General features: G+C 43.4%; 2 protein-coding genes across 2 annotated transcripts; both read right to left on the bottom strand.

Moving 5' to 3' along the window:
- Positions 1-4,016: 4,016 nt before the first annotated feature.
- Positions 4,017-41,266, bottom strand: TRIM36 (tripartite motif containing 36). The gene is made up of 10 exons (XM_002921319.4): positions 40,957-41,266; positions 38,909-39,143; positions 30,109-30,434; positions 26,622-26,768; positions 18,575-18,670; positions 15,397-15,650; positions 15,034-15,158; positions 10,881-11,171; positions 8,088-8,385; positions 4,017-6,145 (listed from the first exon to the last, which is right to left on the bottom strand). The coding sequence occupies exons 1-10, from the start codon at positions 40,981-40,983 to the stop codon at positions 5,791-5,793; spliced, it is 2,154 nt and encodes a 717-aa protein (XP_002921365.1). The 5' UTR covers positions 40,984-41,266; the 3' UTR covers positions 4,017-5,790.
- Positions 41,267-42,255: 989 nt separating this feature from the next.
- Positions 42,256-51,531, bottom strand: LOC109489970 (E3 ubiquitin-protein ligase Trim36-like). The gene is given in 2 exon segments (XM_019801869.2): positions 42,256-42,353; positions 51,041-51,531. Coding segments are annotated over 2 exon segments (159 nt in total). The 5' UTR covers positions 51,102-51,531.
- Between the last annotated feature and the right edge of the window lie 20,558 nt (positions 51,532-72,089).

The following is a 72,089-nucleotide window of genomic DNA, read 5'->3' on the forward strand; positions in this document are numbered from 1 at the left end:
ATGAATGAATGAATGAATTAATGAATAAATAAATAAAATCTTTAAAAAAATAAAAAATAAAATAAGGTCCCCAATAGGCAATCAGCATAGTTTTGAGGAGGGAACAGAAGGTTGGCTGAAGACAGAGCATAAGCCTATACCCAGCAACCTGCCCAGCCCCCCACTCCCGGGTGGGACCTGTGTGACATTCTTCCAGGAAGCCCCCAACCATCTCAATGCTAATGCTTTGCTAGAGGGGTCAACACCAGTATCCTGTGAGTCTTTAACATATGAAAGTACTTTCTCAACCTCCTGTTTTCCTTACCTCCCCCAACCCCATAGTGTATAATCAGCCACCCCTCACAACCCGGGGCAGCAGCTCTTTCTGCCCCTGGGTCCGTCCCGTGCTTAAATAAACCACCATTTTGCACCAAAGACGTCTCAAGAATTCTTTCTTGGTCGTTGGCTCTTGACCCCACCCCACCACACCTACATTACAAAACCTATATTACAAAACCACATCAGTTTCTGGAACACAGCAGTCATTACACGACAAACTTCTGAAATAATGGCTCCTTAGCGAGGCAAGTCTTTTAACTGCGGGTGTATTATGCAACTAACACATTCTAGTATCATGGAGGACCACAGGTCAGGGTCAAGCAAAGTCTGCTCTCATTAGGAAGGACACATGCTGAGACTGGCTGATTTCCTGAAACCGCAAAGGAGCCTGACAGCCTGGGCATTCTTTTAATACCATAGGACACAGTATCTGCGGAGTTTCAATTAAATGTTTGCCTAAATGCTCAAGCATTCAAAACCACGTTCAAAGAAAACGTGGGTCTTACCTGTAAATCTCAGGGCGCCTGCCTTGGAGAACAGCTCCCCTTCCAGTCGGGCCAGCTCCGTTTTCGCTGCAAACTAAGTCTGCTCTTGCCTCCCACCCCAGGTTGCTTAGGGGGTCTGAGCCCAGCTGTCTCCTCCCTTGAGCCGGGATCAGCCTGCTTGGCCTCACCTGGAGCTGCAGTTTAACCAGATCCCCAGGTGAGCCGCGCGCATTTAACACGTGCTGTGGCTTTTTAAGTAGCCAGCCCACCTGCTGCTCCTCGAGCCGCCAGAGAACTCTACCCTGAACTCAGTTTCCCTGAGAAGCTGGTGCTTGACTCGGATTAACACGGACAACCTAAGACCTTTTCCTCTGCGTTTTATGAGCACCGGCTCCTTGTTACGTGATAACAAAGCAAGACGCCTGGGCCGTGTGATCTTGGGCTCTCAGAATCCAGATCGAATGTTTATCTGTCTGAATTACTCCTGATTCATGTACCTCTCCAGTTTGGCTCTGGGCATTAGATGCGATTAATAGCAGGTGAACATACCACTTAGGATGCCACTGGTACAATCGTGTATTCAAAGATATTCCGATCATTCCTAAAAGGTATCTATGGAGTTAAAGGCCATTTTCGGAAATGCTACTGAAAAGCAGACTGTGCGAGGGGCGCCTGGGTGGTTCAGTCAGTTGAGCGTCTGCCTTTGGCTCAGGTCATGATCCCAGAGTGCTGGGATCGAGTCTCGCAGGGGGCTCCCTGCTCAGCGGGGAGTCTGCTTCTCCCTCTCTCTCAAATAAATAAAATCTTTTTTAAAAGACGTAAAGAGGAGTTAGTGTTCTCAGAGAGGTGACGTCTGGGAAAAGATCAAGGTGAAGGATTATGTGGAGACCGGGCACAGCAGGCATTTGCAAAAGGCTCCCGCTTATTCTGCAGTTGAGAAAAAGTAAAGGTGCAAGGGCTTGAGATAGACAATGTTAGTGCTCGCCCGGGTCTGGGCACTCAGGAGAAAACCAGAGAAGTTCCTCACTGCCGTGCCTGCTGGTTTTAGCACGACGCAATTAGTTCTAGCTAAGGAAACATGACTGCAAATGATGTGCTGGGGCAGGAGTAGCTGTTGGGGACTTTTCAGCCTCTTTTTCTAGAAACTACGTAAACTAGCAATGTCAGAAACCCCGCGCTAAGATGGCGTTGCAAAGCGTTGGGGGTCTGACCCCTGCATCGCCTGTGGGGGAAAGCCAGTGCTGGTCTACAGTAGACTTTGTGAGAGCAAAGAATACATTTGGGGAAGCCCAGAGGTCTCAGGGTTTCTTGGGCGGATTTAGTTATGCAGCTAACACGCGGCTGAAGGAAGGAGACTAGAGGGGGAGCTGTTACAGGGATCTGGTGAGAATGTTGGTGGTACAGGAAAGGGGGACAAAGTGGACTCTGCATAGAGTCTCAAAGTCGAGCCAAGGGACTGTTGGAAGGTTAGTGTAGGGGAGAGTTAACCCCCTTCCCCTAACCCCAGCAGACACTTTCCAGCTCCCTCCCCAGCTCTCCTGCCTCCTGGCCCACCACCACCACCCATCCCTTCCAGAGAAGACAGGAGGGGGAGCTTCTGAATAAAACTGGAGAAGTGACTCAGGGACAGTAAGGACACAGAGATGTCCCGGGTAATGGTTTTCTAAGTCTTCATTTTTGTGTGTTTAATTATTTCAGGACATTATAAATACCCTGATTTAAGCAGTTGGCACAATGGCCAATAGGCTTTTCCGTCTCAAATACACCAAGCTCCTTCCCAATTACACCAGCTGTTCCCCATTTATGCCACCCCCGGAACCCCCACTACATGCCTGCTTCCCCATCTCCACCCCAGGAACATAATCGCCACTGTCTGCATCTCGAGAGAGAGCCCTTGCTGGGTGGCTGCCAGTGGGGTTTGGTCACTAGGCAGCCCCAACAGATCCACCGAAGGATGGTTCTGACTCCCTCGGTGTCCTGGAGAGACCTCAGGGTTAGCTGCCTCTCACGGTGAGCCCAACTCCCACCAAGCAACCCTTCCTTAATGTCTCACTCTCCCCAACATCTTGGAACACGATTTCCACTTGCCGTCCTTGCTCTAGACCCAGTGATGGCTTCAGGCAGTGGCTCGACTTTCCAGGGCCTCACCACAGCTTGTTTCTTCAAGGTGGCTCACATCTCTAAGTAACCCTTTCATGAAGGAGCCTTCTTGCACTACTTGTCCTCTCTACCCAGCATGCACTTCCCTTGGCTCTGTACAGCGGGCTCCTCCGCGGTGAGGTGCCAAACTTCTAGTGCCTCCACAGAGGGGCGTCCCTGACAGCTGGGGCTAACAGAGCCCCTTCCCCCAACACTCTCTAGCACTTTCCATTTCCTCAAAAGAGCCGGAACCTGGCTGGGCGGCCTTGGTCACCTTATACCCAGTGCACCGCTCAGTGTCTCAGGAACGGCGGGAGTTAAAAGCTTCTTGTAAATAAATGAACTGGGTTCCAAATCAAACTTAACTAAATTTCTTCCAGTTCATCTGTTAAAGCAAGAGAGTCCCAAGAAAAACTTCAAATCACAAGATGTTAATTGCCATAAACAAGCTGGTGAAAATCCTCTAAAACGAATACACGCCTATCTGGGGGAACATAGTTTCTCGAGCACATTCTTGCCTTAAACACTTGGTTCTCCACTCTCTGCAGCAATGCCACGATTGATGGTAGTCCCATGTGGGACACACTCCCAGGGTCTAATCAGATGGTGACCCAGAGTGTATTCAACGCCTGGCAGATAGCTCTGACTCCTACTACTTTCCAGAAGCAACTGCCAATATGAGAATACGTTATTACACAGTATCACGGGGGTAGCCTGGAATTGACTTTTTTTAAAAATGAAGACCCATCAAGCATGAATAATTTAATTCGTTGCGACACAGAACTACCACAGCAGATGGCCCAAGAGTATGACTGTGAACGAAAGGAACAGTCTTCCGATCAAAATCTGATTGTGGAGCAGAAAAAATATGAGACAATCTGATCAGTCAGCTGAAGTAAACTAGTTTCACGTTCAGCTTTTCTAACGATCCCTTCCACAAGCATTAGAGCGGGTAAGTACATGCCCAGAGCAACTTTACGTAAAACCTTAGCTCTGAGTTAACATATTCAGCTGAAGTCTTTTATCAACGATTTGTTTCCATTCTCCGCATAAAGATACTGAGAATTCCCAGGATGCAGTTCAATAATTACACGTATTTCGATTTTTATTAAAAACAACAGACATCCAGGACAACAATTTCTGTACAACTTATACAATGTTTTACGCGCCTTCCCTATTCCTATTAAAGCTTTATGTTTCAAATGTGTACCGGACACGTGCTTACAGAGGCTTGAGACTCAAACTTACCACACACGAGACTTGAGCAACCTTACTGCACAACATTAACCCTGCGTACGTGTTTAGTTCAGCCCATTAACCCTGCGTACGTGTTTAGTTCAGCCCATGCCGTAAAGTGCTATTCATCAGTGGGAAAGTAACGAAGCGTACTCCACGTGAACTTTGCCATGATATTTCCTACCTGGGTTGGGGGTAAAAAAAAAGCTCATTTGATGCTACCAGCCTGAAGAACATTTAAAAATATATATTAAAAACAAACAAGGAAACCAGATAAGGCCCGAGATTTTGGTTGGTCTATCGAAATAGGTCAAAAGCATTTCAAAATCATGAGTGCGACAATATTTAAGTCTAGCTTCTGTACATTTTAACTTCTAAAAAATAAGCAGTTTAGATAAAAAACATCTAAGTAGAAGACAACTTTCAAAAATGAATGTAAAATTTCAGTTAAAATATTAATTCTGCAAATCAGAACAACTTTTAGAAAGGTATACACAGTCACTATGATTTCTGTTATTATTCCTACCCAACTAGATTTGTCTTTTACTTACTTTTACAAACGCTTATTACCAAACAATAGGCCACAGAAAATAACATCCAACTGACCGGTTACTCCACATTTTAGAATAATTTAATGACATTAAAAATAAATCATCAACTTTCCCAATATGTAAACATAAACCAGGACAATCTGATATATAATATCGGTGCCAAAAAAAGAAAATCATAAAATCATAGGACACGATAAAAGGGCCAAAGAACAAATATGCGAAGTGAAGTATCAGTGAATCTTCACTAATATTTGTGAAAAATAATTTGATATAAGCTCAGATATTTTCATAGAGTAAGAAAAACTGAAGACAAATTTTACATGAAGTGACAAGTTTCATGTGTTAGCCGAGAACTTTGTGTTTCCTGCAAAACAAACAAACAAACATACATGTTTAACAACACATGCAGGTGTGCACATTACAGCTAAGGGAACTCTTTAAAATATCCTTAAAAATACAATTTGCAGTCTTAAAAGAGAAAAAAAAGCAGTAGTCATTTTCCAGGGAATATACTCTGAATATCCATTATACGCCTCAAAATACATAATTTTCCATTTAAATATACTACCATTTCTCTGGCCTTTTTACCTATCTATACTTTTGTTTTCCTATGAAAAACATATGCAAGACGCAAGGCTAAGTGCTAATTTCCACCCATAAGGCATCTAAAAAATATCTTAAGACATAAACATGATACAAAATGAAAAACCAAACACAAAAGAAACATAATAATAAATACTTTTGTAGACCTCCCCCCCCTCCAGAAAAAGAAATGTTAATTAAGTATCAGCGGCAGGGCTGACATAAATAAATTAGATTTCCTGTTCGTAAAAAAAGAAAGACAATCCGGTTACAGAGTGTCTTTACTCCCGTGGCTTGTGAAAAAGGCAGAACGACAGCACGGAAGAGGCAAACTGTTCAGGCTTTCTGATTGAAGAAGAAACACACACAGAAACAAGCGTGGCCACGGAGTACTTCGATGCTATGTAATTAGAGACGAGGGCTAACACCAAGGCATAACTCTGCTCCCCTTTTCCACCCTAAGCCCCATCAGACTTCATCTACATGTGCTCTTGGTATTCCAGGTATTTTGCCGTGATGGGTTCCTCAAGCTGAATGCCTCCACTGCCCATCAGGGCGAAGGCCGGGTACATGGTGTGCGAGCAGTCCACCTGGCGCTCGTAAAGGCATTTCATGTGATCCATGTCGTAGAAAGCCACTCGGCCTTTATCATAGTCAAGGAAAATCCCTATACTTGTGGGCATGGGTAGAACTCTGTTCTCGGGTTCGTTGGCAGAAGTGGCTGACTTGGGTATGAAAAACTTCTTCATGCCTATGGTGACCAACGTGAACGGCTGTGAAGAATCGAAGCAGGCATCTTCACTTCCACTGTCATGGCCGCTGTCTTGCTCGTATCTGGAACACAACACACAGAGTCTTAGCTGTGTCGCCAGCCAAAGGCCTTCAGCTAGCCTCAAAGCATTTTCACGAGAAACAGACAATCACTGTAAAATTAAACTGTACGTCATACACTTTCTATTAAAACACAAATCAATTAAAAACATGACGACTACACATTGCCATTTAGAATACCAGAGTCTCAGCCCCAGATTCTTTGTCATGAAATATCATAAAACATCTATATATACATGAGAAAAATAATAAAAACCTATAAAATAATTCAGGACTTTGGCCTGTCAAAACTGAAGTGGGGGAGGGGAGCCTAGCTGGCTCACACTCTTGGTCTTGGGCTCATGAGTTCAAGCCACACATTGGGTGTGGAGATTAAAATAAAATAAACAATAATAAAGTGGGGGAAGAAAAGGGAACTGTCACAGATTAAATATTCACAACACATAATCGTATGTAAAAAAAAAAAATTCAAAACCAAGATGTGCACCTTAATGTAAGGAACTACCAAACGAAAGTAAAATGCATGGGCACTGCAAAACAATGCAAGAGAAAAACTTATGTTTCATGGTCCTACGAACCCTCTTTCTGGATTGGGATTTCTACATGGATCTATGAGGTAGGCAAGCTTGAAGGGTTTTTTCCTGTAAGTATAAAACAGTAGCAGCTTATAAACATTTTTGATACAAAGGTCCTTTCATTTTCTTCCTATACATAGTTCGCTTTTTATATATTTGTGATTACACTACATCGAAGCTTTTAATTGGGTTTTCTCACTCCTAATATTTTTTTTTAAATATTTTATTTTTCAAAGATTTTATTTATTTATTTGACAGAGATAGAGACAGCCAGCAAGAGAGGGAACACAAGCAAGGGGAGTGGGAGAGGAAGAAGCAGGCTCATAGCGGAGGAGCCTGATGTGGGGCTCGATCCCATAATGCCGGGATCGCGCCCTGAGCCGAAGGCAGACGCTTAACCGCTGTGCCACCAAGGCGCCCCTCACTTCTAATATTTCTGATGTTACAAGCTTTTTAAACATTATTAATACCAATATTCTATCAGTATTCTAGGTCTACCGTACTGTTTATTGACCACGTCCTGATTACAGTTTTCGTCATTTTGTTAGTTTCTCATCCTTGTGCAAAAAGCTTTTCCTATCAACTCGGATTCTTAATTTGGGATTCTGTTCACACAAGGGGTCAAAAATGATTTGTGTGGGGGCGCCTGGGTGGCACAGCGGTTAAGCGTCTGCCTTCGGCTCAGGGCGTGATCCCAGCATTATGGGATCGAGTCCCACATCAGGCTCCTCCGCTATGAGCCTGCTTCCTTCCTCTCCCACTCCCCTTGCTTGTGTTCCCTCTCTTGCTGGCTGTCTCTATCTCTGTCAAATAAATAAATAAAATCTTTGAAAAAAAAAATGATTTGTGTGGGCTAGTAGACCTTATATCATCAAAAACAACAAAACCATACAATCTCAGTTCAATAATCAATCTCCTAAGAAACAGGAATTCTTGGACGTGGAAACCTGTGTACCATGACCCAATTTTGTATAGTCCTTACAGGGGAGTTGAAAGAAATTATGTCCCATAACAAAAGAACAACTTCATATCAATTCTGAAGTATGGCAATTAGAAGTATTTCACCATACGTCTGAGTAATAGTTATCACAGAAGTAAGGTAATGGACATGAAAAACTTTTGAAATTTAAAACTGCAACACAGTCAAGAGGTATCCAAAATAGGCTATGTCTCATTACTCACCGTGGGAACACAAGACAACCGACCCCTTTCCTTAGCCAGCCACCTACACACGGCAAAGCACCGAAGTCTTAAGGGATGCACTCAAACTGCAGTAAGTAAACCCAAGTGGATTTCTGGTCTTGCCTTGCTAAACAAGGATGCTTACTTGTAAAAGGATTCTCAAGTTCTAGATCAGTAGAAGAACCCACCTTGGACTGACGGCATCCCGGGGAGAACGGAGCCATTCCTGTAATTTATCACTGGAAGCAACTCCCACTTTGACCAGGTATGAATACGGCTCCACCCGGAAGGCCCAGAAGTGCTTCCCCTTGGTAATTCCAACATCTCCAATGATGTAGTCCAGGCTTGTGTAATAACCCACTTGAACACGCTCCGCAGAGAGCAGGAGATTAAACCCAGCTCTACTCTCTACGCGGTCTCTCTTCAAGTTCAGCAAGAGGTGTTCATTATTATAGCCACATTTTTCATCAAAGAGGAAACTGAAAACTGTAAAGAGAGCTTAAAATTAGTCTGATGACTATGTGTTAGCGTTTCTGTAATTGACGGGTAAATGGGATCGGGTTTTGAACCAGAAATGACTGAAATGAGCCGTGAAGAGGAATGGTTCACACTACCCTGGACAAACTGGGACAAATCATCGCCCCGACTAGGAAATCACTTCCAGGAGATTCTCTACACCTGAACATCTTCAGAAAAGTCAAAAGGCAGAAGGAAGTATTTTAAGTGTATGAGAAAACATACGAATGGGGTTCCTTGCAATGGATAGAGCAGATCTCTTCTAAATGTTTTACACCATTGGATCTGTCTCTTTTCTCCTTAAAATAAGGGGCTGTACATTTTCATAATTATCTGTACATTTCCTAATAAACATGAATTTCACATTTTACAAATTTGGAAAATATGGGTAATTTTAGTAGGGGCTTTTCCTTATCAATCAACATGGCAGACAGGAGACACAGCCCATGATGTTTAAAAAAAAAAAGGCCAAGGCTTTGGGTTTAGAGAGATGAGAGTTTTAATCCCTGCTCAAGCATTTAAATGGAGTTTAACTGAACCTTTAATTTCCTCAACTACAGGAGGGACATAATGCCACTCTCCTAAGTCTTTATCAACTCAAATTCATGAAGCAGGACATTGGCTGTTAGCCCCAAAGTGGAAACAATTCAGATGTCCATCAACACATGAATGGATAAAGAAAATGTGGTCTATCCATTCAGTGGAGCAGTATTCAGCCTAAAGAAAGCAAGGAAATTCTGGTACATGCTACATGGCTGAAGCCCCAAAGACGCCAGGCACTGAAGGATGAGATCAATCCACCTCTATGAGATACAGGCCATTCATAGAGGCAGAAAGTAGAAAAGAGGTTCCCAGGCTCTGCGGGGAACAGGAATGGGGAGCTTGTGTTTAACAGGCACAGAGTTTCACCTGGAAAAAGTGAAGATGTTCTAGAGATGTGAGGGGTGGTGGCTGCACAACAGTGTGGATGTACTTAATGTCACTGACCTGTACCCTTAAAAATGGTTAAAACGGTCATTTTTAACTATATCATATACCACAATGTAAAAAAAAAAAAAAATTCTACGAGCAAGGTAAAGCCATTCTCTTTTCTTCCTGATAATGCCTATTGTCATCCTGTCATGATCATTCCTGTTTCCGGTCGATCTCAAGTCACCCGGTTTGCAAAATATATTTGAATGGTCACCCCATTCACACGGCTTCCGTCAGAAAAAAGCAAGTCAACTTTGGGGGCACCTGGCTGGCTCAGTCGACAGAGTACGCAACTCTCTCGATCTCAGGGTTGTGAGTCTGAGCCCCGCACTGGGTGTCGAGATCACTTAAAAAAATTAAAAAAAAAAAAAAAAAAAAAAGACAGACAACTTGGAACATGTCCTTTCTCCCCATCCAACATGTCACCAAAAACAGCAGCTACTTCCAGGTTTCTTTTTAATTCCACTTTCAATCAGAGAGTCAAGAAAAGAAAAGGGGAAACTACAGAAACAGTAAAATACTCACTTCATACTTGCAAATCCATCCTCACACTCTCTGTTGGATTTTATTCAAATTCAAGAAGAACAATGTTAGCCAACCCTGATTTGTATTTGTATTCTAATTTTTTTTTTTAACTGGCCACAACGGGCATGAAAAACAAGTAGCGGAGAGTACATTTGGGACAAAAGGGGAAGGAAAGACAAGAGTGTACGAAATACAGGCAGTGGGGTCTAAAAACCAACTGGAGGAACCTCAAAGGCAGTGCCCAACAGGCCAGGATGTTTTCCCGCTAAGCACAAGCAGCACAACTTTGGTTCCAAGGGTCCCTTGTCCGTGGAGACGCTGCAGGGAGCATCTAACCTGGTGATTCTCCTTCTGGAAAAATCTACAGGTGCTCTGTAGGGAGCACCAGTGGTTTCTGACTGGGAAGGTGGGGAAGGGGCTGGGCAAGGGGAGCTTTTAGTGGGGGGTGGGGGCGCTACCATGTGGTTCTAATATATGCCCTCCAACCCCGAGTGCAGGAAATCACTGAGTTAGAAAATCTGGACATGTCAGAAGAAGGTTAATCACAATGATATTTCATATTATAACAATAAATTTTTTTAAAATCTACCTAAATCTATGTTATAGAGATTTCTATAAACTTACCAAAAGTACAGAACTATACTATTCAAAACTTGTAAGGTAGCATCTATGCTATTTTCATCTCAAATTAATTGCCCTGCTCACTCAAATGTCTTCATGTTTTCCTATATCTGATGTCAGGCCAAACTCTAACCCTATTCCCAGCCTCCTGGTGAAATTCACACATTCAGTCTATTTCTAAATCCTACCTGGGGATGGAATCTGTTTTCTAGTTTTTTGTTTTTTTTTTTTTTAACTAATGAGAGCTGGTTTCAGTGTGGATCTAGACAGAGACGCTGGCTAGGTTATTTTTTACCAAGGTCTCTTCTCCCGCTCTATGGCTTTCTGATTCCCAGGAGTCCCAGTACCTGGAGCTGGTGGGGTATGAAGAGTCAGCTCTCTGCTGCAAGGACTGCAGATGGAGCCCTTGTAGGCTCTTACTCGGAAAGCGTAGTTACAATTGCTTTCCAGGTCGGAAATGACTTTGCTTGTGCCGCACACTTCAATCTCGTTCCAAGACAGCATTTCTTCATCTCTGTTAATCTTCCGATATTCAAGGACATAGCTATCCGCTTTATCCTTTTCGGGATGGTACCAGTTGATCAGAGCATTGTTATAAACTCTGCTCTGTTCCTCGTTGATCTCTGGCACGTCTATGCCTGAAAGCATCAAGAAACAAAAAAACGTTAAGATATCGATCTTTCAGAACCTATAGGTTCCACCATGAAAATGATGTACCGACAATACTTCAATTCCTGTTCGGTCCAAGAATTTTCTTTCTTTCTTTCTTTTTTAAGATTTTATTTATTTATTTGGCAGAGAGAAAGACAGCCAGCGAGAAAGGGAACACAAGCAGGGGGAGTGGGAGAGGAAAAAGCAGGCTCCCAGCGGAGGAGCCTGATGTGGGGCTCGATCCCAGAACTCCGGGATCATGCCCTGAGCCAAAGGCAGACGCTTAAGACTGAGCCACCTAGGCGCCCCAGGTCCAAGAATTTTCTAAATCTGTAATGCTGTGTATAAGAAGAAGAGTAATTCCAGCAATGTACAACAACACGGACGGGCCTTGTGGACGTGCAAACTGAAATACGCCAGACACAGACAGACAGACACTGAAGGCGCAGTCCCACTTCTGTGAGGAATCTCAAAGAGCTAAATTCACAAAACTGAAGACTGAAATGCTGGCTGCCGGGGGCTGGGGGAGGGAGCAATGGGCAGTTATTAATCAAGAGGCATCAAGTATCAGTCAAGCAAGACGAATAAGCGGTAGAGATCTCAGGACAACATCGTACTCAGAGTCAACGACACTGTATTCCACACTTGAAATCTGTTAACAGAAGAGATCTCAAGGGAGGTGCTCCTACCACAAAATTGAAAATGAAAAAGAATAAGCAATAAAGATAGTTAAAGGCATATCTACGTTTATAACTCAAAGGAAGGAGAATGACAAGACAATAAAAGATTGAATTGCAGCTTTATAAGTTATAGTCATTCTGAAACACCGTAAATTAAAGTTTTTAACCATAGCCTTTCAATTCCCCCTACTAAATAACAACACTAGACTTGAAATTTTTAATCTGTGTCCTCTTAGAATTATTTGAATAAATACTTTTAAATCTAAATTGAGTGAGTCTAACAAAGTTCAACAAAACGTTACATAATTTTCTTTCAGATTTTCTTCCAAAGAGTTGCGAAGCAATTTAAATGCATTTTTTTTTGGCACAAACATGATACGTAATATTTTTTGTAAGAAAATCAGAAACTACATAAAACACACTTTAAGTAACTCAAAAATAATCACTACAATAATTTTGTACAGATCCTGCCAGTATTTTTCTCCCACCGGCATTCCACTCCATGGCTGTGTCAACATTTAACAATTTTTAGAAACAGGTTTCTAGTTTGTCATGAAAAATATGAAACAAAAGTATTGTAGCTAAACCTTTGTGCATATGCAGAATCCCTTCCATAGAAGAAATTACAATAAGCTTAACTGCTTAGGATAAGCTATATAAGTCGCACACAGACACAACACATATTTATATCAAATCAGAGAAGTGTATGAAATAAAAATAAAAGTCTTCCTCTTGGCCTCCCCCAGATACACATAAGCAATGTAGAAGCATGTCCGTTTATGCAACAGAATGTTACACAGCCATAATGAGATCTGGAAAGTCATTCAGAATACATTTTGGGGGGCAAGATAACATGACTAGTATGCACCCCACCCCATAACCCTTTCTTTTTTTTTGGTTTTTTTGTTTGTTTGTGTTTTTTTGAACCATAGCTTACTAAAAAAGTGTCCGCGCAGGAAACAATGAGACCATCCATCAGTCAGAAGCTGGGTAACTATTTTCCGTCATCACTCATCCACTACACTGGTTCTTTGCTAGACACTGGTCCAACCTAAGATTACCAACCTTCAACATCATCTTCCCAAGGACTGTTTTGGGACCCCAAGGGGCAAGAGGACCTTGTTCTCCTAAGTAAACTAGCATGTATATGAAAAACAATTCAAGTATACCTTCTGGAAAAAGGGAGACTACAGTACATGAAGTAAGAATTAGCATGTGAAAGAGGAACAAATACATATCTGGAAAAACAAGATCGTTATAATAAAATAAGCACATATCCAGGGGTGCCTGGGTGGCTCAGTCAGTTAAACATCCGACTCCTGATTTCGGCTCAGGTCATGATCTCAGGGTCCTGGGATTGAGCCCCACGTCGGGCTCCACATGCAGCAGAAAGTCTGCTTGAGGGTTCTTTCTCTCACTCTCTCTCCCCCCCACTTGTGTGTGCTTCCTCTCTCTCTAAAAATAAATAAATAAATCTTCTTTAAAAAAGATAAGCACATATCTGAAAGGAGATTCAGGTATAGATTTGAAAGAAAGGTGGTCATGGTAATAATACTTCAGAGTTTTTAACTTTAAAACTTTTTTCTTCTTCTTCTTTTTTTTAATGGACATATAATCCTGAATCAAAGGGAAGACTTTTTAAAGTCTTATTTGAGAGAGAGGGGGGAGGAGAAGCAGACTTCCTGCTGAGAAGGGAGCCCCATGCGGTGGCTCAATCCCAGGACCCTGGGATCATGACCTGAGCCGAAGGCAGCCGCCTGACCAACTGAGCCACCCAGGTGTCCCCATTTTTTTCTTTTTTTTAAGTAGTCTCCATGCCCAATGCAAGACTTGAACACACAACTCTGAGGTCAAAACCTAAGCCACCCACCTGACTAAGCCATCCACCCAGGCACCCCTGGAATTTTTAACTTGAAACAAGACAAATTTCCTCCGGGGGACTGTACAAATCCACACAGCTACACCTATACACAGCCATCAATGTCTAAGTATTCCGTTCTAAGGACTGTAAGTACTCACCATCACTAGAAGAGAGATCGGGGCAGGGGAGGGGGAGAGGAGATATGAACAAGGCAAGAAGGGAAAAAGGAAAGGAAGACCTCCCCACTGGGGAACAGCAAAACACGATCATAAGCCCATGTTATGGCCCCAAAATTCATAAGCTGTGGTTCTCATCCCTGGTCCTTCAGAATGTGACTTTATTTGGAGAAAGAGTCTTTACAGAGGTACTTAAGTTCAAATGAAGTCATTAAGACGGGAACTAATCCACCATGACTAGCACGACTGGTGTCCTTAGACAGACAGGTGTAGGCGGAAGACCATGTGGAGACTCCGGAAGGCCGCCATCTGCAAGCCAAGGAGAGCGGCCTCAGAAGAAACCAACTCTGCCCACACCTTGATCTCAGACTTTGAGCCACCAGAGCTGTAAGAAAACACGTTGCTGGTGTTCAAGGGCAGGCGGTCTGTGGTATTTTGTTTCAGCAGCCCTCACAAACTCATTAATACAGCCCGGTAAACACATAAAACCTCTCAGAGCCGGTTTTTGCCTGGAGACATCATTTCTAGGTTTCTGCCCCAGAGAAACGCACATGCGTGTGTACAGGTGAGCACTGACGAAGATGTTCAACACAGCAATGGAGGAAAAAATAGAAACAAATTGTCTCTCGGTAGGAAAACGATTTATATAATGAAATCCTATAAACAGCTAAAATACAGCTTTACACCAGAGCTCCATGTAGTAACAAGTATCCTAAACTTCATTTTTTGGAAAAACAATTCACAAAAAGGATACACATGCAACGTGAAGCCATTTATTCAATGTGTTTTTTAAAAGATTTTATTGATGTATTTGAGAGAGAGAGAGCGCGCACATTAAAGGGGGAGGGGCAGATGGAGAGGGAGAAGCAGACTCCCCACTGAGCAGGGACCCCAATGTGGGACTCGATCCTAGGACCCCAGGATCATGACCTGAGCCGAAGGCAGACGCTTAACCAATGGAGCCACCCAGGTGCCCCTATACAATGTTTCAAAACCACACAAACCAACAGAATATACTCTTTGTGCATAAAACCATGGTTTTTCATACCGTCAGACCGAAGAGTGCGTTTTTCCCACGTAATATGAATTCCGACTACGAGAGTAAGAGGCTTTGGCCGTCGCTGAAACTTACCACTGGAGAAAAAGGACAATTCTCCAAGAAGTTCTGTCTGTTTAGATGTATTAACAACATAGTCTTCAAAAGAAGTCTGAGCTGCGGGTCTAAAGCTCTTCAAAGATTCTGTGGCTTTCTGAATTCTGCGGACAGATAGAGTTTATATAAAAACAACTCCATAAAAGACCAATCAGACTAAACACCTGCAATGTGATCAAAAACAAAAAACAAAAAAAACCCCACGTCGCTCATCGTTCCGGTTAAGAGCGCGGCAAGCGTGTCCACGCAGAGCACAGCACTGGGAACCCGAGAGCTCAGGATGAAACACCGGGCGGCATCTGACGACACTGCCACGGCGACTCTAACTTCAAAGCGACGTACCTGAGGTGGAGCTGTTTTGCCGTCTGCACGAAACAGGACTGATCCGTCTCCTTAAGCACTTCTTGGGCATATCCCACCAGCCCACTGTTCTCTAGGAGCCCCTGATACTCCTCCACTTGAGTCTGAAATTTGTCTAATCTTAGTTTCTTAGAAGCATCAATGGCCTTCAAAACCGATGATTTCCTCTCTTCTAGAACTTCAAAGAGCTTTTCAAAATGTGTGACTGCTTCTTCTTTTGCTCTCTCTCCATTACACTATTATAAAACAAGCAAAAAAGTGTTACCGCATCTGCTGAATCCAAATGCCTTTTCTCAAAATAACCAAAATGTAATTTTGTCTGACTCTGACATTTTCAGAACAATAACGTGACATCGGATACACTTTAGCAAGGAATGATCGCCGACTTGCAGTCAGACATAGTTTGTGATGGTAGGATAGGGTCTTCTCCTTGAGCGTTCCTCTTCCAAGTTCAGCAATAAACACATCAACAAGGAAACCACCTTCGACATGGATACAAAGGAACTTGAGGCAGAAATTAAATGATTTAACCAAAGATACCGTACGATACAATTCTGGAGTTTTTAATTCATTTCTAATTTGGGCAACTTTTTTTTTTTTTAACATTTTGTTTATTTATCTGAGAGAGAGAGAGAGAGCACAAGTAGGCACAGCGGCGGACAAAGGGGCAGGCAGAGGGAGAGGGAGAAGCAGGCTCCCCGCTGAGCAAGAAGCCCCAGGTGGGACTCGATCCCAGGACCCTGGGATCATAACCTGAACTGAAGGCAGACGCCCAACTGACTGAGACACCCAGGCACCCCTGATTTGGGCAAATTTTGACCCTTTCTACCCTCTTCCAGTTTTTTTAAGAAAACTTAAATAGCAGCACAAAACTCAGGAAAATGACATCCTTTACTAAGATACAAAAATGTAACTCTTCTCTTCAAATTAATATAACTTAATTAGAATTAAATCCTATGTGACTTTAGGCGAATTATTTAACTTCTGTATGTCTGAGGTTTTCTCTTCTGAAAGCTGGGGATAAGAGAAACCATTTGGGGTTTTTTGAAGATTGAAAAAGATTATTTACATCAAATGCCCACAATACTCCATAAACACAGAGTATTATTATCCTCACTGCACACGCAATTCTTCCTCTATTTTGCCATAAAACGATCCTATCCGGAGAGCTTACGAAACATTTTGAACATCCATAAAATCAGAGACCAACCTGATTTTGAAAATAGGACCAGCAGAGCACACATATGCAATCATCGTTATAGACCCATAAACAGCAGCCAACAGAAAAAAAAAAAAAGTCTTCAAACACATTCTTAAAAGCTGACAACATATGGAAGAAGCGCACTGTGCACTTTCCAATGGCTTCTGGCCAACATTCCTAATGAAAGGAAATTTTTTCCAGATTCCCTTCTCTGTTTCCTAAACCCAACAGGCAACAATTTTTGTAAAGGGTGGGCAGGAGGGAAGGAAGAAAGGGGGACAGAGGGTGGTGACATTTTGGTAGGATTTCAGTGATCTATCACAACACTAAACTCAAAAGATCATTACACACAGGTAAAAGGGGGATTTTTTTTTCCGGCGAAGTGTAATTATATTAAAAAAAAAAAAGATAGTGTCGCAGTCTTCACTGAGTAATAGTCAAGAATGCAGACAAATTCTCCAGTGTAGACGATTCTTGCTGATAAGCTCAGAAATGAAGCTTAGGTCAGAGGGACACAGAGAAGCTACGTAATTTCTCCAGGATCCCAAGGACTCGGGGTCTGCACGAACACTTGACGGGAACCACCAGCTCAGCAACGGGTCCTGGGGCTCCCTTATTTGAGAAGTCAGGGCTGCATGACTGAGGACCAGGAGTGAAACAAACCTAAAATGACCAAAGGTACGATCCGTGGAGCAAAGTCCTCGATGTAGGTGAGCACCTGCCCAGGGCGGGGATGATACCGCACTGAGAGTGCGTCATCAGACAAAAAGAAGAAGAACAAAAATCCTGCTTTGCAACTACATGGAGAAACTTACTTAGGGTGGTGAATGCAATCAGTGAGTATCAGAAAGGGAATATTAAAAACAAAAGCAGTGCTGGCGATCTGGTACTAATTTGCATAATGTCTCAATTTTTTTTAACCCCTTTTGGAAAATAAAACTTCAAGAAATTAACAGTCTCATACTAGCCAGGATATTTTTCTATTTCATCGTAACTTCTAAAAGTGATCAGGAGTAATGGCTCTTCAATTTATTTCAAAGAGAGAAGAGAAACACACGTCCAAATCAATGAAGAATATTTGGGATTTTAAAACCACCCAGTCCTATCCTCTTCTACCTTATTTTTAAAATGCTCTCCACTTTCTCCACTTTTTTCTTGAAGTATCATATACACAAAGGAAAATGTGTATATTATGGGTGCAGAGACAGACGAGTCTCGGCAAACACACCCATGTAACCCGCATCCAGGTTAAGCAAAGGAACATTACCCAGACCCCAGACGCCAGCCTTTCCAGGCACCCAGCCTTCCCCTCCCCAGTCTCCACAACGCCTGTCCTGAGTTCCAGCGAGAGCCCAGTTTCACCTTTGGCAGTACTTTTATAAACGGGATCACGGTTTGTATTCCTTTGCGCTCTGGTATCTTCCTTTCAATCTTATTGCAAGATTTAGCTACATTGTTGCCTCCAGTTGCAAATATTCATGCAACTGATGCTATCGCACTGCTGAGGGATATTTCGGTAGTTTCCACTTCATGGCTGTTAGATTGCTCAACGCTGCAAATTTCTAGTACGTGTGTCTCTTGGTGAACGTGTCTCAGGTATGTGCTTGGGAATAGCACATTTTAAGTTAATATATAGTACATACTGCAAAAGCAATCTGCTAATCTTGAAAAATACCGATAACTGTCAAAAATTCCACAACTTACCTTATGTAACTAACTCTGAGCTCGAAACCGCCCACGTAAAGGGTAGTTATTCTTTTCCCTGTGCTTCGGTAGCATTGACTCGCACTGATCACACACGAGAACTTGTTTTTTATACTGGTTTTCTAGTACCAGGAAAGTGGGGTGAAATCTAACATAACTTTGTACTCCCAGCTCATTTACTACCCGCCGGATTTCAGGAGTGAATGAATTCTCTAGATGGAGAAACAAAAATAGGCAAACCAGCTAATCACTTACCTCTGTTTCTTTCATTAACAAGTTTAGTTCAGAAATTTGACTCTTCACCTGGCTCTCCTTGCCAATAAGGTAATCAATATCCTTTGAAAGCTTTTCCTGTTAGAACATATCAGGAACACAAGTAAGCACAAGCTTAACAAAGCCCTTGCCAATCTATCTTCCTTCCTCTTTTATTTTTTTTACACACAATTCTTTAGCCTATGATGAACGGGCAGTAAAATCAACCCTGACGATTCTCGTTATTAACCCAGGGTAAACAGTTACTGGCCTTAAGCACAGAGGCCCACGGATCTATGAGAGATGAGAGGCAGGCTGAATAAAAGAACAGGGCAGTGATGCTCAGATTAGCCAAAAAACCAGAATACATAATAATACAGTTTTGTTGTCTGTTCATCGTTCCCAGGTCTTCCTCCTCAGGTTTCTAAGTAAATGGAAGAATAGCAATTCAAACAGGATTGTCTTCCATCAGGTTTTATAATTCATTCTCTCTCTCTCTCTCTCTCTCTCACACACACACACACACACACACACAAAGACCCAAAGAGCAACAGAGACTCTTCCAAAATGACCTCCACAGCCTAGTCCAGACTAGATATTCATTAAATACACATACACAATAATGAAAGTACAGATTTCATAAAACTAGAGCTCAAGAAGCTTCCAGAGCTTACTGAAGTAGGTATAAATACTTACTGAAGAACTTATTTAAAAACTAGCTCATCTGAAGTTAGTCTGCTAACCGTAGAGATAACAGCATAGGTTTTGGTGAGATCCCTAGTTTAACCCAGAAAAAATAATCTGTATGACCGAAGTATATTAAAAAGCAAACAAACCCTTGAAGCACCATGGGGTACAGTCATAAGAAACAAACGTACGCAGAGTCTAAATAAGAAGAACGTCATCCAGAAAACGCCACCCACGCTGGAGCCATGACAAGAGAATCTGAGCATTTCTCAATCGCTGCTGCCCTGAAGGAAAGGGGGGGGCGGTAAGAACAGAAGAGGACCAGAGATCTAACTTTTCGGAATTCAAGAAGTAAGTCTCCTGCCTCTATCATTTTCCTCTTTTCTCACTTAGACCACGGAATAAGGAAATAGAACATATGTTGAAATTCATATGGCGTGCCTACGGCAGGACCTGTCTTTAATTCTCTGGAACACCCAGCAATCCGACACAGTGAGTTTCCTTGATGGCTCACTGGAGGGACAGAAGGACCCATGAGGTGGAGAAGTAAGACTTCTGAGGGCTAGGGACAGGATGGGACCAGAAAGAACCCGCAGGGAGTCAAGGAGAGACATGAAACCTTGTGTCTTGACCCAGTGTTTTATAGATGAGGAAACCAAAGCCCACTGAGTGCAAATATCACACGGTCCGTAGCTGAGCTAGAAGCTTCCTCACTGCTCAGTACACTGACCACTATTCCGGAGGCTGACAGGTGCTTCCTCAGCACCAAGCTGCAAGGGAGAGAAGAGTTCCTCCAACACCGTCCCGTCAGGCCCATGCTGGGACCACAAGGGAGGGGTGCAGGTGGTCAGACTTGTCGTTACAGCAGTGAAGGGAAGAACGGAGCCATTTTGATTGAAGTAGGGCTTAGTGGTAACACAGCTTATATCGGGAGTGCAAGACAGGCTGGAGAAGAAACGATGACAGAATTCAGGATCACGGCTGAAAGTCAAAGACGCCGGGGTTCCCTCCCAGTGAGCAGGAATGCTTAGCACAAGGCTCCGGCCAACAACAGCCATAATCTTCAGTCCTCACTGGGCCCCTCGTAACGAGGCAGTTTGGGTTAAGATGACATGTTTTAAGCAATAATCAGTGTGTCCGGGGCGCCTGGGTGGCACAGCGGTTAAGCATCTGCCTTCGGCTCAGGGCGTGATCTCGGCGTTATGGGATCGAGCCACATCAGGCTTCTCCGCTATGAGCCTGCTTCTTCCTCTCCCACTCCCCCTGCTTGTGTTCCCTCTCTCGCTGGCTGTCTCTATCTCTGTCGAATAAATAAATAAAATCTTTAAAAAAAAAAAATAATAATCAGTGTGTCCGTTTATTCATAGGCCTCCAAAAAGTATAAGCACCAGACACTGATCCTAGACACTGAAGAGTAAAATGTAAAAACACATGGCTCCTCCCCCCTTCAGGAAATACATCTAAGGGGGATCAGTTTTAAATCCTTCAGCTACATGAGGGCCCCAGTTCTCTAGGAACTGACCAGAGGCTAACTGCTCAAGGACACCGAATTTACTGTAAAGTCCTCCCCTAGAACAGTGGTTCTCAAAAGCTGGTGTGCGTCCGTGTCCTGAGAGCTAACAGAAGACCACAGAGCCCCTCCAGGAGGGCAGGCCTTGGCCTCTGTAGTTTTATGCCTAGTGTTCCAGGTGATTCTAACCCCCATCAAAGTTTGAGAACCACCGCCTCCCACTTTTAATCAGGTCATTGGGCAAACGTACCCAAAGAAACATGAGTCCACAAAATGAGGCAGAAGGGAGAGAAAAAGGGAGATTAAGTCATTCAGCAATCACACAGAATATCTTTCACGGGAGCAGGCTAGGAAAATAACGTATAACCAATATGGTTCCTGCCCCCTTAGGGAATATTGTTTTAAAGGTGTTACCAGCTCTGCTACGTGTCTGAAACTGTTACGATAAAATGATGGGAAGCAAAAGTCTAGAATGCTACCTTTTAGTCAGGTGCCAGATGACATCAACAAATAGGGCAATATCATATTCACCACAAATTTCACATACCCCAAAATACAGAAGCTGCATTGCTTTCTCATTCAAAGGGGACGGGTTATAGGGATGTGTACATTTTCTACTTCTCTAAGTCCTAGTTTCCAATCATTTGAATTATGATTAAAATCACAAAGCCACCCCTTCCAGAAGAGATAACCGCACAGAAACAAGATCATTAACTCTCTTCTGGAAATGTATGGAAATAAAGAAAAAATAAAAGTAGGAAAAACTCCTCAGGAAATAGTCCTCGGTAAAAGGTCCACTAACTACTAGAAAGTGGACAAGTGAAGAAAGATGAGCTAACAACCAACCCTCCTTAATGAGAAACTGTGCAGTTGTTTGAGAAGTTGAAAAAGTCCTAGAAAGCCCACTAACACCCAAAGTTGGGAGAAGCAGGGTGTTGAGATGAGGCCAGAGAGAGGGAGAGACAATAAACACCGAACTGCAAAGCCTTGTTCAGGGCAAAGCGGGATTCCGAAGCCTCAGCAGTCCAAACAGGCCAGAGGAGAGCGTCAACGTGGTTTCCTGTGTTGGAAGGCGGGAAGGACTCTGTATCCGTCCGTATTCTGGAAGAGCAAGGTCCATATACAAAGGCAAGCTACGAAAGACAGGGAACCACTCCATCTGGAGCATGTGCACATGCAGGCAGGTGTCTTTCTATCCTGGGATTAACAGGAGTGACGTTATGTGGAAGCAAAAACAAAACCAAAAAACCCCAAAAAAACAGGTCTCAGCCCGAGAGAAGACTGCCAGGAACAGGACCATTCCTCACCATTATTCTATTTAGGCCAGTTCACCCGAAAGCACTAGCACTTTCCGCAACTGGAAGGGCACCCTCGATTATATAGCTTGGGAGAAATTCCAAGGAGAGGCCAGACACTAGGACACAGTCCACCGGTATTAGAAGCCAGATCAAACAGAGGCAGATGGGAAGTCCGGCTCTGGCTTCAGCCATTTCAACAAACAGCAGCAACAAGGTGGACAAGGTTAACCCACCATGATGCTCACTTTTCTTCTGTCCTTTGCAACACCTGAGTGTGTAAACATGAAAATGGTATAAGGGCGCCTGGTCAGCTGAGCATCCAACTCTTGGATTCGGCTCAGGTCGTGATCTCAACATCATGGGATCGAGCCCCGCATCAGGTCCGTGCTCAGCAGGGAGTCTGCTTGAATTTCTCTCTCTCCCTCTGCCTCTCCCCCCATGCTTGCGCTCTAAAATAAATAAATAAATCTTTTAAAAAAATGAAAATAATATAAACTTGCATCACGTAGCCCTCCTGCTTAAAATCTAAAGATAAATGAAAAGGAAGCTCTAAGGAAATCTGTTTGCTATTTTGGGCAAATGGGTCAATCTAAATAATTTTATCCTCACTAAAAAGCAAGTAAATTGAAAAACCCATGATGGACTCTACTGGAAGAAAAAAAAAGTCTGAAACATTAATGAAAAAAGTTAACAACAGAATGTAAAGAATATAAAGGAACGCTACCATCGAAGATTTATTCCAGGTAACAGAAAAAAAATTTCTGGACAGGCTGGGTAAGATCAAACCACTAAGAAACAAACAAAAGGGGTATCAAAAGTTAAATTTAGGGGCACCTGGGTGGCTCAGTTGGTTAAGCGTCTGCCTTCAGCTCAGGTCATGATCCCAGGGTCCTGGGATCGAGCCCTACATTGGGCTCCCTGCTCAGCGGGGGAGCCTGCTTCTCCCTCTCCCTCTGTCTAGCGTTCTGCCCACTTGTGCTCTCTCTCTGTCAAATAAATAAATAAAATCTTAAAAAAAAAAAAAAAGTTAAGTTTAATTAGCAAAACGATGGTAATACCACTGGGGCAGGGCACAAATGAGTAACAGAGACTGGATCAACTCTCCCACCTGAAAAAATCTTAAAACTGAACAGAATATATAAAATGGCTCTGAAGACTGTACATGGAGAAACAAAGAGGCCTGAGAGAGGGAAACAAGATGGGCCCATGACTGCACCCACCTTTCCTGTCTAGACCCAGCGTCCTCCAAGGCCCAGGGCAGAGGAGAACTCAGGTGGATCCGGGGTCTCCCAGGAGTTGAAGAGACGAAGCTGAGAGTCCGGGGAGGCCAGAGCTTGTAAAGCAGAATCCCCAAGAACAGAAAGTGACAGAAAGAACTCTGGAGATGTACAAGGGTCCTCCTGGCTTATTCAGCAGAGTACTGACCAATTCCCATGTGTGACGAAACTTTCAGAGGCCAGGGAAAGGATCAAGACAAAAGGATTACAGGGAACAATTCCAGGAGCTCACACCAGGCTGGGAATAGTGCACCAAACTAAACAAACAAACAAACAGCAAATTAAAACATCCTCAAAAAACCCCACAAAACTCAAAATCCAAAAGTCATTGAGAAGAGTCAATGATAAGAGTAGTCTGGTAAAATTGGCCTAAGAACTAAATGCTGCTCTGTCTTAATAAAGCTTAAAAACAAGATTGGAAGAATTAACATAGTTAAAATGTCCATGCTACCCAGAGCAATCTACACTTTCAATGCTATCCCGATCAAAATACCGAGGACATTTTTCAAAGAACTGGAACAAATAGTCCTTAAATTTGTATGGAACCAGAAAAGGCCCCGAATCTCCAAGGAACTGTTGAAAAGGAAAAACAAAGCTGGGGGCATCACAATGCCGGATTTCGAGCTGTACTACAAAGCTGTGATCACAAAGACAGCATGGTACTGGCACAAAAACAGACACATCGACCAATGGAACAGAATAGAGAACCCAGAAATGGACCCTCGGCTCTTTGGGCAACTAATCTTTGATAAAGCAGGAAAAAACATCCGGTGGAAAAAAGACAGTCTCTTCAATAAATGGTGCTGGGAAAATTGGACAGCTACATGCAAAAGAATGAAACTTGACCACTCTCTCACACCATACACAAAAATAAACTCCAAATGGATGAAAGACCTCAATGTGAGACAGGAATCCATCAAAATTCTAGAGGAGAACATAGGCAACAACTTCTATGACATCGGCCAGAGCAACCTTTTTCACGACACATCTCCAAAGGCAAGAGAAATAAAAGATAAAATGAACTTATGGGACTTTATCAGGATAAAGAGCTTCTGCACAGCCAAGGAAACAGTCAAAAAAACTAAGAGACAGCCCACGGAATGGGAGAATATATTTGCAAAGGACACCACAGATAAAGGACTGGTATCCAAGATCTACAAAGAACTTCTCAAACTCAATACACGAGAAACAAATAAACAAATCATAAAATGGGCAGAAGATATGAACAGACACTTTTCCAATGAAGACATACAAATGGCTAACAGACACATGAAAAAATGTTCAAAATCATTAGCCATCAGGGAAATTCAAATCAAAACCACACTGAGATACCACCTTACGCCAGTTAGAATGGCAAAGATAGACAAGGCAAGAAACAACAATTGTTGGAGAGGATGTGGAGAAAGGGGATCCCTCCTACATTGTTGGTGGGAATGCAAGTTGGTACAGCCACTCTGGAAAACAGTGTGGAGGTCCCTTAAAAAGTTAAAAATTGAACTACCCTATGACCCAGCCATTGCACTACTGGGTGTTTACCCCAAAGATACAGACGTAGTAAAGAGAAGGGCCATATGCACCCCAATGTTCATAGCTGCATTGTCCACAATAGCCAAATCATGGAAGGAGCCGAGATGCCCTTCAACAGATGACTGGATTAAGAAGCTGTGGTCCATATATACAATGGAATATTACTCAGCTATCAGAAAGAACGAATTCTCAACATTTGCTGCAACATGGACGGCACTGGAGGAGATAATGCTAAGTGAAATAAGTCAAGCAGAGAAAGACAATTATCATATGATTTCTCTCATCTATGGAACATAAGAACTAGGAGGATCGGTAGGGGAAGAAAGGGATAAAGAAAAGGGGGGTAATCAGAAGGGGGAATGAAACATGAGAGACTATGGACTATGAGAAACAAACTGAAGACTTCAGAGGGGAGGGGGTGGGGGAATGGGATAGACTGGTGATGGGTAGTAAGGAGGGCACGTATTGCATGGTGCACTGGGTGTTATACGCAACTAATGAAGCATCAAACTTTACATCGGAATCTGGGGATGTACTGTATGGTGATTAACATAATATAATAAAATTTAAAAAAAGTAAAAAAATAAAAAAAAAAAAGCTTAAAAACAAGACCCAAAAGGGATACACTGTTTTTAGGTAACTTAATCACACAATTAGAAGAAAACTCAAGAATATCTGTAAAGCATAGAAGTATCCACTGCCCAACAAGGTAGAATTTACAAACCTGACCTGGTAATGATGACAGCATTAGTAGACCAGGAAAAATGAAAGGATTATATCCATAATCCACGTATTCAAAGTAAAAGAAAGACTGAGTATGACAGACATATCAAATGCAAAAGACAAAGCTGTGCGGGTAAATAAGAATTAGATCTTGGCCCCAAAAGGCATGTACATATTGTTAACGGTAGAAAGGAAACTAATTAAAAGGGTGGTGGACTTAGGAATGAAGATATCACTTGAAAGAAAAAAATAAAACAAACAAAAATAGCTTTATACCACTGCCTACCTTGTTGTAGATTATGGATCGGGTTTGAAAGTTTTCAAAGGTCCGTGTAGAAGGTTCAGAGACAGGAAGTAACTCAGTTTTAGCTGGTAAGGGTCCCACCACACCCTTAGTGTAAATAAAGTTTCCACTATTTCTACAGGCAAGCAACAGGAATCTAGTGTCTTCACATGGCTACCATCCTTCAAGGTGTGTCGTTCCCAGACACACACTCCACAGGTGTGGCATTCCCACACACACTCAACAGGCATGTCATTTCCATATACACATTCAACAGGCATGTCATTTCCACATACACATTCAACAGGCATGTCATTTCCACACACACTCAACAGTTGTGCCATTTCCACACACACTCAACAGTTGTGCCATTTCCACACACACACTCAACAGGGGTGCCATTTCCACACACACTCAACAGGGGTGCCATTTCCACACACACGCACACACACACACACACACACACACACACTCAACTGCACGCACTGGGCTCAAGTGGGGATCATCACGGAGTGGCCTTCATCCCTCTCTTCAGAACTAGCCCATCAGTATGACCAAGGACTGCCGAGTCAAACACACTAACCACCTCGTAGTGGATCACGGAGGGACCCTTTACGTTGTTGACTCGTTTCGGTAAAACAAGACCACAGGGCAAGCCATGATTTTATAAAGAAAGTTAAAGGCATAAGGTAAAACCAGAGTTATAAAGACTCAAAATTTAGTTCCCCAAACACACCAATCCTACCTTTAAGGTTTTGTAGGCACTGCTCATAGTGGTGACCCGGTGATTGGAATGATTACCGCCCAACTTACAGAGATGACAGACTGGCCTCCGACATAATTCACAGTACATGTTGATTCTCTCTGTTTCATGTTCTGGGCACATTAAGATCTATTGAGTGCAGAATAAAGGTGTAATTAAGGGTCCTCGGAGCTTGCAGGATACTCAAAGTCCCAAAGTACAAAGACACCCTTTACAAAATCACTAAATAAAGTCATTTAAGTGAATAAAAGTGTAAAAAAAAAAGGGTAAAAGCATTTGGTGTATTCAGGTTCGAACAGTCCATTAAATATCTGATGTTATTGCCCTTAAACTTGGTGGTAAGATGGTGAAAATGTCATTCCTATCGGACTTACTCCCTGAATCAGCCAGAAAGGCCTGCTGGCCACACTGACTAGGCAAATCTGAATGACGTGACCAATATTTTTGTAAGGTACCGTAACAAACAATTGAAGGGAAGCCATGGCCTCACCATTCTCATAAGAAACGTGCTACTAAGGGGGGGCGGCCGGCTCAGTCAGTAAAGCATGCGCCTCGATCTGGAGCTTGCGAGCTTGACCCACACGGGGGGTACAGAGACTACTTACAAATAAAATCTAAAAAAAAAAAAAGCAATCTGCTACTAAGGAGCCTTGGAACGCCTTCTGATACAAGCTTCCAGATGTTTGCTTTTATGTATTAATCATGCACACATTGACCAAATTTAGAACTGTTTCTTTCGTTTTTTTTTTTTTCCCAGAACTGTGTTTTCCTGATTTAAGTTTCTATCTTCTTATTTACTCTGTAAACTATCACCATAGGTATGTTTGAAATTGTACATGAACTAAGTGGTTTCATTTGCAAGAAAGAGAAGATTCCTTTAGACTAGTGTGGCAATGAAATCAGAAAGTTGTCTATGGCTCCAACAGTTTTGACTTTCAGCAACCACAACTGGTTTGATAATATCAAGACACAAAGAAAACGTCCAATATGAAAAGTCCTAATACCAATGTGTAGGACCGGGAGAAAAACAACTGGAAAAAAAAATGCAAATTTTCCAGCATGTCCAAGTTTCTACAATCTCGAAACCATTACGTTTGTTTATTCATTATTATTTTAACTCCAGTATAGTTAACACATGGTGTTACGTTCATTTTCAAAGCCATTACACTTTAAATAAAATTATAAAATTTGGCTTTCTGCAAGGAAGGATAAGAACTCAAAGTTATAGGCAAATATTCCATAAGGGACAACTTTGTAGGACTTTACTATATGGCATAACACTATTTAAGGAAAACAATATTTTCCTCAATATAACCTACTCCTACCTCTTCAGTTCTCTCTTACCAATCTTTTATTGTATTTGTAAGTAGAATAAGCCTGCAATTTACACTCAAAAAATTGTACTCAAGATTTCGTGGGTTTTAAATCCTAAAAACCCAAGTCTAATATAATTCGTTTAATAATCATAGGTTCCTTCATAATGGAATAGTATTAATCAATTTAATTAATCTTCTAAAAGAGGCATTAAAGCACCAAGTTGAAGTCGTAAATTTTTATGGGTCTGTGACCTGGCGCATTTAAAATGAGATAAGGAACATACCAGGGGATTAAAAACTCTTTGATAAATGTACTGCCACACTGACATAGTTTGAAAAAAGAGTCAAAGCGTGGAAGCACAGGCTGCTTTTGTTTTAATCTACCAGTCCTGCCCAACTTAGTGCAATGTCACAGGGGCGCCCGGCTGGCTCAGTCCCTGGAGCATGTGACTTGTGATCTCACAGTGAGTTTGAGCTCCACAATGGGCATAGAGCTTACTTACACACACTAATATATATATATATACACACACACACATACACACATACACACACACATACACACACATATATTTGGTGTAAAAAATACTCAGCTCACATCAAGATAACTTTTAGAATTTTTTCCTTTTTTTTTTTTTGTTTAAGTAGCCTCCACATCCAACATGGAGCCCAATGCGGGGCTCGAAGTCACGACCCTGAGATCAAGACCTGAGCTGAAATCAAGGGTCGGACGCTTAACCAACTGAGTTATCTGGGCATCCCCAATTTTTCTACTATAAGTTAAAGTAAGAGCAAAGTTTTATGCTCAAGAATGTAAATAGATTTTCATACTCACACAAGTTACTAAGTCGGAAGGAATGAGATCTTTAATCAAAAGAATCTATTAGGTTTTTTCTTTTTAAATCTATCTAAATCAGAAAGCAGCATAAATGAGGATATCCAAACATTCTGCTTCTCAGTCACAAAGCAGGGCAAATAACAATGCATAAGGGTCTTCTGAGCATTATTAGAGAAATTACCTGGAACATTTAAGAAATGTGAATTCCACTTCAGATATTATATAAACATTATCCACAAGCTTTAGAACATTAGGCTGTTGGGGCTCCTGGGTGGCTCAGTTGGTTAAGCATCTGTCTTCTGCTCAGGTCATGATCCCAGGGTCCTGGGATCGAGCCCCGCATCAGGTTCCCTGCTGGTGGAGAGCCTGCTTTTCCCTCTGCCTCTCCCCCACCCCCACCCCCACCCCACTCATGCTCGCACTCTCTCTCTCACTTGCTCTCTCGCTGTTGCTCTATCTCAAATAAATAAATAAATCTTAAAAAAAAAAAGAACATTAAGCTGTACTTACTGTTATTTGTCCCTACTACAAGTTTAGCAAACTAAAGACGTCAGAAAAATGTTTCCCAGTCAAATCTTTTAGACAGCTATGGGTTTATCCCATTTTTTTTTTTTTAAGATTTTATTTATTTGACAGAGATAGAGACAGCCAGTGAGAGAGGGAACACAAGCAGGGGGAGTGGGAGAGGAAGAGGGAGGCTCATAGCGGAGGAGCCTGATGTGGGGCTCGATCCCATAATGCCGGGATCACGCTCTGAGCCGAAGGCAGACTATCCCATTAAAGCACAAAAGCTCTGAACTTCACCACCTCTTCAATCTTAGAGAGTACCTCCGAGGCAACTCAGCCTTTCCTCTGTTTGCAGAGGTAGCCGACGACCCTTTGTGTATTGTGCTGCATTACAGGGTGTTGCAACACAGAGAACCAGAATATTGCCTTTAGGCTGTGAGGGGGTGTTTAGCCACATACGAAATAACTCCAGATACCAGGCCATAATTTTGTGTACAGGCTTGTTTTTTTTTTTTTAAGTTCTCATTTTATTTTTTTAACATACAGGTTTCTATGTTCATGAACACCAGCCATCCGTGAACACCAACCAACCATCTATCTACCTACTTATTTATAGGAAGATCTACGTTCAACGGGGGGCTTGGACACATAACCCTGAGATCCAGTCGCATGCTCTACCGGCCGGGCCAGCCGGGCGCCCCTCTTCTATAGGCTTTTCAAGTTCTTTCCATTCTTGCTGTCAAGTTCTGGACGCGTAATAACTCCTTTTGCAATATGAATATTCTAACTCAATCAGAACTTCTCTTACCTTGGGCCTAAAATTAGTAGTTGGACCCACGTACTCGTGCTGAGCTTTCACCGTACCCCAGGGGTGGTAAATTTTGAAGCACTCGTTGCAGTAGCTCGCACTACAGTCCATGCAACTCTTCGTGGACTCCTGGGGTGGTGGTTTACAGAGGTCACACATGATGGCTGTGGCCGCCCTGGCTGCCTGCCGGTACCTCTCGACAATAGTTTCCAAAGTGAAATTGCGAAACAGACCATTGATTCCTCGTTCTCCAAGATCCACATCATGCTCACAGCCGGGGCAAGGAAAAGTGGTTGTCCTAGGGGTCAGGGAACCGCGCTTCCAGCCTGTGTAATTGGAAGTCCTTGTTTAGTTACGTCAGTGGGAACACGAACAGAATGAAGAAGAAAGGCGTGATGTTTTGGAAAGAGACAGATCTACAGATATAGCGCCCCCTCCGCCCGCCCCCCGAAATAACACTCAACGTGGTTCCACTTGAATCAGTCTGAATTCTGGAAAGGCTTAATGCTTGTTTTTCCTTGGTATGCAAAAGACAAGCCCAACTTATTAAATAGGTATTAAAGAGGAAAGGAAAATCTATAGTAAAGCCCATACAAAAGCCGTATCAAACCAGATAGATAGATATATGGACAAACATAGAATACAATACTACACAGGGTCAGGATTTTTTTGAATTATGTCATTAACATGTATAGTTATTTCTATATATCATATCCATAGTAATTTGGTTTCCATTTAAATGAACACAGCCTTGGCTGATGGATAGGAAATGAGTTCATATGTAAATGACAGGAGTCCCTACCCAGTACCTCATGGACAGACTCCAGAAAGATCCAAATAGCTCTGTATACTATTTGAAACTGTATGCAAAATTTTCCATCAATATACCTATGCCTATTTTCTGGTTCCACAATCCATAGCTTTGATCAGATTCTCAAAGGAATCTGTGACCACAAAACGGTTAAAAACTACTGCAAAAGAGGGTTTCCCACAGTAGTATTGTTTTATCTGGGTAGGCAAAATCATTAGTTAATTGAGTGCCATCTATCAAAGAGTGAAAAGCTCATCCATAGACCTAGAAGCTAGTGACTTTAAGAGGGACCAACCATTTAGTAGCTTCTTATGACCTGAAAAAAAGAATCATTAAAATTACTTCATTCAGTTAGCCACAAGTTAACCCAAAAAGTATTATACATAATTTTCCAATACATAATACAGTGAATGACCATAAATAGCACATTTTGTTCCCCGATTTGCACAGATCAAGAAACCAAGACGTGACCGTCCTTACCCACAGGTTCATGAGACTCTGGGGCTGTCCCTTCAGCCTAAATGCATGCATATCACAGTCCCTGCTCTCATTCGGAAATCTACGCTGAGAGGACACAGTCTTGGTTTCCCACAAAGTAACTCCCTAACTGTAAACATAAACTTCCTAACCTAAAGCCTTCCTTCCTTCTGCCGTGGATCCAGACCAAACACGAATGGCTAAACTTAGTATACCACATTTAGAACAGGTCTTTCAACAGCTGTGTTCATATTGCCTTGGCACAGTACCATCACCACTGAAAAGACTGTCTTCAGTGAGGGCTGGTGTGATATCACTGAAGGGAAAATTTAGCAATCGGCCCCCAGTACTATTCATTTGAAATGACTCTACAGCATGCTGAGTGGCACTGGGTCCCCCGAAATTACTTATGCAGAAAACATGCAGAGTATTTTTAAGATCTTCATTTACCTTTACATTTCTAAACCTATTAAAAAAAGAAAAAGCATGACAAAAAAAACGCCCCGTAAAAATTAGAAAACTCTACATAAAATACAGTCTTATAATAATTCTCAAAACATGCAACAGTCCAAGATATTTCACAACACGGCAGGCATATATAACGAAATAAGCAGCAAAGCCACTTCTGAGACACATGCCAATGAAAATTTCATTCAGCGAGGGGACAAGCCAAAGAATTCTGGAAGTGATAGAGTGCAGTGGTCAAGTTCAAACAGATGGAAAGTCACATTTAACTGCATGCTTCCCCACGTGACCCAGGTGATAGAAATCAAAATGGAGAAACCCCACAATATTTTTTAAAAAAATGGGTTACTGCTGGTTTTATTCATTGAAGGTGGTGATCAGTTTAAGGAACAGGATCAAACCAAATCAAATCACGACAACAAAGTCATGCTTTAACGTACATACTGGTGACACCCAGATTGTGGCCTTCATGTTCAGAAATTTCAAAGAAGATGTTTTGTCCCTTTTCTGTAAACCTCTTTTATTTTTATAACAAAAATAAGGTGTAAAGCATCACATTAGCCTAATCAGACAAAATATTAAGTCAATAGATCTCAGTTGCTTTCCTAAACAGATCATTAAAAAAAAAAGTCTCCCATTTTTCTGTGAATGCCAAAGCATTTATGTTTTACTTCATCTGTCTTGGACTCCCACCGTTCTTTTCAAAAACGAACGCTAGAATATACGTTCAGGGCAACAAGGGAACACAACAGATCTAAGGATATTCTGGGAAGTAAACCTAGTGAAAAAAAAATCCAGACAGTGGAACTAAGAATGAAATGTAAGAGTCAACTTTTTACTCTCTAAGGTATGCTGTCTCCTACAGCCACCATTAGCCAAATGTCACTTTCTAAATTTAATTTAAAGATTCGGTTCTTTGGTTGCATGAGCCCACATTTCAAATTCTCAAGAGCCATATGTGACCAGTGACTTGCACACTCCACAGTGCAGGGTCAAACAAACATTCCCATGATCGTAGAATGTTCCATTGGATAATACTCTGGATAGCATGACATAATGAAAAAGAAAAGTAATGATGACTTTGAAAGGGAAGGAAGCAATGCAGGCCAAGCAATGCAATTGTATACGTCAAACTGCATTTATGGGGCCAGTAATATATGTGGATTATTTGAATACTGTCACCTTGCAGAATCAATTCTTTTCCCCATATCCCGTGACCTCAAAGCCAGATTAAACAAGTATAAATCATGACACAATTTCAAAATGAAGAATCTGGAAAAAAATCTTCAAATAGGTTCATAGCAAATCTCCCCCCAAAATGAGCTTTCAGGCATTGTGTTTTGTTGTTTAAATATCAAAGAGAAAATCAGGTCTTTCAAAACCAAGTCAATTCAGAATGGATTCAAAACCTCCACTCTTCTCCCATATTCTACAAGCTCTTTCCCCTCTGTTACCTCCCAGCCAGGGAGTGGCTATCTCCCTCGATGCTGGACATTCAGGTTGGGCTTCTAGGTGCTTCCCAATGGGCTGATGCTTCTTTTAGCACATTCTGACCATCCGATGCCTACGAGTTACAATTACCTTTTGAGTATGAATGAGCATTTTCAACCTGCAAAGCCTTTTTCTCAACTACTGTCTGAATAAAAAAATAGGAAACAAGCAATGAACTTTTTTTAAGCAAACTTCTCCTACCTTTCCACCTATTTACTAAATCTCAACACTGAAAATTCTCAGGGACTCCCTAAAGCCTGTAAGAGAAAGGATGACATACGGCTTTTGGAACTGTAAGATCTATAAATTGAGGCAAGCAGAGAAGAAGGTAAGGAAGACAGAAAAGGGATAACATTTCAGGTGTTTATTTTGTCCAATAAAATAGAAGGTATCACCAGCATTCTACAAAAAAGTAGCCAATTTTAATTTAAAGGTCAACTGGAGTAAAAAAAAAAAAAAAAATCCTTTTAATAAGATAGAGTTGGCCCATCATTCTCCCAGAGTCAAATACTTTGGAAAGCCTAAAAATGCTTTTTAAGTACATTATTTACCCACAAAGGGGTAAGACCTCAATGTTAAAACTCAAACACTTTAGACCATTCACAGAGGAAAGACACCATATGCACAAAACAAGCGAAGATTATACTATTAAATACAAAAAAATTGCCAATGCCTTCAAGCAAATTTTTAAATGCAGAAGAAAATACTGGCTCGTTTAACCTCCCCAAGGTGGCAAGATGGCCGTTAATATAAGCTTTGCTCCACTGAGTAAATGGAAAGGTTTTTTAAGGTTATTTAAAAAAAAAAAAGGTTCACGACATGGGTATGTCATTTTCTTCAAAAATATCTTGCCATGCAGTTGGACAAAAGGGAAGCATTTGTGATGGGAGCTCCCTTTTAAAAACACCAGACCTCGCTTGGAAATTTAGTCCTGTTGACCTTTAAGTCATTCAGCCCAATTTGTCCCCTTTCGAGGAAATTTTGAACACTTGACCACTGATGTCTAAAAACTTGACGCTATACGAGGTTCTTAAATTGAACTCTAACACTACACTGTGTGCGGCCACACAAGCAATAAAGCGTTCTACCTCTCCACCCCAAAGATCTCCGTTGCGACGCTGTGAACAATGAACAGAAAGCTGGATTTAGAATTTAATTTCAAAGAGAAGATTAACAACTTGTTAACAAAACACAAAGCAGCGACTGTGTCCTATACACAACACAATTCTTGAGTTACCAGGAAGAGAACGTGTTTTTCCCTGGCACACGTGGCGTTTGTGAAACCATGGCTGGGCAGCATTCGGGGAGCTCACCTTGGAGTTCAGAATGGACCATGGTTGGGGCAGCCCCTAGGAGGCCCAAACTCTAGCTTGCAGATCTGTAGGTGACCACGATTGTATTTCTGCTAACTGTTGAAAATACACAGCAAGGGCAAGCAGCTTTTGTTTGATTTTTTTACTGATGTGTATCAACCCTGTGAACAAACGTTGCTAAAAGGGACTGTTGTCTTCCCGACAAAAAGAAACACAAAATGTGGGGAAAGCGTGCATACGTGTGCCCCAAAATGTACAGTAATATGGCTATTTTTACATATTTGAATGTGTTACAGTGTCGTTGTACACAAACCCTACTCTCCTTTCAAGGCACCCTTTTATTGTACAAATCTGTCAAATCTCCAAGGCAATGATATGCAAAAGGGCCATGCGAGCCAATGGCATCGGCCACATCTGCCATTTAAAATGTTCCGGGAGCCAGATGAGTGAAAAAGAAACAAGTGAAATTATTTTTTAAAATACCTGTTATTTATTTAACCCAATATAACCAAAATACCCTCACCTCAAAACGTAACAGAGATAAAAGCTATTAGAGGTAGTTCATGCTTCGTTCATTCTAAGTGTTTGACATTCGGAGTGTATTTTATGCTTCCAGCACATCTCGGCTCAGACTAGCGCCATGTCGAGTGCTCAATAGCCCCGCGTGGCTAGTGGCTACCGTTCTGGACAGTCCTGGTCTGATTAATTCCTTTATTAAGCCGGTGGCAAAACTAATTTTTAGAATTCTACTCCTCCCACACCAATTGCTCAGAATAGGACTTCCTTCCCAAGTATGTCTAAATGAGGAAAAATAGAAAAAGAAATCTGCCAGGAAAAAAGGGGCGGCGGGGGGGGGGGGGGGGGGGGGGGGGAGGGACATTGCTTCCCTATGAATTTCTCTTTGAATCTCTCCAAAGAAAAATTAGAGGCAAATGCCCCATAAATGGAGGGTGGCATTCTATTTGTAATATAATCACCTCTACTAATTTAAAACAGCTATCGTGAGAAGGAGGGCAATCCTAAAATCCACATGCATTTGGTAAAAGGCTCCAGGAATGATTACTATACTTGGAGCCTCCACACCCTCTGAGTGCTTTACTTGTATTTATTAATTTGCTCTGTCTGCTCTTCTTAATGAATGATTGTGTTCTAACTATGAAGCTCTGTACAATGCCAGGCTGTATGCTTCTTAAAAAGGAGGGACCGATCTATCTTGCTCATTCCTCTTCAGCATTTAGCCATGTCTGGCAACCAGCAGGTAAATGACATATTTGCTGAACGAATGAATGCAAATGAACGCAAGGTAGAGAACTTCAGTACTGGAGAAGATACAGTGGTTGACATGCAACGACCTACCACCCAAGGCAGAAATCCCCTCTACGATGTCTGCAAGCGGCAGTCACTTATCCACTGCTTGAAACAAAGGCTTCAAATACCGATGGCCCAAAGGCTGGATGGGTCATAGTCCAAGATGTGTTGTGGCTGCCCTAACCTATGTGGAGCTGGCATGGGGTTTTTAAATAATTGGAATTAAGTGCCAATGTTTAAAAGACAGATGACACATCAAAAATGCTATCAGGTTTTTGTGGGGGGGGGCAGTAAATCTGACTTCTGGCACCCCCAAACCCATATGGTAATGCACTGGTGCCACGTGGCTACTGCCTGGGTAGACAAGGCGTCCATCCTTGTAGCCAGTTCCGAACTCTGAGCTGCTGTCTCATAACAGGGGAGGCCTGGAGTCTGCTGGTGGCTGACAGCTGGGCTGCTGGTCTTCCTATGGCAGCTGAGTTGATGGGAAAATGGACTATTTACTGTCTGTGTATCAAAGTAGTCAAATTAAAGAGGTTCCTGTATTTCTTATGCCTGGGGCCTGCTTCCCTAATGTATTTGCTCCCTGCAGCTTCTAAATCTGACCCCGCATTTGAACACTTCTGCGGACAGGGGGCTGACAATCTCATCTTTGGAAAGCCTGTGGTTGTTTTCTTCCGTGCTGAACCTGAAATGTGCATTCCTAGTTCGCTCACTGATCTGGAACCTGCTGTTGGAGATACCCAGTTTAGTTTCTTTTTCACAAGACTGCCATCATATCGTGCAGTCTCTCCCTCTCCAAGTTAAATATGCTTTTATTTCCTGCAATTGCCCTTCAAGATTTTCTAACTCCCCGCCCTCTCAGGACAGGATCCAACTTGATAGGGTTCTTCCTAAAGGAGAGGGAGGAACTTCTCCGTAATTCTGTTTCTGATCTAGAAGGTGTAAAGTATGGTGGAATGGATCTCTTGTTCTGGGGGAGAAAAAAATGCCACTATTATTGAATAAAAGCCATCATGGCATGCTTTGTAGAAATCCTGTAGCAGACGTTTGTCATTCAACAACCACTCCACAAATATTTATTAAACATCCATCAAGTACTATCTAGGTGAGCCCCTAAAAACAGTTAACCATATTTCACCTAGTTAATTATATATTCATCTGTATTTCTCTCCAAACTCCATATGAATCACATATAAATACTAACCAAATGGTAAGATTAGAAGCCCACATAAGATACAGGATTTCATATAATATATATATAAGCTCAGTCTAATTATAGAAATGTTAGTACGTAACTACAATTCCTTTGAATGGTCTGTGCTAAATATTAATATACAAAAAGTGAATTTCCTTGGTCAATCAATCAGGGGGTCTGTCCCTAACTAGCCAATGAGGATCTACCAACAGAATGTCTGTTTTCTCTGGTAGGTAATTTCAAGCTATTGAAACCTGTCTCCGCCCCTCCCTCCAGGTACCAGCTAGTTCCTGGCAGGCAGGGAAACATATGAGTGATGACTTCACAATAAGCATGATCCTCTCTGACCTCATAACCCCTGCATCCCCAGTCACTTAATGCTCCTTTTTTAGTATATCCTTATAATTTGTTTTATGTGCAAAATAGCTTCCAAGTAATTCGTGATTACCATTTAAAGAAAAATACATGTTTTTAAAAGAGCATAATATGGCTCTTAGATCCAATCCACTCTTATCCACTGTCTGACGGAGCATAAAGATGAGATTCCATATCACAGGGTGGACCAAAAAAGACAGCATTTGCTAAATGCAAATAAGGAGAAGGAGACTCTCTTCTACTAAGTTTTTTCATATATAAGATTAAAAAATTATTCCTATGGTACAAGAGGAGAAATAAACAGAGTGGCCTAAAGGATCAAACTTAAAACCTCCAAGCCCAAACCGGGCAGAAAGGAAGCCCTGAAGTCTGGTGCTCACGGCCACTCATGTCCTCTCCTCCAAACGAAGCGAGTGCCTAACGTGACACTGAGAGAGTTCTACCCAAACCTCTGCCTCCCCTTGGTCCTCACTGCTGATTTTGGCCCTGAAATTCCCAATGGCCCTGTTCCCTGGGATTTCAAATTAATTCTGATCTACCTTACTCCTTTTTTTTTTTTTTTAAAGATTTTATTTATTTATGTGACAGAGAGACAGCCAGCGAGAGAGGGAACACAGCAGGGGGAGTGGGAGAGGAAGAAGCAGGCTCCCAGCGGAGGAGCCCGATGTGGGACTCGATCCCGGAACGCCGGGATCACGCCCTGAGCAGAAAGCAGACGCTTAACGACTTACTCCTGCAGTGGCTGTCCAGAAGAAAGAAAGTAATACCACCCCAACGGGAAACAAGTTAAACTCTGGCTGTATAATAAAGGTTTGGTATATATGCCCATAACATCTGGATCTACTTCCATCATTACTACAGAATTCCACCCCTAGTTAGTTGATATTTAAAATCCTGAATTCCAAAAAAATGGATTTAAAATGGCTGAAGAAGATAAAATCCTCAGGTAGAACCAAATGACAGCAAATAATTCATCTAAAAAGCCTTTTAGGAAGAGTCATTCTGGAGTCTCATCCCTTAATTTGGCATATTTATTTACAGATTACTGTAGACAGAGGATTCCCTAGTAAGTGCTTTCATGGTCCGTTATTTCATCCCTCATATAAAGGACCCCACAGGGTCAGAAAACCCCCTAAAATACAGGCGTCTAACACCAAGCTGGTGTTCAACATCCAACTTTAAGAGCATACCAGGTACAGCAGGAGTTCGTTTTGACATTTGAAAAGAGGGAAAGGTTCCTTTACAAGTAGTTTTAATTTATTCACCCGGAAAGACCAACCGGCAACAATGGCAAAAAAAAAAAAAAATTTCCCTTCCACAGATAGCGCTGAAACTCCCAGACCCCAAGCTTCTACCACGTACCTGGTCTGCTAATTCTGTCAATTTTGTCCATGCTAGGGGACGGGAGCCGAAGTCGAGGACTGCTCTGATTGGAGTTGTCCGATCCCACGTCATTGAATGAGTCATCATGTGTCAGTAAGAGTTCTTTTACACACTTATGACAGATACTGTGTTGACAAGGGAGAATCAGCGGGTGGGTAAACAGCTCCTTGCATGCTGGGCAAATGAGCTCTCTTTCGATATTCTTAATGGTAACCTTGAGGAAAAGAAATCAGAATCAAAAGCTCTTAGTGGGTGAATAAAATCATGACTTCAATAAAAGCTAAGATGACAGCACCCTGAGAATGAGACCGTGTCCCTCCTGAGCACACTAACTCTGGGGCAGACAAGAGCTGGCAAAAAACTGGGTTAGCCAGTATGTTCATGGAAGCCGCCTTGAAATCTATTTACAAGCTGAATCATCAGCAATTTTCTAGGTTAAATGTGACCAATTTTCATATGCTACAACTGTAATGTAGCTAAAATGCTTGAGGTTCTCCTGCTGCCTAGCAAAGTGGTTAACTTAAAAGCACCTGATCAATATTGAAAGGGTGGAGAGGACTAGAAAGCACCATTATAAGTGCTCTCAGTACTATAGGCTTCCATTATTTTTCCATGAGAAACTTTCAGTCTCTAATCACAACCAAAAAGGCTTGATGAACTCACACTCGTTTTCCCATCCTTTCCATATGTAGTTCCCCCCACAAACTGCAGGTGCTATGAATCTATTATTCAGCCTTCTTGCAGCTTTACAGTCCAATTTTAAAGTACTCCTAGGCGTGTACCATCATTTCAATTACTAGAGCTCCACAGAAAAATTGGAATTGAATTAATTCACTTATTTTAATTAAATAAAAATGTATGCTCTTCTATTCCCACTACAGTGACACTAAGTGCTTTAATAAGCCCCGAAAATAGCACTACATGCTACTGGCTTCATCACTGTCCATGGTCTTTGACGTGTTTCTTGCTGCATCATTCAATAAATATTTCATAGAAGCCCACATCGTCTCAGGATTTTATTAAATTTGGAAGATCGCCACACTTCACAATTCACGGCAAAGAAAACAGAATATTCACATCCTATCTCTTCTCACAAAGGATTTGACACCTAATTCAAAGGAAAATACTGTTCTGGATGTCCAAAATAGATTCAAAGAATAATATTGTTCTGAATGGCCAAGATAGATAGATTCCCATCTGATGGAAGGTTTACTTCCCAGCGGAAGATCTCACATCATTTCCACCTTCCTTGTACCTAAAGCAGGACATAAGCTTTTTAACCACGGCAGATAGAAAATAATTCTCACCCAAAAGAAAAATGAGTTTTCATTCCAGAACCACTCAGGGAAACCACCTGATTGAAAGAAAGGTGATGTGGCGGCCCCCACAATCAAGCTGTCTGAAAATCAACGGGGTTCGACGGGGAACTACCAAGTCGGAAAGAACTGCAGAGCCGACCCTTTCAAACAAAAACACTTGTACCCCGACAGCTGCCAGGGCCAGCCCGCCTCCCGCGCGCGAGCTGGCAAAGCCAGGGAGGAGCCTCGGCTCGCGGCGACTGCCGGCCGGCCTGGGCCGCGCCCGCGGGGGGGGGCCGAGCCGGGTCGGAGCGCCGGCCCCACGACGCCCCGGGACAAAGGGGCGGCCGGACACGCGCGAGGCACGCGCGCCCCGAGCCGCGACGGACACGCGACTCCCGAGGCGAATGAATTCTACAGCCCGGACCCCAGGAAAGAGCCCCGCCCGGACTCCCCGAGGGGCTTAGGTGGGCGATCGCCGCACCCGATGGGTGCCCTCTCGCGGGCCCAGGGGACCCGGGGTCCAGCCCTCTGAGGGGCAGAAAGGGGGCGCCCCGGATTGCGGAACCCGGGGCGCGGAAGGCGAAGAGGAAGCGGGGCCACCACACGTCCGCCCTCGCTCCTCAGGAGGAGACGCTCCCTCAGGCTCAGGGCGGAGGGGAAAGAGCGCCGGGGGCCCCGGGGAGCCGCCATGGAAGCGTGAGGCGGCGGCCCCTGTGGCCCACTCACCAGCGAGTCGGAACCATCCCCTTCCATGGTAGCCTCCTGCCAGGTGTCATCAACGGCAGGGTCCAAACAGGCAGACGGGCGGCCCGGGCAGGGTCTGGTGGGCGGGTCCCTGCGGCGGCCGTGGAGCCTGGGTTCGGAGCCGGAGGGCGAGCTGATCAGCCGCACCCGGCCAGCGGACCGACGCGGCGAGGAGCGGGGCGGGCAAAAGCACAAGCGCGGAGAGCCGAGCTGCGCTCCCTGCGACGGCCCCGGAATCCCGCCCCGCGGCCGGCTGCGGCGGCGGCTCCTGCAGACTGCGGCTGGGCGGGCGGCCGCGCGGAGACCCGCCGCGGCCGCTGCGGCCGCTGCCCCCTGGGTCCCGCCCCCTCCGCCGCTCGCCCCCTCGCGGGCGGCCGCCGCCGTCGCCACCAGCCGCGGTAGGAAGCCTGGGGAGGGGCGGAAGCGAGGGGGCAGGGGAGGTGGAGGGCGGTGCCGGGGCGGGGCCGGGTGGAGCGGTCGGCGGGGCTGCCCTTCATTTTGCCTTTCCTGGGCTGTGGCGAAGCGCGGTGCGAGGCATCACCTTCAAGGCCCATCTCCTGACTCCAGACAGCCGCCAGGGGCGAGGGCGGGCCCGGGCCGCCTTCCCGGAGCCGTCGCACCCACCGCTGCAGAGCCGCACGCCGGGGAGGCGACCGCCGCGAGACCCCGCCCGCTCTACCCCTTCCCGGGCCGGGGGTTCCCCTGGTGGGTCCCTGTCTCCGCCCAGCTTTTCCTCCTTCTCTTCCAGCCCAGTTCGTCGGGTGAACTTCACATCCCCGACTGGTCGCCAACCACACGTATTCCGCTTCTGCTTTGACACCCCAGGGCGCGGCGCTGTCGCGCACGACACGTTCTCGCCAAGTGGCGCGGGGTTGGGGTCCAGAGCTGACGACGCGGGAGCGCCCCTCCCCACCCCGGAGAGCCGCCCTGCGGTGCCCCCTTGGGGACGGGGGGCGCAGGGCAAATGGGCGCCGCGGGTCCTGGGCTGCTCCGGCTGCACCCGCGCACCCACTCGGCGCTTGGCCGGCTCAGGGACCAGTTGCGCCAGATTCACCTGCTACGGCTGTCAAGTGCCTTTCTCGTGTCTCGTTTCACTGCGAACCGAGAACAAATTAACCTGGGATGGTTGGAAGCCGTATGATGGGACCACGCCACTGCCTTCCCGGCCGGCTGACTCCATCCTTCCGTAGACACAGAGAAAACGGGAGCCCCAAACAGCTGGGTGAAGGGACCTCAGCTGCAGCAGGGAATCCCGTTTAGGTTGTGACATGAAGCTCACTGTCATTTTTCTATTTGGGAGACGTCTGTGGCTGTGAAAAGTTCCACCGTCTTCCCACATTACGGTCAGCATTGGTAACGTCTTCTCCAACCCGGCAGTTAAATCATGGTGTAGCAGTGAGGACTTAAGAAGGGCAAGGGACCGTAGCATTCGTCTTTAATGGAATGCCCTCAGTTTACAGCTGAGTACGTGTAGAGAGGATGAGTGAGGGCCTTGCCCAGTGAGCAATGACCTTACTATTCTGATCCGGATTAATGCCCGCTCTGCGGCCACACGTGCTGGAGTTGAGGCTGCTTTCTTCCCACAGGTTCTGAAGCACCCTAATCTGGAGAGAAACGAGGAAAATAACAAATGCCTGCATAATTTGGTTACATGTATCATGTACACACCATGTTCCCATATAGTTATTAAAAGAATCAGCCATTAAAGAGCATTATATATCAGTGTTTGTTTTTAATACTGGTCTGTGGGTTAAATTATTGCCCTCTGCTCTCACAACAGCCCACCTGAATAGTGCTTTGGTCCAAAACTAACTAGTTAACTGAGTAAAAGAGATTAGAAAGCTTCATTAACATGAGCTAAAGATTAAACTTGTACAGACAATATTTGGCAGAAAATAAATTTGAAAGCCCTCCTCCCATTATGTAAATCAGACTTCAGTGAGATAGCATTTTCCACCTGATTCTCCAGGTTCAAAAATAATCTTAACATACTTGGCCAGAATGGGGGGCGAACTAGGCACAGTTAAGCTTTTTTGTGACACTGTAGCTTGGTACAGCTTATTGGAAGGGAATTTTTGCAAATCCTATCAAAAATTTTAAATGCGTATATACCTTTGACTAAGCAATTCCACTTCTAAGAATTTTCCTACTGAAAGACTTGCATGTGTGCACAAAAAGGTGTACAAAGATCTTGTTGGGACCTTATTTATAGAAACTATCATCCATGATGTACAACCAGCAGTTAAAATGAACGTACTAAAAAATAAAGTGAATGTATTGATGAGTGGAATTTCTAAAACATCGTGTTAAAAAGATAAAAAGCCATACGGATTCTCTATGTTGCCACTTTGACCAAAAAAAAAAAAATGAGACAAGCATATAAGCTTATATAGGCAAGTAAGTAAATAAAAAAGTCTCTGACATAAAGCACAAAAAATAGCAACAGGATTGGAGAGAAGGGGATGGAATCAGGTGCGAAAGACTTTTCACTCACATTGTATTGCAGTGTTTGCACTTTATGATAGGTGCACGTTTTACTTCTGGAAACTTTTTAATTCAATTTACATAATTAATCCATAAACGTTTTAATCCATATTCTTTTAAACTATTAACCCATAAAGTTTTAAAAGCAAAAGGGGGGGTGGGGCGCCTGGGTGGCACAGCGGTTAAGCATCTGCCTTCGGCTCAGGGTGTGATCCTGGCATTATGGGATCGAGCCCCACATCAGGCTCTTCCGCTATGAGCCTGCTTCTTCCTCTCCCATCCCCCTGCTTCTGTTCCCTCTCTCGCTGGCTGTCTCTATCTCTGTTGAATAAATAAATAAAATCTTTAAAAAAAAAAAAAATAAAATAAAATAAAATAAAAGCAAAAGGGGGGAGGGCTGTATTGGTAGGAAGAGAGTAGATATGTAAACCACCATTCTAAATCATTCTGCCCACTTCTAGTCATTTCTACCTCCTTTGGTTGCCAGGCTTTGAGTCACCTCATCAGTTTCTCTCAACATGCATACATACCAGCTTCCCCGTTATCAAAGATACCAAGATCCTTCCCAGTTCCTTAAGGTAAAATCCTATGGGTTTGGGTTTTGTTTAAGTTTTTTTTTTTGGGGGGGGGGTTGTTGTTGTTTTTTGAATCCTCCTCTCTGCTTCCCCTGTACCTCCGTCAGCCTTCAAATCCTCTTGTTTCTTCTCAGATCCTATCCTCTCTCATCCTCACAGCTAATTCCCCTGCCCACCCTGAGCCTGCTCCGCTCCCGTGCCTAGATTACAATAACAGCCTAACAATTAGGTATTTACAGATGACTTTCCATATGGGTATCGCTGTCCCTACAGCTCCATTTGTGACGGGCTGAGTAAGCTACGGTCCTACACTACAAGGAGCTTAGTGTGGGACCATAACAGGGAGGGCTATATATGCACGTGAATGAACGTATTTGAATGTTGGGGTGTTGGGGGACAAGGGTGACAGGAGGGTTGGTGAACTTGCAATAATACAAAATGAGTCTAGTATAGCGCTGAGGGCCTGGAAGGCCACGCTTCTTTCCTGAAGACTGATGACGTGAGCCATCTGTATTGTTTGTTTTTTTTTAATTATTCTCCCAATTGGCATTGCACATTCTATCCCTTGGTACCTACCCCTTCCTAGTTTGGAGTATTGTAGCACCTCCTCTTCCAAGACTTTCTTTTAAAATACAGGTCAGGTGGCGCCTGGGTGGCACAGTGGTTAAGCATCTGCCTTGGGCTCAGGGTGTGATCCCGGAGTTGTGGGATCAAGCCCCACATCAGGCTCCTCCACTATGAGCCTGCTTCTTCCTCTCCCACTCCCCCTGCTTGTGTTCCCTCTCTCACTGGCTGTCTCTATCTCTGTCGAATAAATAAATAAAATCTTTAAAAAGAAAAAATACAGGTCAGTGTTCAACACGAGGAAGCCTTACTCTGCACCTATCACCGCCCCCAGCTACTGCACGGACCTTCAACACTCTTGCCTACATTATCTCATGGCTGTTGCTTAATTGCTCTTCCCTCACAGAGGCATGAGCTGTCTTGCATCTGTCTATTTCATCAAGTCCAAAAGGTCAGGGAAGGATGTTGTCAATTTCCCCCTACTTCAACCGCCAACAATTGCCACTCCCCCAACACACACACACACACACACACACACACCCACACCCATTCAGGTTTGGTAAAGGGGCGGCTCATTAAGTGTTCACTAACTGACATTTAAAAGGTAAACCTGTTACCCTTTAGGCTATCCACTACTCGCTAAACTGACCTGGTCTCTTTCCATACTGACTCCTAATACCCAACAAGAGATTAAGTTCCTGGCAGAGTCAGCTGCTCACAACCATGGTGCATATTTTGGTCAGTGCTGGGCGACACCCCTGGCTCTTGATCTGTCTGGTCTGAGATCTAGGTACCATTGTTAGTGTGTCCTCAACAAGAAGTCCTATCAAGGCGATTTGGCCACATACTCCCACATGTTGCCCCCTGCTGGGGACTCCTAGTCATTGGACAACCTGGGTACAAAATGAAGAGAGCCCCTGGACTTAGGGGGGACAAGGTAGCAGGCAAGGAAGTAAATCACAGGGTTTCCCAGTAGCTGGGCACATGTGCTGTTTATACTGCTGGCATCAGGATGTTACAGGTGAAGGACAATGAATGGCAGATATCAATTACGGACCCAAGCCTATGAGAGGCCAAGCTCACCTGTCATAAAGTGTTTCTATGGGAACAACCTCAGGGGAGAGGAGTCTCGCCAGGCCGGAAGTTCAGATGTCCATTGCCTCACCAAATCCCACTCATTTTTCAAGCTGCAGATCTAGAGTCTTCTCCCTCATTGGTCTCGTTTTCCTTGATCAGCTCCCCTGACTCTGAACTCCTTTGGCACTTAAGAGTCTTTCCGCTCAGTTGAACACGATTATAGACTCTCATTTCTTACATGAATGTGTGATGTCTTGTAAGCCTTATACATTGAAGCTTCTGTTTGTTTAAGAGAAAATCCAGTAGACATTTACTTACTAAACAGTAGCCCCAGACCAGTAATTTGAAAACTGATGACAAGAACACAGTACTGCTCTGGCAGGAGTTCCATTAATGGGAGGAGTGTGCTGGCTGCATCACTGGTGAGCAAAGGGGTCCCCCATCCACCTTGAGGGGAACCACACTGGCAATATTTAGAGGTTATCAGCCAGTCCCCTTTGACTACACGTTATTCCTACACTTGGGGATGCTAGGTTTAGCAAAAACACAGGGCACCCAGATAAGCTTGAACTTCAGATACATAATGCATTTTTTTAGTATAAGTATGCCCCATAACTGCACCCCAATGTTTACAGCAGCAATGTCTACAGTAGCCAAACTATGGAAAGAGCCCAGATGTCCATCAACAGGTGAATGGTTAAAGAAGATGTGCTATATACATACCACACACACACACACACACACACACCAGGAATATTACTCAGCCATCAAAAAGAATGAAATCTTACCCTATTTGCAACAACATGGAACTAGAGGGTATTATGCTCAGAGAAATAAGTCAATCAGAGAAAGACCATTATCTTATGATTTCACTCATATGTGAAATTCAAGAAACAAAACAGAGGAGCATAGGGGAAGGGAGGGAAAAATAAAACAAGATGAAATCAGAGAGGGAGACAAACCATGAGAGACTCTTAACAATAGGAAACAAACTGAAGGTTGCTGGAGGGGAGGGGGGTGGGGGATGGGGTAACTGGGGGATGGGCATTAAGGAGGGCACTTGATGGAATGAGCACCGGGGGTTATATGCAACTGATGAATCACTAAACTCTACCTCTGAAACTAATAGTACACTCTATGTTAATTAATTGAATTTGAATACAATTAAATTTTAAAAGTATGCCCCATGTACTGCAAGGGACCTATTTATGTTAAAACAATTATTTGTTGTTTATCTGAAGTTCAAATGTGATTCTACGTCCTGTATTTTATCTGGAACTTCCTATGTCCTCTTGTTAATAATCACAGTTTGGATAGGGGTGTCTCAAAACCCAACACTGCTGTCATAGCAGCTAGATGTAATAGCTTTCATTTATTGAGGACCTACTATGTGCCAAAAACAGTATGAGGAATTTTGCATAAAATATTAATTTAATCCTGGCAATAACCCTGGGAGTAGGTATGATTCCCTTCAGAGGGGCCATGTGACAACCACAAGGGCTCTCCACCTCCACGCAGAGATTAAGTAACACCTGCAGGGTCACATGACTAGATACCCAAGAGCCTTGAGAGTCAAACTTGGGTCTCCCTCGAGCATCCCTATTGCCCTGCCCTCCCACAGGTGAAAATACAACATGTCATTTAGTTGCATAAAAAATATGATTTAAGCATTATTTGCCTAAGTAGTTTAAGATACTCTTTTTTCAAATTAATCTTTTGAACAATATGGTAAAAAAATCAGAGGAAAATTATATTTACGAAACTAGCTAGTTTCAAACGATATTGCTGAAGTCTAAGTCTTCTGTGTGCCTTTTCTACCCCCCACCACACATGCATTTCACCCGATCCCAAGATATAAAAAAAAAAAAAATTTAAAGAATACTTTGCAGTGGACCCAACCTTAGTATTATCACCCAGTTTAGATTTCAGTTGTGTGAGCACCTACCCATTGAGCCCTCTGAAACAGATCATTTGCTGGTATTTTTGTTTCAGTCCCAGGAGAAGTTTAAGACTTTCCATTAGTCTAGATTCGAGGATCTTCTAAATCTAATTCTTTCAGACTACAAGTATCTTCTTGCTTTACAGTAAATTTTGTGTTTGTGAAAGTTCTTGAAGTTTTTATGCCTCAGAGATGTTCGAAGTTAAAAGTAATAATCGCCAGATTACGAAATCACTGCCTGTTCCTCTACCAGAGTTAAATGAAAGCTTTCCAAAGCCTCTTTTATTTTGCTCAAACTACTGCACACCTTGGAGGTCTCTGAACAGTAACGACGGAACTACAGGGAACAAGTACTTTCTGGCTAGCTTTACATAAATGCAAGGATGTTAAATTGTCTAAATATAAAGAGGTATATTAAATTTAAATTCTTCTACGTTCCTCATCAATAAACCTTCACTAGGTGATTCCAGAGGAGGGTGTGATGGTGTGAAGGGAAAAGGTGAATAAAGAGGACAAAAAAAATTAATAAGCCAAATCCTTCTAGAGCCCAAAAGTTTGAAAACACTGCTTTGAGTAATCCTAGATACTGGCCACAGATTTGAAAAGGTCTCTTTTAGTCCAAAGAGGTGAGCTACAAAAGAAACAAAAGGCCAAAAAGTATCTTCGAGAATGATGGTGAAATATAAGGAAGTCCATTTACGCTGATTTTTAAACCTCTTGAGGATTACCGTAGGCATTAACTATACTTATAAGGGTGTTGTTTGACGAGCAGAAAGACCACAAGGGTAGAGATCCCCTGTGGACTTTAAATATTAAAGTCATCATCACAATACAGTAATATAAGCTGATCAAGGAGGTTGATCAAGTTTGCCATGTGGGTTTTAGGTTACCCTAAGATGAAAGACTCACTCCCCACATTCAGGGAACACACAATAAGCTAATTTCACATGAAATAGACACATGAGAACCTGCTACCACTGGGGAAGGCGGTGTTTTGGAGGTGGGAGTGAAATTCCATTTTTCACTCTGTAAAACTTTCTGTAAAGTCTGGCTGTTATGCAACAAGCACGTGTTGATTTCATCAAGTTTTAAAGCCGTCAGAGAAAAGGGAAAGAAATCCGGGTGATGGTCAACCCATTGGTCTGGACTTCTAAGGAAAGGAAGGGAAGGGTAGCAGAGGAGGAGAGAAGAGAGGACGGGAGGGGAGGGGGCAGGAAGATTATGGGCTTCTGCTCTCCTAATTTAACTCAGGGGGCTTGGCGTCCTTAGAGCTGTTTCACATTATCCTTTACATTACAAACCTGAGCTACAAAGTGGAACCTGACTTCTCAAAGGAAAATAAAGCGCGTCAGTCTCAAAGCTCTGCTTGTCCCTGGCTAATACTGAGAGACATATTCAGCGTTCTAATCCTGTGCAATCACACACACAAGGAGGGTTTTAAAAGCAGTGGGGGCGGAGGTATGAGGAGAGTGGGCAGGGAATAAACTTGAGCGGAAACGGTTAGGAGGCAACTCCTCAACCCCCCACCCCATCAAAACAGGCAGAGGGAGGAACTCAGTTCTTACAGAGAGCCTGCTTTCCAACCTCATGAGAATGCTCCCAAGTTTGCGGCAGGCCCTTTGCGGAGAGTGTCTACCCAGGGAGTCAGCCAGTGAGTGCCTGTTGAGTGAGGCGGAGAAATTCAGCGGAGGAAGCCAGTTGATTCTGGTTTTGTTGTTTCTTTACAATAACTAGCGCAATTCTGACTTACTTTGAAGACTCAGTGCCCCAAGCCTGAACTCACCTCTCAGTCACCCCATTGCTGGCCCCATCCACAGTGGTCCATTTATTTTGTAATCAACAAAAGGCATCCTCTTTCCTCCCCACCCCTACCCCGAGTTCCTGGCCAGCCATGGTCCTGCTGAGCGCTTTAGAAGGCCACGTTCTGACCCTCAGGCTGCAAACCTCTTCCTCTGAGCCAGCGCTTCCTTCTGGCCTTCTTCTTTCCTCAGGCTCCGTCCTCCGGAGGGTGGAACGGGCTGAGGCACGCACCGCAGTCCCAGCGGGTGGCCAACGGGAAGCTGCTTGGGGCGACGAGGAGCTTGGATGTGGTGGCCCGGGTGTCCCCACGCCTGTGCGATAGGCCCCTCCGGGTGCAGGCTGGAGACCAGGGTCGGAAGAAAAGTGGAAAACCGGTCCTCCACGTGTACTTCTGATCCCGGGGTGCAAATGGCAGGGGTGGCCCGAAGCACAGACCCCATCTTCGAAATGTGAATAAGCATTCTATTTCCTCCGAGTATATCCCGTGTTTGCAGAGCAGGAGAGAGAATTCCGGGAGGCGCACGGCTCGCCGGGGACACTTGAATCTGGGAGTGCATTAACCGGCTCCGCAGCTCCGGGAGCCGCGGGACTCGCCGCCCTGAAGCTAAAACCTAGTGGAGTTGTGGTTGGTGAGGTGTGAGCCTAAAGTTTCAGAGCTGCAGAATCATCCTTGCTTCTGATGACCGCACGCAGGAAAGTCCGTTTCTCCCGTGCCGGCACTATCTCGAAACTCCAGGTGCGCCGGGCAAACGCAGATGCCGTTTTTCGCTTTTCCCCCGGCTGCAAATCCTGGCTGAGCGCGCCCGGGGCAGCCTTTGCATTTCCCGACACCTCCCGCCGGCAAACCACTTAGGAGCCTCCCGGGATAGTTTCTCCGATGCATCGCGGAGGCCGGCCTCCCGCCAGGCCTGCCGAGTCGCGGCGCCACCCGGGCTGGCCGCGGGCGTGGTCGCGAGGTGCCACCGACGGCGCCAGCCACGATTTCGAAGCCGCTCCCGGACAGGTGCCGGGCTGAAATCCGGCTCCTTGGCATCCCCCCTCCCCTCCAAAGGCAGGCTGCTTGCAGTATTCTCGGCCCGGGGCAGTGGGGGCTAGAGACCTGGAAGAAGGGCTGAAAACGCCAAGACCATGCCAACTGGGGTTCTGACCCTATTTACCCGCTATACGGTCGCCCTGCGCGCTGAACCCGACCCCGCCCTCCCGACTATTAGCCTGCTAGTCCGAGCCCCTCTCCCCGCTTCGTGCCTGGATGCTCGAGGTCACCCACTCGAAGTCACCACGCGTGGGGAGCCCTGGGGGCGTCGCGGAATGCCCCCACGGCCAACGCCCCACCCTCCTGTCCATCTCCGCGAGCTGAGCTCTCGTCCCTCGCCTTCCCGGGAGCCCCCCGCAGTCGCCCAGCTGGCCAAGTCCCCTTGGTTCATTTCAAAGATGCCGCGCGATAAAGAAAAGGCGGCTACTTTGCATTCTGCAGCTGCTGGGACGCCCTGGCTGGGAGCGCGGACCCGGGGCTCCAGCCCCCGCTTTCCACGGGCGCTGGAAGGGACCGGGACGCCCACAACGACAGGCCAGGTAGCGCCCAGGGTGGGGTCCCAGGCCGCGACACCGAGCGCCCCAGCACTTACCTTGCCTCTGGCCAGCAATTCCATGATGTAGCCAAACTCACTTATCTCCTCCGACTCAGACATGGTTACGTCCCTTCACCAACTCTGGGGGACCCAGGCGGGTGCATCGAATGTATTCTTCCCGCCCCCCCCCTTGCTTTATTCTGAGTTTTGCCAAGCGCCGCTCCAGGATGCGGTTAACCAGGAAAAGTCAGCAAGCTGGGGGGGAAGCCCAGAGCACGGCTGGGTGGGATGGAGGCCATCGAACGCTCGCGGGCAGCCGCGTCCGGCGTCCTGGGCTCCGGGGGACCGCGGTCCGGGCAGGGCGGAGTATCGGAACAAACCAGGGCGGCGGCGGCGGCCGCGGCCGTGAAATGCACACCAGGCGGAGCCCGCCGCCGAGGCCCCGCCTCCTCGGGGGTCGCGGCCCGCGCGCCTCCCGCCCGGGGTCGGGCGGCTGCAGAGACAGACAGCAACACAAAAGCGGGTCCGCTCCCGGCGTGGCGCGGTCCCAGCCCGGACACACCCTACCCCTCCAGGGAGGGTCGGAGCGGTCCTTCCGCAGATGCCGGGTAAGGCGACCCCCTGGAGCCCCCGGCGCAAGGACCGGGAAAAACCCCCGACACACTGTCTGGAGGTGCGAGGCCAGGGAGACTGAATGCAGAGGAGGCAACAACAAAGGATCTGGCTGCCGGCGCCGGGAGAAAAAAAAAAAAAAAAAGCGAGGGCCCAGGAAATGGCAACGCCGCATCTCAAGTCAGCCTTCCTGAAATCCAATAGGTAACAAAGCCCGAGCCCAGCGCTTCTGAGATGAGAACAAATACAAGGATTGTATTTTTAACACTCTAAGTGTGTAAGAGCGATTGTATCTCTCTATCCTCCCGATACTCGACTTTCCCTTAATTAAAGGAAAAAGCAAGCACCATTTCTGCCAGCAAGGTTCCTGCCCAAACCCTGTCACCCTTAGTTACGGCTAACTCATTTTTCCAACTACTCGTTTCATTAATTGAGTTACACATTCAGGGCATGTCTCTCACATTTCATACTTCTTTTTAAAATAGCAGCTCCCCTAGGAGGCTGCTGCTGAAATGGTCTGTCCGTCTTCTCTCTGCTTCATTCATACCTGACAACCTTTGCTTCCCTTGAAAAGAAAACTTGGCTTAAGGAGGCTGCCTGGGTCTATTACTCTGCTGTAGGCTGTCTCTTACCCTTCTTGAAAAGGAGGAAAGTGATAAGGGCTTGAGTTTTCCCCCCAAAACAAACAAAATCTGCTAGCGATAACTGGATTAGACACGAATACGAGATTTTCTACAAGAGCGAAGCCACTTTCCTGCAGCAGGTTGGCAGAGGCTGGCGCGGGCTCAGCATCCCTGGGCAGGGTGGTGTTTGGAAATGAGCCGTTGTGCTGACACACAGCAGTTTCGGAGACTTGAGGAGACACAGGGGCTTTTCCTCTTTTGCCTCTTCTGTGGGTCATTTTCGAATTTCTGTCCCCCTGATCCAGAAAGCTATCTGACAAGTTCTTGCGTTTTCCCCCCAGTGCACCTCTCCTCAGAGCTCCATTAATGTTGCTCCTTGACTGTTCCTCTCCCAGAACTTTGCTAAGCCTTCAACGTGTTACATTCCTCCATGAGCTGATGCTGATAGCCTCAGGGCAAAGCAGCAAAGGATGAGATGCTGGGTATCCCTAGTTGGGGCTTAGTAGAAGGTAGGACACAATCATACAGAATAGCTCTTGCTTGGAAGCTTCTTGTCCTTTTCAAGTTCTGTGGAACATCCTGTTTGCTCTTTGCTTCTGTAAGAAAACTAGGAGCATTGAGAGTAGAAATAAGGCCGGTAGCATTTCTGAATGGATTCTTCCCTAATATTAGCAATACCTGACAGATTACCAGACAGAAATACTGCTGTCAGAGTCAAAGCTCTTCGTGCCCAGAATGGATTCTGGCACTTGATAAAAACCAGTGTTAGAAATGAACAACGAATCTTAACGTCGGCATTATAAGCGAGAGAAAAGTAGAGACAAAGAGGGCATACAAGCCAATGTTCGCTCTTCAAAAGCTTTCCCTCACGCCCCATCCAATGACTTCCACATATCCCTTGTGAGAACTGGGTCCTAGGTCCACCCCTAGCTTCAAGGAAGGCTGGCAAGGTGATGATTTCACTCTGGGAACATTGCCACTCTAAACAAAATCAAGGACTTGTTAAGTAAAGAAGAAACAGATATTGGGTAGGAAACTGATAGCAACTGCTATCCCTCGGGTAAGTCCATTCAATTTTCTGAGTTTCGCTTTTCTCTTCTGTGAAATGACTGGTTTTGAACTGGTCTCTAACCCTTCCTGCTCTTAATGCTAAGATCTCTGATCTAAGGATCCCTTTGCCATCCGGCAGCCCTACCTGCCACTCTTTTCCCTGAAAACAGCTGCTATTACAAAAGGTCTGTCCACCTAATCATTTGCTACTAGGAGATAAAATATCCCTCTCAGTTCCCTGGATTCCTCCCCAAGACCAAGACAGAGGTGGGGGGCAAGGGTCTTAAAATCACCTGCTGCAGGAGCAGGGAGTGGAATTGCCCTGGAGAGTTCAGAAGTTACGACGTCTCGGCTGGGTCCTGGCATTTTTCAGATGCCCGGTGGCATTTACCACCCTGATTGTTGTCAGCCTGTGAGGCACTAGGGAGCACTGAAGACCTTTCAAAGATGCCAGGCATTCAAAACGAAGACCACACTGAAGTCGTTCCGGAAATTCTATGCGTGGACTTCAAAGATACAGGGACAGTCAATAGGTACCAAACACAAGGTGCTTTATCACTTCTTTTCTAAGAACAAATGAAGATTAATAATATCACAGACACTGATACCAATTAAGCTTCATTCCTCAAAGGAACTAAAATTAAGAAAAAGGTTAATTCACGTTTCTCAAACATAAGGAAACTCACAGGACAGATGCTGCGTCACAGGGAACTTCCTTACCTAAGAGAAAGATATTTAACAGAGGGATTATGTAATGTGTGACGTTTTCACACAGAGCAATAGGAAAAAGCGTGTTACTGTGGGAAACCCTCTAATTGCCAATTTCCACCTAATGGAGAAGTTTTCAATACAACTGCTCCATTGCCAGGCCAATTATTGAAATAAGTCTAACTCACAGACATACACAGTCTTGACTTCATTTTCATCCACAACGCCCTACGTTCTCCTTCCGATGGGAACAACAGAACACATAATAGTTTTAACAAATACTGACAGAACACACGTTTTATGTTTTTTAAAACTGTGGACACACATATTTGTGAAAGCTTAGAAGGCTGAAATCTATGATGATGACTACTTGGCAGTTTAAGAGTGAGAGGCTGGAATAAGAAATCTACAAAGATCTTGGTTTTAATAAACATTTCTATTTCTTTTTTTTTTTTAAAGATTTTATTTATTTATTTTCGACAGAGAGAGAGACAGCCAGAGAGAGAGGGAACACAAGCAGGGGGAGTGGGAGAGGAAGAAGCAGGCTCACAGCGGAAGAGCCTGAATGTGGGGCTCGATCCCATAACGCCGGGACCACGCCCCGAGCCGAAGGCAGACGCCCAACCGCTGTGCCACCCAGGCGCCCCAAACCTTTCTATTTCTAAAAAAGTTTTTATTTATTTCAGTAATTGCTACACCCAGCATGGGGCTCGAACCCACAACCCCAAGATCAAGAGTTGCACGCTCTTCCAACTGAGTCAGCCAGGGGCCCCAATAAACGCTCGTATTTACTGCAAAGGTTTTTATTTCGAAAGTGCAAGCATAAAATCTGGCTTTTGGATATGAATGCATCCTAGCACCTATACCCAGAAAGGTCATTTTAAAAACCCAATTCTTTTTTTCTTTTTAAATAGCTTTGTTGAGGCATGATTTACATTCCATAAAATCCACCAATTGTAAGTTTAGCTTTTTTTAAATTAAATTATGGAGTTGTGCTATCATCTCATAATCTAGTTTTTAAAAAAGATTTAAATATTTATGTATTTAATTGACAGAGAGAGCAAGAGAGAGAGAGCACATGTGCACAAGCAGGGGGAGTGGCAGACAGACGTAGAGGGAGAAGCAGGTTTCCCACAGAGCAGGGAGCCCAATGCAGGATCATGACCTGAGCCAAAGGGAGACACTTAACTGACTGAGCCACCCAGGCGCCCAATCCAGTTTTAAACCATTGGAATATCTCTCATTTCTTGAGACTGTTTTTAACTTCTCCTAGCTATGCTTTATAGTTTTTGGTGTTGAATATATTCCCCTCCTTTTGCTACATGTATTCCTGAATATTTTGCTATTGTGAATGAAACTGATTTCTTAATTTCATTTTTGGGTTGTTCACTGTTTGCATATAGAAATACAACTAATATTTGCATAATGAATTTGTATCTTGGCGATGTTATAAAACTCACTTATTAATTCCAGTAGGTTTTGTTCGTAGATTTCTTATCATATTATCTGTAATTAAACAAGTTTTACTATTCCCTTTCCAGTCTTTATTTTTCTTGCCTTATTACCTTGTTCAGCACCTTCAGTACAATATCAAATAAACATGACAACAGTGGACATCCTTGCCTTATTCCCAATCACATGAGAAAAGCATTCAGTCTTTAACCATGTGGTATTGACTTAGCTATATTCCATAAATTTTCATGTATTGTTTTTGTTTTCACTAAGAAATATTTTCTTTTAAATTTAAATTTTATCAGTTAACATATAATGCAATATTGGTTTCTGAAGTAGAATTCAGTGATTCATCACTTACATACAACACCCAGTGCTCACAAGTGCCCTCTTTAATGTCCATCCCCCATCCCCCACCCACCTCCCTCCATCAACCCTGTTTGTTTGTTCTCTGTCATTAAGAGTCACTTATGGCTTATTTCCCTCTCTCCTTTTTTTCTTTTGCCCCTTAGAAATGGTTTCTAAATTACCCTTGGCATTTCTTCACAAGGGCTCATGGGTTATTCAGAAATATGTTGCTTAATTTCCAAATAATTCCAACTTTCTAAGTATTTTAGATTTCTCATATTTCTGTGGGATTTCTAATCTAATTTGTTTTGAAAAACCATGACTTAAATGATTTCAGTGTTTTTATTTTAAAGATTTATTTATTTATTCCAGAGAGGGAGCATGAGCAGGGGGAGTGGCAATGGGAGAGGGAGAGAAGCAGACTCCCTACTGAGCAAGGAGCCCAGTACAGGGCTCGATCCTGGGACCCTGAGATCATAACCTGAGCTAAAACCAAGAGTTGGACACTCAACTGACAGAGCCACCCAGGAGCCCCTGATATCAGTGTTTTTAAAATATACTGAGGCTTTTTTTGTGGTCTAACTTGGGAGTTAGCACATTGTTTCTTAATGGGTGAGATTTCAATTAAACATTTGACACTTGCAGCCATTCAGTCTTTTTGCCTACTTGCCACTTCAGTTACAGGATGCAAGCCAGCTTCAACAATCAGTAAACAAGTGGGTAAGGCCATGTTCCAATAAACATTTATTTACAAAAACAGGCAGCTGAATAGCCCCTTGAAAAGACACTCAACATCATCAGTCATTGGAGAAATACAAATCAATACTGAATTGATTCCACTTCATATACCTATTAGGGGGGCTGTAATTAAAACAAACAAAAATGGAAAATAAGTGCCAGTGATGATTTGGAGAAACTAGAACCCATGGCTAGTGGAAATGTGAAATGGTGGAGCCATTATAGGAAACAGTTTAGTGGTCCCTCCAGAAGTTACACTTAAACTTACCATACAACCCAGCAATCCAACTTCCAGGCGTATACCCCAAGGCACTGAAAACAGGGACTCAAACAGATACTTAAAAAACAAACAAAAACAAAAACCTAGATACTGGGACGCCGGGGTGGCTCATTGGTTAAGCGTCCGCCTTCGGCTCAGGTCATGATCCCAGGGTCCTGGAATCAAGTCCCGCATTGGGCTCCTTGCTCAGCAGGGAGCCTGCTTCTCCCTCTGTCTTCCACTCTCCCTTCTTGTGCTCTAACAAATAAATTAATAAAATCTTTTAAAAAAAACCCCCAAAAACCCAGATACTTATTCACAAATGTTTACTGCTGCATTTTTTTTTACAATAATCAAAAGATAAAAACCCAAGTGTTGATCAATAGATGAGTGGTAAACAAAATGTGGTATATACATATAATGGAATATTACTTGGCTATAAAGTGGAATGAATTTCTGATAAACGCTACAGTATGGATGGACCTTGAAAATATTATGCCAAGTGAAATAAGCCAGACACTGAAGGACAAATGTTATATGATTTCACATGTAGGACATACCTAGAATAGGCCAATTCATAGGGATACAGAGTCGATTAGAGGGGCTAGAGATGGTGGGGAATGAGGAGTTACTCTTGAATGGGGACAGAGTTTATGTCAGGGATGATGAAAAAGTTTAGGGTGTGGTTAATGGTGATGGTTGCTCATTATGCATGTAATTAATCCCATTGAATTGTACACTTAAAAATGGTTTTAACAATTTAGGTGGCTGGCCATGGGGCTGCAGCTTATTGACCCCCGCCTCGAATATCATCTATTTGTGGTAATATTCCACGTGTGCTTCCAAAGAATGTGTGTTCTGCGGTTGGTAGAGTGTTCCACGAATCAGTTAGGTAAAGTTGGTTTCTTCTGTCTTTGTTCTGCTGTTCCTCCTTTCCTGTCTTCTTTTGTGTGAAATACTTTTTAGTACACCTGTCCCATTCTTCCATTGATTTTTAACATTTTTATTTCTTAATAGTCACTGCAGGAGTTCATTGTAACTATTAACTGATCACAGCGTGCCTGGGTGGCTCAGTAGGTTAAGCATCTGACTCTTGGTTCCTGCTCAGTCATGATCTTGGGTTCCTGGGATCGGGCTCACGACTGTCTCCGCACTCAGTGGGGAGTCTGCTTGGGATTCTCCCTCTCCCTCTGCCCCTCCCCCCTCTCTTTCTCTCTCTCTCAAATAAATAAATCTTTTTAAAAAATATTAACTGTTCACAATCTACACTAGGTCAATACTGACTTAAATTCTGATAAAACACAGGAACTTTCCAATGCAGTTCTAATCCTCCCCCTTCATTATCACATTTCACATCTATATATGCTATAAACCCAACAGTACAGTGTTACAAGTATCACTTTACACAATCTAACAAAAGACTGTGTGTTCTTTAAAGAAATCAAGAGAAGAGAAAAAACTAACTTACAATTAATTTACTCACAGGTTTATAATTTCCGGTGCTTATCGTTTCTTTTATCTGTAAGCATTTCCTTTTACCCAGAAGACTTCCTGTAGTGTACCTTATAAGACAAGCTATTAGCCATGAACTCCTTCAATCTTTTAATTTAGCTGTAAATCCAAAACAATCACAATAAAAATAAAATAAAAATATTAAGAATTTTCCAGGAACCGGTCGAGTTAAAAAAAATTTTTTTTAAGTAGGCTCCACACCCAGCATGGAGCCCAACGTGGGGCCTGAACTCACAACCCTGAGATGCAGACCTGAGCCAAGACCGAGTCGGATGCTCAACTGACTGAGCCACCCAGGTGCCCCTGGTCAAGATAATTCTAAAGTTAATTCAAAAGAGAAAGACATATAAGAATGGCCCCCCAAATTTATAAAAGAACAATGCTCTATCAAATACAAAAATGAAGCCATAATAATTAAAATAATTGGTATAAGAATAGACAGAATAAAGACTCCATAGAGTCAGAAGACAGAAAACTCTAGATTCAAAGCCCATGATTAGATTGTACATGATTTACAATTATTTACTAAAAATATCAGCAGTAACAGGATAGGCAAATCAAATACTGATGAGAAAAGTCTGTACAAGATAAAAAGATAAAAGCAATTAGAGAGACTGGGAGAAAATATTTGTAATATATATAACAGATAAAAGGATACATTTAAGAATATATAAATAATGGGGTGCCTGGGTGGCCTAGTCAGTTAAGCATGTGACTTCAGTCCAGGTCATGATCTCAAGGTCCTGGGATTGAACCCTTGCATCGGGCTCCTTGTTCAGCGGGAAGTCAGCTTGTCCCTCTGCCTCTCCCCCAGCCCACACACACACTCTTTCTCTTGCTTTCTCTCAAATAAATAAAACCTAAAAAAAAAAAAAATTATATATATATATATATATATACACATAAAATAACCTCCTATACATCAATAAGAAAAAAACACATAGTCCAACAGAAAAATGGGTAAGGGATATGGACAAATTATTTGTAAATGAGGGAAAACAAATGACCAATAACCATGAGAAGATACAGAGCCACAAAAGTAATCAGGGAAACAGACATTAAAACAATGAGACATCATCATTTTCATTCATTCATTCAATTACCAGAAATTAAAAGGATTTGAAAATTAAAAATTTTCTGGGGCATCTGGGTGGCGCAGTCGTTAAGCGTCTGCCTTCAGCTCAGGGCGTGATCCCAGGGTTCTGGGATCGAGCCCCACATCAGGCTCCTCTGCTGGGAGCCTGCTTCTTCCTCTCCCCACTTGCCCTGCCTGTGTTCCCTCTCTCGCTGGCTGTCTCTCTCTGTCAAATAAATAAATAAAATCTTTAAAAAAAAAAAAAAAGAAAATTAAAAATTTTCTAAGCGTGTAAGGGAATGTGTCCCTTTAAGAATTTCCAGTTTTGAGTACTGAAACAGTTACTCTGGAGAGCAATTTGGCAACAGTGATTACAATGTTAAGTGACCCAGCAATTTCACTTTTCAGTATCTATTCAGAGAAGCACCCTTCAAGGAGGCATATACAAATATGTTCATTGGAACATTGTTTATAATGGTAAAGGGCTGGAAGAAATTTCATTTCACCACTTACGGAATGCTTGAATAATTTATGCTATATCGATATTCTTGTTTTTATATAGCATATATATATATATATATAATAATGGAAGCAGCTCAAGTGTCCATCAGTTGACTAATGGATAAAGATGTGGTGGAATCATTGTCATTTGCAAGGACATGGATGGAGCCGACAGTATTATGCTAAGCAAAGTAAGGCAGTCAGAGAAAGACAAATACCATACAATCTCACTCCTATGTGGAATTTAAGAAACAAAACAAATGAGCAAAGGGGGAAAAAAGAGAGACAGAGGCAAACAAAGAAACAGACTCTTAACTACAGAGCACAAACTGATGGTCAGCAGAGGGGAGGGGGTGGGGAATGGCTGAAATAGGGGATAGAGATTAAGGAGGGCACTTGTGATGAGCACTGGGTGATGTATGAAGGGCTGAATCACTATACTGTACACCGGAAACTCATATTACACCGTATGCTAACCAAATGGAATCAAAATAAAAACTTTTAAAAAATAAAAATAAAATTTTATATATAAATATAAATATGGTGTTTTATATACAAACATATAAACATATATAAATATATATACATATGGTGTTGAGAAAGAGAGGAGAAAAAGAGGAAGGTAAAGAAACTATTTGGAGAAAAATGGCTAAAAACTTTTCAAGATGGATGGAAAACATTAACACACACATTCAAGAACTCAATGAACTCCAAGAAGATAGACCCAAAGAGGTCCACACCTAGCCACAGTAGACCACATTGTCTGTGCACCGTCTTCTCACATGGAGGGAGGGGCAAGAGAGCTTTCAGGGCTCTCTTTTATAAGGGCAACTAATCCCATTCATGAGGGCGCCACTTTCATGACCTAACCGATTCCCAAAGGCCCTACATCCCGTGCCATCTCACTGGGGATAGGATTTCAATATGTGAATTTTTGAGGGGACACAAACATTCAGTCCATAGCAATGACCTTTACATGGATATTGCTACTATGTTGGAAGGCTATGAATTTCTTTCTTTTCTTTTCTTTTTTCTTTTCTTTTTTTTTTGGAAGGCTATGCATTTTTTGTTACCTTCTTTCTGGTCACCTTGTTGTGTTCTCTAGTTATTTCTAATAGTTGGTTAGTTGACTATCCTGGAATTCTTTAAAAAGACAATTACACTTTCTGAATATATCTCTAGGTCATTTTTTCCTATTCTTTGACAATATTTAGAGGTTTTTTCCCCCTTATTTTGTTAGAACTTTTAGCATAACGTAGGGCAATGAAGTGGTAACATCCTTTCTTATTTCTGACTTTAATGGAAACAATCCTCTGTAGTTGAAGATTTGTTGGCCTAAGGATTTGGGATTAATATTCTGTATTAGGTTAAGAGGGTTCTTTCTATTCCTTGTATACTAAAAAAAATTTTATATTATATATGCTAAATTTTATCAAATGTTTTCTGGGGCATCTATTTACATGATTACAGGGTTTCCATTTTTAATCTAGTACTAGAGTTAATTACATTAGTCTAGATTTTCATGATGGAAGCTCTTCTGGCGTAAATCCTGTTTGGTTAGCACATATAATTCTATTAACACATTACTGAATACGATGTTCTAACATGTTCTCCAGCAATTTTGCTTTAATGTTCACATTCATCCCATCTAATCACTTTCTGGGAGCCTAGGGCTCTTCCTGTTCAGTGTATCTGCCTTTTCTGAGCCAGGAGCACATCTGAAGTCATTCCCATTTTTAGGTAGTAGACTTTCTCTGTTAATAAGATTGTATCTGCTTTGCATATTTCAGGGATTCTTTCTCATAATTTCTGGCCCCCTCAGGGTATCTGTTTCTGTTTTCTAGTACCATTACTAATTTAAAAAATAATAATAACATCTGCCATGTCTAGGAATTTGGGAGGGGAGGGACAGAAGCCTTCGTACGGGCTCTACCTTTCATTTTCTCTAAAATCTAAGACTGATGCCATTTGTAGGCTCTTGCTGGAACCTGATTATTTCCACTGTTCTCTGATTGATTTAAATATTGTCAGAAAACTAGGCATGCCTACCTAACATTTCCGTCTCTTTTAATAATGCGTTTTTATTTAACCCCATAAAATGTTGACTATTAGGACGGAAGGTAGTACCTTATTTATTTATTTTTTAGGATTTTATATATTTACTTGAGAGAGACAGAAAGAATGACAGAGAGCATGAGTGGGGAGGAGAGGGAGAAGCAGGGCAGACCCCCCAGTGAGCAGGGAGCCCAATGTGGGGCTTGATCCCAGGACGCTGGGATGGTGACCTGGGCCTTAAGGCAGACGCTTAACCAGCTGAGCCACCCAGGTGCCCCAGAAAGGTAGGACCTTGACCAAAGTTGTCTGTAATGGAGATATGTCACAATATGCCTTTCCTAGATGGTTTTCAACACCAATTTGGGACAAAGTCTTAGAATTTCTTCTTGGAATGAACCAGTTTGGTCAGCTACCAATTTTTTTTCTCCTCTATATCAGAATTGGATTTTTTTTTTTTAAATGAAGTGTTGATTCCCTCAGAAGCATTAAGAGCAGTATTCTTGGGGGGGCCTGGGTCGCACAGCGGTTAAGCGTCTGCCTTCAGCTCAGGGCGTGATCCCGGCGTTCTGGGATCGAGCCCCACATCAGGCTCTTCCGCTATGAGCCTGCTTCTTCCTCTCCCACTCCCCCTGCTTGTGTTCCCTCTCTAGCTGTCTCTCTCTCTCTGTCAATAAATAAATAAGATCTTTAAAAAAAAAAAAAAAGAAGAACAGTATTCTTGGGGTGCCTAGCTGGCTCAGAGAGCCATGCAACTCTTGATCTCAGGGTTGTATGTTTGAGCCCCACATTGGGTGTATACATTACCTGAAAAAAAAAAACAAACTGAATTCTTTTGAAGTCCCTTTTCCCTGAGGTGAAAAGGACATTATATCTTCTAATATTTTCTTTCTTTTTTTTTTTTTTTTGGAAGTTTATCACACCTAATCTTTGGCCCAAAGAGAGGGGCAAATTGCCTTGGGATTGTTTAAGGACAAAGGATCAATCCTTGTCTTAGAGTTTCCCAAATGGCAAAGTTGGAACTGTGTGCACATATCCTAAACCCATCCTCAATCTAAGATGACAGTAAATAAAACTTCACGCAGGGTTAGCCTAGAATGGCCCACCCAGCCTATCTGGGGAGCCAGCGACTCCTTCACACGTGCTGCCTAGCACACAGCCTTCATTGCCTGAACCCGATATACCAACAACATTCACTCCCTAACCATGCCTGACCACGTACTGTGACAACGCGGACTCAGCAGTGAACAAGATAAACAAGGTTCTTAAAAATACAAACGTCCTCCTGATACCATCATGTGTTTGGAAAGCTTCAATTCTGTATCAGGCTTTTGGACGCAGAGGTAATGTGATCTGGACAGGGAGGGCAGAACCTTTTTTTCCTGCAGGGTAACACCGCGAAATGATACACCGTTTCTTTCCTAGGAAATGAGATATGCGGAGAGATCGTTGGTTTGTTTGTCATGAGATATGGCGGAACTCTATTGGAGAACCAGTCTTCTCTTAACCAAGGTCCTGACCCGTCACCCACCCCTCACTGCCACAAGTCCGCACCGTGGCGTAATGCTTTGGGGGGCAGGTGGCAGCTTCTGGAGGTAGAGGGAAGGGAAGGTTAAGAGAGAAAACTGCCTCTGATCAATACAGCAGCAGCAGCATAAATAATCCAAGCACATACTCCACTTTTAGTTTCTTTGATCTGCTTCTCTCATCATGCGGTGTGACTGCCACAAGAGTTTACTCTTTGTGAGGCTGAAGACCCTTTCCCGGCACCCCAGTCATCTTCCTGGGGCAAAGGTCCACTTTGTATCAATGCTCTGGCTTCAAAACTCAGCCTCGATGTTTTTATCATCCTCAAGGATCTCAAGTGCGTTGCTGCTTTGAGATGTCACAGGCCAGAGATAGTCCTGGTAATAAGCTCAGTGGGGTGGCTCTAAGAGCTGTCTTCCTGTTGTTCCTTACTTGTTTTAGAAGGTGCTTTTGTTTTGCGAGTGTTGGGGGAGGAAGGTGGAAGGATGATTTACAGGATCTCAGGTTCCGATCGAGTATTGTTTCTGATGGCAGTAAATGGGGACATGGGGCATATTAAGGGGTAGCAATTAGTATAGGATTGGCTGCTATTTATCAAACAAGGAGTTGACTGGCTCTGGCAAAAAATGACAAAGTGTGTCTATTGTTCTATTCTGCCATCAAGGTGTATATTAAAAATCTCTTGTAGTGCTGGGGTTCCTCAACAAAGGGCACAGTTCATACCTCCATTATTTTGAAATTAAGAATATGAACACCACCGATACAGGCTGATTTATTGATTAAAGTATTTGCTAGGGCTCGAGCTTGTTGTTCTATTATAGGGGAGGGAAATGGCTGGGAAGAAATTTGCAGAGTAGAAGCAGATGCTAAGAAAGGGATTCTATAAGCATCCTACTATAAAAATAACACTGACTTTGAGGAGCAGGAAGGACGACATTTGGCCAAGAGGGTAGGCACATTTTTACCTGTCTCCCAGCTACGAGCCAAGGCAAGGGGAGGAGCAAGGGGATGGATTTAAAATAATGTCACCTTTTTCTGAATCAGAGCAAGGGCTCCGCAGGGAAAGCGTGTTGAGAAGTGCATTTATTAACCTGTTGGCTACATTTTTGTATCTGCCATCCTGACTCCCTTTCTAAGAACATTCTCCTTCAGCGTCTTGCTATTCCAGCTGCCTCTCTTCTCACTGACCCGGCTCTACGTCATCTGCTTGTTATTTGGATCCGTAATTGAAATGAAGGGCGCTGTGTCTTCTGTACTTTCAAGTGAATATGCTCTATTCTAAGGCCTCTAACCAGCCTTTCCCCAACGCCCACACATTTAGATAGGTCTCTAACTGGTGTACCAAGCTCCTCCATGCTCTGAGGCTCCTCCCACAGCCCACTGGGGGCTGTGTGCTGGCAAACAAAAGGGGAACAATTCAATGGTTTGAATGGCTTGACTAGTGTCAGGAGGGAATCAGAATTAGTAACGAACTCGAGACAAACCACAACATCGCAGCCACAGCCTTGAGGCTCTGACACTGAACCCATGTCTCTTAATTTACTGAGACATGCACAATTCTGAATTCTATCAGGGGAAACATTTTTATAACATTTTCCATCATAATGGAGGCTTCCACTCTGATTTTCTTCCTAATCCGTTTCTGGAACACAGAAGTAATATTTATAAATATTTCCTTAGAGAAGCAATACGGCTACATTAATATAAATGAGAAGAATATTTTCTGCGAATATATCTATTGTAGAGTTGTATCAGCTGGCGAGGGGAAAGCACTGTATTTCACAAAGGCATTTCACAGGATGCCATTTACTCAAAAAGGAAAATAGTTAATATTTATCTTCCAGGATCCTTACATACAAAGATTCCTAACATGTTTTGCTATGCGTAATGTGTACTTAGTTGAAACATTTGCACCTCATGATTCCAAAAAAGAGTTTTAAGTTTCTTTTTGCAATGTAGCAAGTTTGGTTTACCTGTATGAAAAGGCATATTTTTAAAAAAAATTTAACCATAAAAGCTCTCACTGAGAAACAATCTATTTTTTTAAAGAATTTTATTTACTTGAGAGAGAGAGAGCAAGCATGAGTGGGGGGAGCTGCAGAGAGGGAGAAGCAGACTCCCCACTGAGCAAGGAACCCAATGCAGGGCTCCATCCCAGGACCCCGCGATCATGACCTGAGCCTTAAGGCAGACACTTAACTGACTGAGCCACCCAGACACCCTGAGAAACAAATTAAACCATTTGTTACACTAATTAGTCCATTATTTTGTTAACAAGGAGAGGAAAATGATCACATATAAAGCATGCAATACCTATTAAACCACTACAAGTGTTTGTTCAAGAACAATGAATACAGGGGCGCCTGGGTGGCACAGCGGTTAAGCGTCTGCCTTTGGCTCAGGGCGTGATCTTGGCGATCTGGGATCGAGCCCCACATCAGGCTCCTCCGCTATGAGCCTGCTTCTTCCTCTCCCACTCCCCCTGCTTGTGTTCCCTCTCTCGCTGGCTGTCTCCATCTCTGTCGAATAAATAAAATAAAATCTTTAAAAAAAAAAAAAAAAGAACAATGAATACAGCTACCACTGGAGAAACTGAGGTCCAATGAACGATTTGGACCATCAAGTACTGTATCTCACCCAATTATGAAATCCTCTAAGCAGCTAATTCAAATATTCTTTTCCTTTCTTTCCTTATAGACAAATGAAAGACAAATTGATATTGGACATTTACTCTTTGAAAGGGAAATCTGAGAGTAATATCTTGAGAAAAAAAAAAGCCTTCAGATTAAAATTTCAGAATAAAAAGGGGTGCCTGGGTGGCTCAGTCAGACGAGAGGCTGACTCTTGATTTCTGCTCAGGTCATGATCTCAGGGTCTAGAGATCAAGCCCTGGGTCGGGGTCGGGGGCTGCACTGAACAGGGAGTCTGCTGGAGATTCTCTCCCTCTCCCTCTGCCCCTCCCCTGCTCTCTCCTTCTCTCAAACAAATAAATAAATAAATCTTTTTTTAAATTTTCAGAATAAAAATGTGGAAGGAAATTATTTCACAGAAATATCACTTCTGTCTTGCTTTTAATCTTAATTGTCATTGCCTAAATAACATTTAAATACTATAAAATTACAAAATCTCATTCAAGGGTAGGGAAAACTGGAAATCTGAGTAAAGTTGTAACTTTTTTTTTTCTATCGTAGACATCACACTTGTTTGATTTTCCAAGTGACTGCCACAAGTGGGAAACAAAGACAGTAATTCAGCCCTTTCTTCAGCTGCCAACCAACATCACAGTTCCAGCGTGAGAAATTATATTTTATGGTGCATGTGTCCAAAATCTATTTTCTCCCCTTTCTTTGTTACAGAACCATGATAAATGTGCCCTATCTAAAAAAGAAAACAGATTTCCCAGCCTTCTTTGCAGGTAAGTATGGCCAGTGAGATGTCAATGGAAGTTGTTAGGTGGGGCTCCTGGAAAGTCCTTTTGCCCTCTCCTTTCCTCTCTCTTTTAAACAAATATTTTATTTTATAATTATTTTTTTAAGTTAATGCGACGCCTAATGTGGGGCTCGAACTCATGCCCCTGAGATCAAGAGTCACATACTCTACCAAGGGAGCCAGCCAGGCGCCCCTCCTTCCCCCTCTTCTGATTGACACACAGTTCTGATGCTTGGCATTCCAGGGAATCCCCAGCTTGGGCTCCTGAGGAGAGCCTGAGGATAGAAGTCACGTGCTAAGATGACCAGAGAAGAAGGAGACGTGAGCCTCAGTCTCTAGGAATGGTGGGGCTGCCGTTCCAGCTTTGCAAGTACAGCTGATGCACAACGTTCTATCAGTTTCAGGTGTACCACACAGTGATCCAACATCTTTATACATTCCGAGACGCTCACAAGTATCGCTACCATGTGTCACCGCACAAGCCCATGACAATACCACTGTCTCGTCTATGCTGTACCTTTCTTCCTCATGACTTACGCATTGTGTCACTGGAAGCCTGTACGTCCCACTCCCCTTCACCCATTTAAACCCTGTTATTTGAGTTTTCCGTTACTTGCAACTAAACCTGGTCCCTACCGATAGAACCCCGTGATAGCTATTTGACCTTTGGCAATTCATTTAACTTCTCGTGTCTCAGTTTACTCCTCTGTGCAAATGGACATATTATAATAGCAGGGGCTCAGAGAGTTATCAGGATTACATGAATTAACATATGTAAAGAGTTTAGCAGTGTAAGCAGCTGCAGACAGAGGGCTCAATGAATCCTCTCTGTTATTGTTACTCAATTGCACCAGGGTAACACCTGGAGTATAAATGTGAAAGCAAAGGGTGTATGAAGAGGAGAAATCACTGTGTTTGCTTGCTGTCATATTCTTCAGAGGCAGAGACCTGGGCAAAGAGCTTAACAGAACACTGATAATACTTCCCAATTAAAAAGCACTTTACATCCTAAAATTTGTACAGAACCACAAAAGACCCCAAATAGCCACAGCACTCTTGAAGGAGAAAAACAAAACTGGAGGTATCACAATGCCAGATTTCAAGTTCCATGGCAAAGCTGTAGTCCTCAAGACAGTATGGGACTGGCACAAAAATAGATACATCGATCAATGGGGCAGAATAGAGAGCCCAGAAACAAACCCACAATTATATGGTCAATTGATCTATGACAAAGGACACAAGAATCTACAATAGGGAAAAGACAGTCTTTTCAATAAATGGTGCTAGGAAAACTGGACAGCTACATGGAAAAGAATGAAACGGACCACTTTCTTATACCAAACACAAAAATAAACTAAAAATGATTAAAAACCTAAATGTGAGACTTCAAACCATAAAAATCCTAGAAGAGAGGACAGACAGTAATGTCTCTCATATTGGTGGTAGCAACATTTTTCTAGATATGTCTCCTGAGGCAAGGGAAACAAAATAACAAATAAACTACAGAGGGGCGCCTGGCTGGCTCAGTCAGTGGAGCATGTAACTTTTGATCTCGGGGTTGTAAATTTGATCCCCATGCTGGGTGTAGAGATTATTTAAAAATAATCTCAAAAAAATAAACTACTGGGACTAAATCAAAATAAAAGACTTCTGCACAGCAAAAGAAACAATCAACAAGACAAAAAGACAACCTACTGAATGGGAGAGATATCTGCAAATGATATATCTGATAAGGGGTTAGTATCCAGAATATATAAAGAACTTATACAACGCAACACCAAAAAAAAAAAAAACCACAAATAATCCAATTAGAAAATGGGCAGAAGACATGAACAGACATTTCTCCAAAGAAGACATCCAGATGGCCAACAGACATGAAAAGAACTCAAGAGCAAGCATCATCAGGGAAATGCAAATCAAAACCACAATGAGATACCCCCTCACACCTGTCAGAACAGCTAAAATCAAAAACACAAGAAACAAGTGTTGGCAAGAACATGGAGAAAAGGGATCCCTCCTACTCTGCTCGTGGGAACGCAAACTGGTGCAGACACTCTGGAAAACAGTAGGGAGGTTCCTCAAAAAATTGAAAATAGAATTATCATATGACCCAGTAATTCCACTACTGGGTTTACCTAAAGAATAAGAAAACACTAAATCTAAAGGATACATGCACCCCGATGTTTATTGCAGCATCATTTACAGTAACCAAGATATGGAAGCAGCCTGAGTGTCTATTGAGAGAAGAATGGATAGAGAAGAGATGGTATATATACACAAGGGAATATTACTCATCCACAGAAAGAATGAAATGTTACCATTTGCAACAACATAGATGGATCCAGGGAGTATAATGCTGAAAATAAGTCAGAGAAAGACACCATATGATTTCACTCATATTGGAATTTATGAAACAAAACGAATGAACAAAGCAAAAAAGAGACAAGAAGCAGACTCTTAACTCTAGAGAACAAACTGGTGGTTACCAGTGGGGCGGGGGGGTATGGGGAAAACAGGTGCAAGGGATTAAAAGTACACTTACCATGAAGAGCATTGAGTCATGCATAGAATTGTCAAATCACTGTATTGTACACCTGAAACTGTGTAACACTGTTAATTAACAATGTGAATTTATTCCTAATGCTAATTACACTGGAATTTAAAAAATAAATTAAGAAATTATGTACCCAAAATAAGCAAGTAAATAAAAGCGCTTTACAGATGATACGGAGCGGCTTTCAGAAACCACAGTTCCTCTCCTTCCCAGAGCTCTAGGATGAAGTGAAGGCTAGAGCTTGTTTGCATTGGTAAGTCTTTTGCTTGCTGGCTCAGGGGCTGATATCCAAGTTCACTGTTCCAATGAGGGCCAGTTGGCTTGGTTCCGTTTCATGGCCCTACACAGTGCAGCGTACTTAGCCCTGGTTAACTGCCCTCTGAACATAATTCCAAGTTTAAATCATGTGGGAGGGGACATGCGGAAGTCTAACCCAGCCATGCTCTGGAGAAACCCTAACCCTCTACTTTCCCCACCCACCAGCAGGTGCACAGGTGGGTTGTAAGTAGAACCCCCCCTTTTTTTTTTTTTTAAGAGAGCAGCTTCCTGAATCTTTTCCAGAAATCTGAATTTTTTTTTTCAGCTAGCTTATTTAGAAGCCTTCCGAGCCTTAGGGTTTGAACTCTAGGATGACTGCCAGATTATTTCCACTCCGATCTTCATATAATAATAAAAATAATAGTATTGATATGATAATAATATATATTGAGTGCTCACTATGGGTCATGCACTATTTTGAGTAATTACTGATGAGGAGAACAAAGGCCAAAGAAATGCAGATAAAATTAAGGTTCCTCACAGCCTGCAGCCCGTGGACAAATACTTGAGACAGGTAGAATAGGACATTCTTCAAGGAGTTCAAAACTGCCTTCTTGTTAATGCTCTGCTAGAGGCAAAAAGCCACTTTAGCTCAACAACAGCCAGACCTCCAGGCTCCTGCAGAAGTTTTCTTTAACGTATGAAAATCCCTTTGGAAAATTCCTTTATCTCTACCCACCACCACAATTTAAAAGTGTATCATCAATCATTCCTTACAAACCCAGCGTAGCTCCTTCTACCCACGGGTCCTGTCGCCGTGCTTTAATAAAGCCACTTTTTTTGCACCAAAAGTGTCTCGAGAATTCTTTCCTGACCCTCTGCTGCTGGCCCCCACATGCCATCAATTACGTCAACCACTTGGGTCTCCGCAGAACTGGACGACCGTGTACTGTTACGTCCACCCTCGGAGATGGGCACCCGGAGACACACTAACAGAATGTCACTGGGGGAGGTGGCAGCAGAGCCAGGAGAAAGCCTGGGCTCTTTGTCACCATGCAGGATCTGTCATATTCATAACCTGTCCACCTTCCTCCTTCCTTCTCTGGGCCTCAGGCACCCCCAGGGAAGAGGGGATGGTTCTCGGATCAGGCACTTCTGATGGTGGCCACATTTTCATCACTTGTGGCTCTGGATTCCAGTCTCTCATTGCTCACAAAGGATTGTAACGTCCCTCGGGCAGTGTCTCCTACCAGGCCGCAACCACAAGAACAAGGCTGTTCTCTATGCCAGAGGCTTCTTGCCTTTGCTTGGTCCTTTGGCTAAGCTCCCGTCCAAAGCCCACGAGGGCCTCTGGTCTGTGGCTCTGAGCCCACCCTGCTCCACAAGAAACTGTCTTCTGAGGAGCCATTCCTGCTAGGGATGTCCAACTGGCTGAGAATAACTCCCTGGGATACGTACTAGAAGGAAACCTCATTGCCTTGGTCCTCACAGGCACTCTCCATGCAATAACGGCTCTTTGTGGGGGTGGGGCCGGTGGGAGTAAAGATGGGGGGGAGGGGGTGGGGACTGACAGAGGATTTTTAAAAAGGAGAAAGGTATAAAAAAATGCATTTTCCTTCTGTGATCTGCCTGCCCAAACCCCAAATCCATCTAATACGGAGAAAAACATTAGACACAGGCCAACTGAGGGGCATTCTACAAAATACCTGACCGGCGTTCCTCAAAACTGTCGAAGTCGTCAAGAACAAGGAAAGTCTGGAAACTGTCCCAACCAAGAGGAGAGATGATAACTAAATGGAATACATTATCCTGCATGGGATCCTGGAACAGAAAAAAGGACACCAGGTAAAACCTAAGGAGATCGGAATATAGGTAATAATGATGCACTGACAGCAGTTAATTAATTGTAGCTACTGCACCACGCTAATGCCAGATATTAATAGCAGGGAAACTGGGGTGCCTGGCTGGCTCCGTCAGTAAAGCGTCGCATGGTGGGTGTAGAGATTACTTAAAAATAAAATCTTAAAAAAAAAAATAGGGAAACTGGGTGCAGGGTATTTGGGAACTCGGTATTATCTTTGCAATTTTTCTATAAATCTAAAACTTCTAAAATAAAAAAGTTTACTCAAGAAAAACAAGACGAAAAGTCCTGTTCTCTCTGAGATTTGCCTGGGCTGGCTGACGTGCTGTCCTTAGCATAAAAACCCTGAACCAAGCACCCTCTCAACTCTGAAGAGCTTTGGGCACTTTCCAGACAAGAACACACTGGTTTTTATTGTCTCTGCTGATCCAGGTGGCACATTTTATGATTCTCATGTTGTACAGTAATGAGATCTGACACAGGGAAGGGTGTGCTAAAAGTTGCCAGGACGAGGGCATAGCTGGGTGGGGAGCCCTGTCTGTTTACCTT

This window comes from Ailuropoda melanoleuca, chromosome 3 (assembly GCF_002007445.2).
Source record: "Ailuropoda melanoleuca isolate Jingjing chromosome 3, ASM200744v2, whole genome shotgun sequence".
In the NCBI taxonomy this organism is placed as follows: Eukaryota; Metazoa; Chordata; class Mammalia; order Carnivora; family Ursidae; genus Ailuropoda; species Ailuropoda melanoleuca.

What these genes read in the sequence shown, in the direction of transcription:
- TRIM36 (XM_002921319.4), bottom strand. Translation starts at nt 40,983, where the DNA reads ATGGAAGGGGATGGTTCCGACTCGCTG. An exon ending in GGGATGGTTCCGACTCGCTG is followed by an intron (nt 39,144 to 40,956) that starts GTGAGTGGGCCA and finishes CTTTTCCTCAAG; the next exon opens with GTTACCATTAAGAATATCGA. An exon ending in TGTTAATGAAAGAAACAGAG is followed by an intron (nt 15,651 to 18,574) that starts GTAAGTGATTAG and finishes GTTTTATAATAG; the next exon opens with TGTAATGGAGAGAGAGCAAA.